Raw genomic sequence first — 72,089 nt, 5'->3', positions numbered from 1 at the left:
CTGCGCAGAATAACGTGGCACTGCGTGGCCTTGTAGGGCCACGCGCGGCCCTGTATTCTAGCTTCGGCCCTGTTAACTAGCATTCGTTTCCTATGGGTTTAGTTTGGGACCGAAAAACCAACAAGAAATTGCATACCAGTATCCTCGGCTATATTACCCACTGCGTCGGCAACGTTTCGAATAGTCTAACGAATATTTCCTCGAATCACAGCACGAACGCTTAGCGTCGTCATCATGTGTTGTGGGAAGTCGTCCAGGCATTGGAGCATCAACGATCGACATTCTACCGTGTTCAAATCGCTTGAACTACTCGCAGTATCGTGTACGTCTCATGTAGTCTTCCCCGTAAGCTTGGTTAAGCAACTTAAATGTTCCTTTTGAAAGTACTTGCGAGGTTCTAGCAGAAAATCTCAAACACATGTTGTTCTTCCAGCTCTTATTGTCAGTGTGGTACTGATACGAACAATAGCTTGTTCATGTGCTCCTTTTAGCGGCTGTAGCTAACGAACAAAGGTCAGTGCGAATTGTGGCAATGGCAATTCCTTGTTTAACGTTGCCGCTAGGTAGCCGCAGCACACTTCCTGTAGTGGTGGACGCCCTATTGTAAAAAGTTCAGTATCTTTTTGAACGCGCCTTGTATACTCGATCTCAGAATTACCTTTCACCACTACTCAATCTACAAACAGTTGAATCTACGAAGAGTAAACGTGGAGATTGTGTCTATGCACAATATATATTATAGTTCCGCATGCTTTCTCTTGCGTGACGGGCTACAGTGATACCTGATGGTATGTTACGCTCTCTGCGCATGCACATCACATACTTTGAATTATTAGAATTAATAAACACCTAAAGCGCAACAAGAACCGTAAATGCGATGACCGACAGCAACAATGCAGCCGTCATGGAACTCAGACAGTCCTCTGCGACCCAAACTCGCGCTTTTTTACTGCCTCTCATCACGCACAGCAAGTATTGGTTTAATCAGTTTGTTATGGTGATCCTGCTAAAAATAATAATGTAGTGGCAAGTCTAACAAACCTATGGGATATCCTTGTTTTGAATGCTAAAAAATAAGTAGTATATAACCCACGGCATTGCCCCCTTAATGTCTACTGAGTGGTGTACAGTTATTTACACTGCTTACTGGGCCTAAATTGTATGTTTTATTGAGTTGTGAGTTTGGTTCTTTCTTTGTTATTTTGCTTTGCTGCATCGGGCCTAGTCTAAAGCTGGGAAAACCGAGGTCTGTGCGCGTTCTCCTGGTGGTGGTCTGTTGTTTCCAGTCATGTGAAATGCATAGTAGAGCATATCTAGAAGTCGTGTACTGCACAGGTCAGGGGTTGTTCATAATCATCATCACCTTCTCCGTAATCAGCGTTAAGGTAATCGTCATAGAGCACAGTGGGTACTTTGCACCGCCTATGCTGCGACAGAGAGAAGAGATTGTGCGGTCTGGAACACGCTTGTTGTTCGTCAGTAGCATTGTCATCGGTGAACCTTGCTAGACCCTAAAGAACTTTACTCCAAAGTAGTTTCATGTCAACTGAGTAGATGGCGCCACAATATTAGCGCTTTTGATGCGTTCACTACGTTAAACATTCTTAATGTCCTGACAGCACCAATATTTCTTGTTGCGCTAAAAAAGGCAACACAGTCAACTACGTTGACTAAGTATCTGGTGCTAAAAGTAACACCCCTAATTTTTCGGACAATGCAAGGTTTCTAGCACTAAATTGATCTAATTTCAGCAAAATGGAGATCCTTGAAAACGTCCCTATGAAAAGACACTACCGAATCACTGGTGAAGACGAGGAAAACGATAAAGATTCACTGGACAGATAGAGGCTACTCTCAGCAATAACCAATAATTCCTTGATAGCATCTAACTGCAGTGCCATCAGAAGCATGTCACAAGCATATCCGAGCATCACAATATCCAAAAAGCAGAGAAAACCAAGCGAAGCAACAGAGAGATAGAACATTTTAACAGGAACAAAAAAAACTTCTAACATTTAATGATTTAGGAAACGTTCATTCTGTTTAATTGTTCAAAAGAAAGAAACTAGTAAAGTCTCTAGAGAAATGAACCTAACGCATCTGCAAAGTTTGTTAGGTGCTTTAGTGGAGCGGCAGTCCACCTGAGTAAATCAGTGACTATGGTGCTTGGCTGCTGAAGCGAAAGTTGCTGGTTCAATCAGGGTCGTGCTGGTCACACTTTAATGAAAACGTGCTAGTTAAAAAACACCAGATGATCAGCATTTTCGGAGTCCTTCACTATGACGTCCCTCATAATGGTATGGAGATTTTCGGACGACACATGAATGACACATTATCTGCCTGCTGGCACCAGAACTACACGTTGATCGGTGAAAAGGAAACGTTGCTGGACCAAAGTCGCAGATAAAAAAGCACGCCATTTCGTCTGCAGTTACTCCATTAGCCAAGCGCATTGCTTAAGACATTTCCTTATGTGACGCCAATAACATGGCTCGAACGGGCCGTCATGTCAACGCGAAACTCAGAGAATAGAACAGCGTTAAAGAAAAAAGGACATGCTCCACACGGGCAAAGCTTTCAGCTTACTTTATCACTAAGCTGCAAATATTCAGACTTATATAGTTTTTTATATTTAAAAATATTTTTCATTTATATTTGGCCATGACGTTAAATACACAGTTTTGTTTCTTTTTTAGGCATGTTTTGTTGGATGTGTTTCATTTGCTTTCTGCATATGCATTGTTGTGCTCAATACAAACTCAGCTGTTAACCTAGCAGCACTTCTTTCTGTTCTTGTGTCTTCGCGCATGCGCACTGTTGGAAGACGTCTCATCTTAATCGATATTCTTCAAAATAGCTTCCTACTAATTTCTGAGGGCACACTTTCACCCTTAATAATAATGCTACAAGGTAAATACGTGATATATTCGGTGATGAATAAGAGGAGTACACAGACTGTATGTGTCCACATCATCTGATAGTTTCGGAAGTTTCACTATTGAAATACAAGCAGTGTTTCTTGAAAGACGCATTACAATGATACTTGGTACATTACGCTCCCAGGCTGCTAAATAAAGTATCAGGGTAGAAAGGTGGGCTAGATAGAGGTTGATAATTGTTCAGTGGACTGGAAGCGTGGGGAAGCAAGCACAAAAAGCAAAGAGACACATAGAACTCATGCTGCGCAACTTTTTGCCTCTTGCGTGTATCTCCTCACGCTCCCAGTCCGCTGAATGATAAGATATTGTTGCGTGGCTTCACTGACACCTGTGTATAGTGGAACATACCCAAACTGTGTCTAGTGGTAAGTTGCAGTTTACTGTGTGGTACTGTGGCTTGCGACTGTAATGAGCAACGTGACCTGCATGACGACATCGGAAGCAGATCGGCTTGTTTTCTGCTGTACGCCATTCGGATGGGTTTCTGGAACGAGGGGAGTATGAATGGTGTTGTGTTGGTTCTACGGAGACTATGGAGGCATCAGTATTGTTCATGGCGCAAACAGTGCAACACAGACCCACATTGGTAAGTTCACGTTGGATGGTGGCCTGGATCAAGGACACAATGGGCACCGGTAATCAGTCAAAGGTAGTTTATTCCCAGCCGGGCACTCGGCCTCAAGTTGGCGTCGGACTATGTGTGTCACATCCTCAGTTGTGGACGACGAGCAGTCCCTTTGCAAGACGGCGTGGCAGCGGTGTTGGCCAGACGATGGAATTGCTGCGGAATATGCCGACTCTTCGCTTGCTCTAGGAGGCGACACTCCTTAATTACGACGGCGACACTGTCGCGTTGGTAAAGACAAACAGGCTGAACGCGTCATCGGCAATACCCTTTCAACTCTGCTAGATCTTCGTTATATGTAAAGTTTAGTTAGGTTGACGCCTGAGTGCGTATGGCTAATTGCTTATAGGCAGCAAGCTGTTGATTATATGGGTTACCAAAAAGGTCACGGAGCTTCTGGTTGAACATTCCCAAGCTTGTAACCTCGTATTCATGCGTCTCGGACCCGATACGAGGAATTTTATTGAGGCCCAATATGACATTCGCCTACATGACGGTATAGTCCCAGTCATGTTGCTTGCTTACGCACTTCTACATGCTGAGCCACTCATCCACATCGGTGTTGCCCTCCAGAAAAGATACCGGGATTAAGGGGTTACGTTTCCGTGACGTACCGAGTGGTTGTCGTGGATGTGGCCGACGTAGTCAGCGAAGGCGCATCTCCAACTGAAGCCATAGTAGTAGAGGGCAGGAGGCGTCCACTACGGAGCTTCGTCGTCAAAGAAAACTACTCCGCAGCACTCCGAAAAATGTTGCATCACGTAAACACTGCCAGTCGCAAGCCACCATACCACAGAGGCGGCTTCTTCAACTTCCCACTAGACACCTTTTTGGGTATGTTCCACTATACACTGATAATATTAGTGCAGCCACTCAACAATAGTGCCACGTGCTAGTGGTAGTCGAGGCTGAGAAGGAAGAAGTTGTGGGCTGCTGAGGTTCGAAGTAAACAACCAGTCGCTACGACTCGACTCCTTTTGTCCTTTGCTCTCGCGACAAGCTGGTAGAGGGGCTGAGTGCGCTGAGGTCCTAAGCCTGCTGATCCTGGACCGGAAACAACCGACGCCACTACACCAGGTTCTGCTGAAGTCAACCGAAGCAGCCGTCGCCTCCAAGGTCTACCACCCCAATACAGTCCCCTGGCAAATTCATTGAAGAATATCTTCTCCACAACCGCAACCAAGTCTGAGCATGTCGATGACCCATGTGCTGCCGTACCGTACGTCGCCAACACGCCTCACGCGTCTAACCCTTTCTACGGTGATCTTGGTGAATATGTGGAAGACTGGTTTGACCACTTCGAACGGGTGGCTACCGTCAATGACTGGGACAATCATCGTAAGTTGACATCTCCCTTTATGATGCGACAAGAGTGTAATTTCAAAAACCACGAGGCTTGGTGCAAAAGTTGCCGGAGTTTCAACGCCTACTTCATGAGGCCTTCAGCGACCCCGAGCGGAAAGAAAGAGCTGAGCAGGCACCGTCTACACGATTTAAAATGCCGAACGAGAGTGTCGAGATGTTTGTTGAAGAGATGTCACGACTGTTCCGATGAGCCGATGCGCATAGGCCACAGGCCAACAAAGTACGACCAAGAAAGTACGGCGTAAAGAACAGCTATTCGTGGGCCTCGTGCGTAACCTGCCAACAATGGTGTCAGAGTTCGTCCGTGAGGCGACAATTATGGAGCACCTGCTTCGGCGCTCAGTATCTCAGTACGAGCGACAGACTGCCCTCTCCGGTGCGTGCACGAGTGTTGAAGATTGGGCAAGTTGGTTCGTCGTACTTGAACTGGTATAGCGCATTACGGGGAAGAAGAAACGGCCGAGCAGACCGACACAAGAGGGCAGAGCACTAACTTCCAACTGAGCTTTATTGTCAAACTGCATCAAATATGTAGACTGGCGCAAGCATACAAAAACACCCTAACGCTACGACAAGATTACACATAACATCGCACCGTCACATATCACAGATTCATAGACGGTTTTCTTGATTAAGGAAGGCCACATCATGTTCAGATAAAACCAAAGAAGGGGCGCTAATACACGTGCTGCCAGCTCTTGCTATACAATGCGCTTCTCTAATTTCCCGAGTTAAATGTGACGGGTGCTTTTTTATCACTTCGCATTGATCAAACATGGGGGAACATCCACAATCGAGGCAGTGAATTCTAATGTGGCCCTGTATTGCTTTGTGAACATTATAATGGTGTTCTTTTCGCCTTTCTATAAAGCAGCGCCCCGTTTGGCCGATATACCTCTTATCACATGAGAGTGGAATCGAGTAAACAACCCCCGCTTCACACGGCGCAAACCGAGTTTTGTGCTTGGTTGAGCAAACAGTGGTACGTGATTTGAGAGGATTGAGTGCTTTGCAAAGCCGCTGTAACTTGTCCGGTGCTGAAAACATCATTTTGACACTGCTTTTCTCCCCTATCTTTTTTAGCCGGTGGGAAATGTCATGCACGTAGGGTAAAACTACGGGTCTTTTTTGGTCGTTAGATTCCGGCTGAGTCTCTGAGTTGCAGCCTCTCTTTATCGGTTTTGATAGGTTTTCAGCTATAGATGCCAGTAGGATATCTGGGTACCCAGCACTCAAAAGCCTTTCAACTTGAGCTGCAAAGCTGCGCTGCATGACATGATGACATGATTTCCTAAGAGGATTGATGAGACAAATATTTCTGATGCTTCGCTTCACTAACTTGGAATGGGAAGAGTCATAGGGTAAAAGAGGTTTTCCAGTTCTAGGTTCAAATAGCCAGCACTTTCTGTCGATATAAAGGATTTGTATTACTCTTTGTCGAATGAGAAGTTGTTACAGTGTGTTGACAATGCCATCGACTCATTTGGTGCTGTAGCCTTCCAGAATCTCACGGGTGTCCATAACAGCTTGGAGCTTCTGTCTTTTTTTATATCAAGTGAACTTTTGTATCTTTTAATTATTGTAAAAACATACAGAATAGTGGTGTCTGCATCGGGTCATGCCTCGCCCCAATCCTTAGTGACATATACCTTGCATGTCATGACCGTTTGCTGATGATCATGCTTGACCAAAATATTGTCACCAAAATATGTCGTTACGTAGACGACAGTTACGTAGCAACTTCAGTTGTTATAATGGAGCTAGGCAAGGTGCTTGCAACCACTGAGCTAGGCAAGGTGCTCATCTTTCGTTTTGCTACCCAATTCTTACCAACCAGTTATATTGGGTATGAATTTTCTTCAAGAGAATAGAGTGGCCATTATTCTGTGAGATGTGTTCGTAACCTTTGCTAACTGTGTTCATACCGATTTGGTTGACGCGGAGGAACATCGGTGTGGGGCGTTACGCGTTGTCGACGACTGTGAAACGTTGCCGCTTCGTAGCAGCGTCTTCATGCTTGTTGAATGCCACCCGCCGAACAAGGGGGCACAGGCATCACCGAAGGTAACGTCGTCTTACTTCTCGATTGAGAGGTCGCCATAGCTCATGGTATCGTAGAGCTCCGAAATGCGCAGACTGCGATCTTAGTGATCAACTTCAGTAGTGAATGCAAGCATTTGTCAAGGCACACCACCATAGTCCACAGGGAAACCCTCGACGATCTGAGCATGTGGACTTCGATTACGACGCCCTCTACAGATCAAAGGTGTGATGTAGCCTTCACGAACCACATGAGCGTTAGTCAACAGAAGGCACAACTCAAGTGGCAAAGACTACTCAGCTTGCTGTCATCTTTGAGCGACTGTTTTGCCACTACATCGAGGGTACAGCAGACTCCGCTAACCCCACAGTGAATTATCACTGAGCCAACCGTCCAACCGGTGCGTCAACACGCTTACCGCGTATCGCAGTAGGAACAGGATGCTATTTGTCAGCAAGTCAAACAAATGCTCGATGACAACGTCATACGACCTTCAGCTGGTCTGTGGGCGTCACCTGTTGTACTAGTTAAGAAGAAAGATTTGCCGCTCCAAGTTTGTGTAAATTACCGTAAGTTGAACTCCATTACGAAGACAGACGTTTATTCCCTTCCCAGTATCGACTACTTTTTAATCACCTGTGACATGTCCCCTACATTTTCTCGATGGATCTACGTAGCGTAAACTGGCAGAATGAAGTTGACGAACGAGACCGGGAAAAAACGGTGTTTATAACCCCTGGCGGCTTTTACGAATTCAAGGTTCTTCCTTTTGGTTTTTTTCCGCTCCAGCTACGTTTCAACGAATGATGATACAGTGTTAGCTGACCTGAAGTGGCATTCGCGTTTAGTGTACTTGGACGACGTAGTTGTTTATTCTACGACGTTTGAAGAGCACATCAAGCGCTGCAGGATGTACTTCATGCCATTCGTCTTGCTGGCCTATCCCTGAAGACGGAAAAGTGTCACTTTGGATACGAGAAGCTAAAATTTTTGGACCATATTGTGAGCAGTAGAGGTGTGCGTCTTGACCCCGAAAAGGCCAAGGCAGTTGCTCTGTTCCCGATGCCGAAGACGAAGCCAGATTTGCGCCGATTCTTAGGCGTTTGTGTGTATTACCACCGTTTTGTACCAAATTATACCAAAATCGCAGAACATTTGCAACAACTGATCAAGGATGACGTCGCCTTTTTCTGGGGATCGACACATTCTGACGCTTTCCGTGAGCTACAGCAGCTACTTCAAAAACTATCGATCTTTGGTCACTTTGACGCAGAAGCAGATACCGCAGTGCACACTGATGCTAGCAACCATGGTCTCGGAGCCATCCTCGCGCAGTTTCAAGGCGGTGCCGAACGTGATATCGCCTATGCAAGCCGCTCGTTGTCTTCTGCCGGGAAGAACTATTCAAGAGCTGAAAAATAATGCCTGGCCGTTAGATTGGCCATTAAAAAGTTCCGCCCATATTTTTACGGACGGCCTTTCCGAATATTAGGTGATCACCACTCTCTGTGCTGGTTGGCGAATCTCAAGAATCGGCTTTCATTTTTGTTTCAAACAATCGTATCAAGCTGAAGAACTTTTTTTTCGTAGGGAGAGGGTAATGCCATGCGCTAGTGGCAGTCGAGGCTGAGGGGGAAGAAGTTGTGGGGTGCTCAGGTTCGCTGCGTCTCGCCGCCTTTTGGTGTTTCCTCTCGCGACGATATAGAACAACGCGGTCTCGTATTTGGTGAGAACCTTTTTGCCTACGGTGAAACCATTTCGTTCGTGTTCCAGTTGGAGTGCCCTATAAAAACCAGAAAGTCACTTGCATAAGCTAGGTCAACAGCAGTAATCGTACAACGAGGGCCGCTATTGGTAAACCAACTGCTTCGTGTCCTATCTCATGCTAGGCTTCACTTCCTAAACAAAACCTGTGTGCAATAATTGTACACAGCGTCTATGTGGGCGTAGAGGCCACGTGCGTGTGGTAAAGCACCAATTCCGTACGAATCCAAGGGCAAGGAAACGTAGTAAAACAAATAGTTTACTACGTTTTCTTGCCCTTGGCACGTTTTATTACGTTTCCTTGCTTGGTTATCGCATTACGGGTAAAATTTGAAGTTTTCAATACTTATCTTCAGATTTCTGCTGTTTAGGTAGTATTGCTTCCGCTAATTTGATTCTTGATTGTTATTGTATTTATATGTAGCGTAAATGACTTACATGTATTCTTTCTTTGATTCTTTGCATGAAAAGCTTTTCAATATTTATGTCATCTCTCCTTTGTCGATTACCGGCCCAAGTCCTTCAAGCCACCGTCTGGCTTTGACAGGCCTAGCTGTTATTTCTTTCGTACAACTCTAGATGACAGTAAAGATTATTATCATGATTATTATCATTGTTTTATATTATTATTATTATTATTATTATTATTATTATTATTATTATTATTATTATTATTATTATTATTATTATTATTATTATTATAAATTGTGGTCATTTATATGAAGTGTACCCAACCAACTTTACACTATCTCCGATCAGGCTGAAAACATTAGGCAAGTATACATGCACCTAAAAAGTAGTTACTGTTACGTTATGTTTCCCCAAAAAATGTTTTGTTGCTTTCAAGGTGCTTCAAACTTTGTACGCCCGAAGGGAAGTGTGTCACGCCAAACAATTCGTATTAGGTCTGGACATAAGTCCGTTGACATGTGTGGCGAGGGCATCGGTGAACATTCATAAACTAAAGATCGATTATGTAACCACTAACACTTAATCATAACCAGGTGTTTTCGTTTTTCCTTCTTATGAGTTGTTTTCTAAAAAAACGTCAGTTGTTATACTGGAATTTTCCGTGTTCTCTTCCATCTTGTCCATTTTGTCACTCGTTTCAGCAGTACCACTGTATTTAACGTCAAAAAGAGAGGCAACAGTGCTTTATTTACGGAACCGTATCTTCTTTCTTGGACCAGCAAAGGGCAGTTCATATGTAACTACTTCTTAGTCCAGGGCGTATTGCTGAATTGTGTGCAGCTTCTGAAAATTAATACACATGGTCTTATAATAACATACGTTTCAACGATAGGCCGATGAATGATCAATTACCGCTGGTGGGCATGATGAAAGGTGCTCTATGTGTACATGCTGGATAGGGTTTGCTATTTTGTCCATACATTACAATTAGTTGGCCATTTTTGGTTATTATTTAAACGTTTATACCATATTTTATGGTCGTATAAAACCATAAAATTTTGCACCCTATAGGGTGCAAAATATTGAAAGCACGTCACCATTAGCAGAAGGGCTCAAGCTGAAACGTTCTCAGCACTTCGCACCATTAGGAGGAGGAATAAAATGTTCAAACCCCTCCAGAAATGGTGACTAAAGTATCATTTATTGGCACAATGTTCAATCATCTCTCACGTTTCTAGAATACAGAATGTCATAATTCACACCTGTGGTTAGTGATCCCATGTCGGCCTCTACCTCTAAAATCCTTAAACAGCCTAGACGAAAGACCTTTTAAATATGCCAGTAATTTTTACAATTACCATATTTAAAAATCACCAAAAGCCAAACACAATGCCTCATTTCTGTATTGCAGGCCATCTACTGTATTATAATTTTGCCGCGACGGACTAAGTGGTTAAATATTACCACGGAGTAGTGACGTTGACGAAGGTGCCACACTTCACGTTGAAGATAAAAATGTTTATTTGGGCAAAACTTGTGGCCATGCAAAACGAAAATCAGATTACAGCAAAACTTACACTTGCACCACTAGCGGCAAACTGAGCATCCGTCGATCAACTGACAAGCGGCGAAGCGTGTCGCCCTTTATACACTTGCTATCAGACATTCTAGCGTTATCGCTGGCGGTGACGTAGGTTCCAGAATAATCTGAAAGCTTCACAAAGTGGGCGTAATTTTAGGAAAACAATCTTCTAAAGACTCCAAGCTTCTCTAACACTGTAGGCGTGGTTAGCGCTGATCATAGTGTGAGGGGGTGATAACCAAAACTCGAGGAAAGGAACGTGGCAATATAACCTGCCATTTAATGGTCCTATGGGGAAGGTACGGATCTGTAAAGCAAGCACTACTGCCTGTTTTAGACGTTCAGTACAGCAGTATTACAGCAGATTTACAAGCAACAAGAAGTTTTGCGACACGCTTTATTCACTGCCGAAATGCCCCCGCTGGAACCTCGCGCTGACGTGCTATGCAGTGATTATGAAGCAAAGGTGGGCTTCGTACTGCCTTGTGGCTGTTCAGTTAGAAATTATTTTTCCCTTAAAGATAATTCTACACTATTGAAACGTTCTGCCTATTTTACTGACAAAATAGGCTATCCAATATTATGAAAAACATATTTTTGCTTTGACCACTGCAATGCAATAATTAAGCCACAGTATGAGTCACAACGCCGTTGATTCTAACGGTTTCACAATATTTTGGCGATTTGTGCTTCTTATAAAAAGAGCTAGACACGTTTTATATTTAAATTTCCGCTAAAGCAAAAAGAAAGAAAATGAAAGCACAAATGAATAAAGCATCATAGTCATGAAAGAGTAACGACACGAGATAGATGAAAAGATTTTTCCCTAATAATTACTAATACGAGTATTATTATATAATATTTGGCGTAACACTGTTTCGCATGGGTACCCAAAATATCAAGTGCCCTCAGGGAACACAACAATTTTTTGCAAAATATAATGCCTCACAACTACTACTGCCATTCGCATATACCTGCATGACTTTTTTTCAGCATGATCAAATATGGTCGAAAACTGACAGGTTACAACTGATATGGGATAACTTAATAATAATAATAATAATAATAATAATAATAATAATAATAATAATAATAATAATAATAATAATAATAATAATAATAATATCATTATTAAATTATTATTATTATTACCATTATTATTATTATTATTATTATTATTATTATTATTATTATTATTATTATTATTATTATTATTATTATTATTATTATTATTATTATTATTATTATTATTATTATTATTATTATTATTATTTGTTGTTGTTGTTGTTGTTGTTGTTGTTGTTGTTGTTGTTGTTGTTGTGGAGTGCGCGCAACTGCCAATCTTTTGAATCTTTAACATGCTAGCGTTAAACAGTTTGTTTCGCGAAATTTCTGCTGTGGTTGTCAGCTAAAAATAATCGTCTTATGCACGATGGGAAAATCCAGAAGGATGCAAATGAAATAACTAAAAAAATGGTTCAGAATAGGGCTAAACTAGGATTGTTTCGGTTCGAGAGGGAAAAACCTGAGTCGTTTCCATGGCAAGCGGGTGTTCTACCACATAGCCATGCGTCTACTTGCGAATACAGTGAAATGAACTTCTGGTTAGAAATACAGTGAAAGTAGCTTTCACGCTTCACAAACACACGCGTCCTGTGTACATGTTTTACAATGCAGCATGAAATATTGCAGTAATAATGCGTGGTACAAGCGCCCGTTGCCAGCGCGCGTCAGAACTCTGATTATCGAAATTGATTCGAGACGTAAATCCGGCCACCCACCACAAAAGGCAGACATGCGACTGTGCCTACTCCCTTAAGGCCATGTAGTCGTGAGTAGGAAGTTCGGAAAGCTTTCATGCAGTAAGTGTTTCATGTACGCACTAGTACCATATTATCACTGTCGCGTTCAACTATTAAACTTGAAGCTTCAGGGCCCCTTATTTCTTGTACTTCTTTCTGTTAGGTTCGACTGCGAAGTCAAAATTACTTCCGGTCAATGTTTTTCGCGATTTTACTAATGAAGCTTTCTTTACAATTGTCTAACTTCCAGGGCCACTGTTACGCCGCTAACCCCCGGTTGGCCAGCAAAAAAGAACTAGAGCTCGCTCCAAAACGGTAAGTTTACTACCAATGCTTATCAGGTACATAACCTACGAACCTATATCTACTGCTCAAACAACAAAAAAGGCACGCAACCGCGGCAAAAATGTAATCTCGGGGTTCATGTTGTCCCCTCACGATCTTCCAGTACTCACCCTAGGTTATTTTGCAGAAAGAGAAATTGAGGGTATAAAACTACAGATTCGCGATACGAGAACAGAAGTTATCGCAAACTTATAGCCAAGAGTTCTGTTTCATACTAGGCATATCTTTCTGATTGAAAGCTTTGCGCGATATTCAATATCATCAATGACATACTTTTTACTTCAAAGTCTATACAGCAGCACAACCTTCTACATCATTTAGCTCCCCGCCGTGCTGGGGCTTCTTGTTTATTCGAAGCCCACCACCTATTTAGACTTCGACTGGCCACGGAAGACGGACCGTGAAACAAATGGAGCGGAATTCATTCAAGGAAAATATTGCTTAAACCGCTGAGACTGCTAATTAAAGCACACTGTCATAAACAAAGAAACTTAGTCGCGTATTTGGCAAAATCAACTTACCTGAGCTGAGTTTTGTTGATATTTTGGCTGGAGAGCATGACAAATGCGACCTGTGAAAGCTATATGTCGGTTGTAGTACTCGTGAAACGAGGGGCGTCCATAACGACAAACAATTGTAACGGAGTCCATGCTGGCCTCACGTTGAGTGACACACAATCGGGCGCTATATGTTCTACAAATACCCCCACTTGTTGCTTTTGCCGAGGCTGTGACACCATGCCGGAGAAAAAAAAAATAGCGAGCACATCCTAACTGTACGGTGAATGGACACCATGTAGGAGTACTGAAACAGTGAAAGCTATGCAGTTAGAAGATGTGACCACTCCCGTTATTGTGTAAGAGTGCGTCTAATCAACTGGACAACGGTGTACCAGCAAATGCAAAAAAAAACATGAAGGATAAAAATTGTCCTGATCTCTCTAAAGGAAATCGTGAGCATCTCTAGCACAGGGAATACACGGCCTAGTGATTTCATAGGCGTAAACATTGACGAGACAAGGTTTTGTACCATAGCCATTTATTTAAACATACATCCGGCAATGAACGTTCAAGAGTAAGGCGCGCGGTTCACTCCACGTATATGTATGTACGAATGAGCGAATGGAAGAGTGGGTTGCAGGGAAGAAAGAGAGCGAATGGCAACAGGAGTGGCGAAGCATTGCATCTACCCTGTTCTACTTTCTTTTGACACAAGTGAAGGCTCCGCAAAGCTCCCGCGATGCGAGCGCCCTCACACGCCAGAGCGCGCCACTCCTAACCACTCACTCTCTGGATATATATCAAGTTCACATATATGTCAACTAGGCAACCTTAAAGAGCGCAAAAAATATGTGAACCTTTCTCCATCTTTTTTCTCTGCCTTCGTAGGGTCAATTCACTGTTGCAAAGCAAACTGCTGGGCCAAAGCATGCTGTGTGCTCCAGAGCGAGAACTCTACAAGCCGGTGTGCGGGGGTCTCTTCGCAGAACTACAGCGCGTAGATGAAGCGTTGTGGACCGTGGAAAGTTGGCGCCAGGCAAAGAAAGTCCTCAGTGATTAAAAAAATTTTTGAAACACTTGTTTTGTATTGTCAATGTGTGTAAAAGGGAACATCGACCCCTACGTATTACCATGTCATCACTACTATCGTCTAACCACTGCTTGAACCTTACTTAACCGTTAATTACGGTTACTCGCTGATTTGGCACCTTAAGTACTATGGTGCTCAAAAGCCTGGAGACCGAGTAAAATTTTAGGTGAATGGTTGGATAGCATACATCTGCGCAGTTCGAGTGGGACAGCTTTGACACTAAAACTGTTGCTTTACTCACACGATGACATGAAGTTAGCCAAAATAAGTGTACTGTGCTTAGTTTTATTTTTGTGAAACGTAGAGTTAATTCTAAATATGCGGTGGTAGTCACGTTATCAACACAGTTCTAAAACATTCAGTTCACAACATCGCTAATTTCAAAATCCTTTACAGACTATAGTTATGAGTCGTACGAGATTCTAAAAATGTGAAGCATGGGGCTAAATTACTTCAGGCAGTGTCCCGAGACGTTCCAAGGAACGACGTTCCGGCGTTTAGTTTCTTTTGGAAGGAACTCTTCGATTTCCCTCATCATCTCACTTCATTAGGGTGGTAACATAGTCAATAGATATATAAAAAAATACAAAGCCAGCCAGAATAGTATTTGCATTGTTCAGGAGCTCATCCTTACTGCCTGTTGTATAACTGAAAAATGCCCTGAATTTATTCACCCTGCAGTTGAATGCTAATAATTTAGGGCAATTTCTACGTTGGACCGCGATACGAGCAAAAAAATGTTATCAGCTCTCGGCATCGAATTCCTTTGAATTGAATTGAAACGCTCGCTTTCAGATCGTGCATAGGCGGTCTCGGATCTCTCCTCACCGAGAGTGTTTTTCTTTCTCCACACCTCTGTTTTTCACTCTCTTTTCACCTCATCTGTCACACAGAAGCAATGTTGCATCTTGCACCGGAAAAATTAGCGCACTTGCTTTGGAAACGAAAAAAAGATGAATAGGGCATGGGCTGGTTTATCATAATGACAAATTACTTTCTACGACAGATGGCGTAGCAGGTCAGCTGTGAAATTCGGGTCTCTTTTCCTCATTGTAGTTCTCTAGTGCATAAAAAAAACACGGACAAATGAAGAAGCGACCGACGCTATTTGCAAGAATGTTTATTCAAACAACAACATACTTTCGAATCATGATCACACTCACTTCACAAATTCACATAATGTTGTCGTCGTTGCGCGCTTTCCTTCGCTTTTGGCGGTGGACTTGAAGTGAAAAGCAGTATGCAGCTGAGTAACGTGACAGGAAAGCAGTAAATTCTGCCTAATTTGCGTAACTCAGCAGTAGTTTTTGCGTGAGTCGGTGCCTTTGTTGAATGTCGTGGTGCGTTTACAAAAGGAACGCTGCTCCCTCGTAAACTAAAGACTGAATGCAGTCCCTAAAATGCAATAGGATTCTTGTCATAGTTATGACAGCAATTTGTCACCGTCGTCTACTGCATCTTTATCGCAATGAACTCATCTCTATTCCCGTCAACCAAAGAGAGTGATTAAAAGTCTTGCAAAGCATCGTTTCTTCTACAGTTGAACTGTCAAATAACAAGAAGTACATGATATTTAACCCTCAATTTTTTCAGCCTAAACGGGCGTTCTTAGTACACATGAACAGATACGTTCAAGTTCAATTTTTCCCTCTTTCCATTGATGACTGGAGTAAAGCACTTGACGGGTTGATCGTCATGACCCGGTCGGGCCCGGTCCGAAAAGTACATGCTCCGGCCCGGCCGAGCGCCGCCTTACGTCCTTAAGTATGACCCATACCTTGCCTGTCGCGAAAGGTATCGGCGGGGTCCGGGCCGGCCCGACCTGTTACAGCCATATATGCCTTGAGCGTAAACGAAGCACTGTCCAATATTCTAGAGCGAGTTTCGAGAGATTCTTTCAGGATCGCATCTTTCAACGGATTTGTGTATATTTTCGGCTAATTACACCTGTAACGCTTTTGTGAAATATTTCAGCAAAATTTAAAATTGTATTGAAGTCATGGCAGCCTCTCTTCTGCGCATCGCTAAGATCTTCTTTTTGCATTTCAATGATATACTGCAAAATATAATACACTCATGAACCCAAAAAAAATTCACACATTTTACTCTGAGTCGGCATAAAGTGCATATGAGTTCTGGTTGCTAATTAAAACTTGCAAGTGTCCTGCAACTGTAAGTTTTATAAAGTGCATATGCAAAGTTCCTTGCACAATGGAAAAAAAAATTCAGCACATGCCACGTATCTGGGAATTGATTTTATGCAAAGCAGGCGCAGGGCAGGTGACCATGTAATTTTTTACGAGCCACACGTCATGAAATGACGCTAAATATGTGTACAAATGTTGCACGCACAAAATATGTTGAAGAGTTGCATATGTTTATATAACCAGTTTTTTGCACTCGTGCAACGATGTCAACAGGAACATATGTCTTAGCTGTATAGGACCAGGGATCAGCGTGACAGCAGGTGCGTGCGTCAGGCAGCTAGTGCTGCCCCGTTTATTCAGTCCTTCACATTTAAAATACACTGTGGGCAACGCCCCTTTGATCAGCACGCGATAGCATCAAGATCGGGCGAAGCCCCTTGAGCTTATGGTGCGTAGCGCACGAGTGAGGCATGATACGGTATATCCTTTTTCCTTAGGAAAACAAAGAAACTGTACAGGTATTTACATATGCGGAAAAACACGATAGCTTCAGGTGGCACTTTGTAACAAGTGAAGAACATATAGAAACAAAGGGAGAGTTCAAGTAATTTGTTCAAAGTCTTGGTCATATTCTAGTCGTCGTGGTGGTGGTCTTTGCGTTCTCAGCGACCTTCTGGGTGCTGGCGTTGGACTACTCTGTGTGCCCGTGGTAGTTGGGTCATTAATTGGCGCTGTGTCTTCGACGTGCTGCGCAGCTGTCGAGGTGCTTGGCTCTACGTTGCTCCCGTTGTGAACAGAGTCCTGCTGGAAGGATTCTCCAGTCGGTAGCAAGTGCTTGCGGTTGCGCCGGAGGCAGCGCCCTTCCTGTGTGATCACGTGGTAAGACCTTCGATATGTTTACGGCTTCAGAACCCGTGCTTTGGTGGCCCACGAACCGCTCTGGACTCGCACAAAGTCGCCTTCATGGAGTTGGGCTAGTGGCTATGTGGACGGTCGAGACTGACGATGCTGGACGACTCGGTGGGAAGGGCCACACTGGTAGTCGGGTAGCTGCGTCCGCAGCCGGCGGCCCTGGAGGATCTCTGCAGGTGTCAGTCCACAATCCAAAGGAGAGGTCCTGTAGGACAAAAGAGCCAACGAAAAATCCTGTTTAGCCTCGGTAGCCTTCTTAAAAAGTCTCTTCACTACCTGCACCCCCTTTTCAGATAGTCCATTAGAACGCGGGAACCCTGGACTTGAGGTGATGTGCTTGAAATCGTAAGTGCACGCAAATGAAGCGACTGCACTGCTCGAAAATTGAGGGCCATTGTCTGATAGCACCTCCATAGGTATGCCATAACGTGCAAAAATAGCACTAGTGGCGTTGACGACGGTCCTCGCAGTGGTGTCTCGGAGGCATTCGACTTCCGAGAAGTTTGATAATGCGTCGTACAGACACAGGTAGGACTTCCCGCCATAGCAAAAGAGGTCTATGCCGTCGTCATACCAGGATTGGTCAGGCACGGACCGCATCAGAAGTGGTTTCTTCGGCTGGCTGTACGCGTATTTTTTACATGTTGCACACCTCTGAGTGAATGCTTTAAATTCAGAGTTCATGCCAGGCCAGAAAACGAGGCGATGAGCCCTAGCTTTACATTTGGCGATTCCCAAGTGCTTTTCATGGATCCTATGCAACGTCTCACTTTTCATGCCGTTCGGAATTACGACCTTGAGCCCCTTAAACAAGACTCCTTTAATGGAAGAGAGCTCGGGTTGAAAAGGCTTCAGCAGGCCCTCTATTGATTCACCCGTGGTCAACTTCTGCAGCACTACTTTGAGATAGCTGTCTTTGGCAGTTTCCTTGGCCAGACGCTTCCATGTTCTCTCGCTGATAAATGAGGATACCGTACTTACGGCATGCACTTCTGCGTCATCCGTGCTGACGTCATCCCTGCCTTCACTGCTGGGTGCTCTCGACAGCAAATCTGCGAGCATGAGCTGCTTCCCTAGAACGAAATGCAGTTCAAAGGTATATCTAAGCAATCGCATAAAAAAAGGTTGCAGCCTGGGTGGCATGTCGCTGATCGCTTTCTTTGATATGGCAATCAAAGGGTGGTGGTCCGTTTCAATAATGACCGTTCGGCCGTACACAAAATGGTCGAACTTCTCGCAACCGTATGCAATGGCAAGAACTTTTTCTATTTGGGAATAGCGTGTTTCTGCTTCGGACAGCGTTCTTGACCCGTACGCCACAGGCTTCCACGAGCCGTTGTACTTCTGCAACAGCGCGGCACCTACACCGCTGCGTGACGCGTCACATGAAATCTTCGTTTCTCTTGCCGGATCAAACACCGCCAGCAACGGTTGGCTACTCAAGCTGTGGCATATTTGACGCCATTCCTGTGCGTGATTGGGAGTCCATTCGAACACCGCATATTTCTTCATTATGCTGCGCAGTAGCTTCGTCCTCTCAGCTAGTGTGGGAATATTACGTAGTAGTTCACAACCCCTAGCATTCGTTGTGCTGCTTGCTTGTCGCGTGGCTCAGGAATCTGCAGCATTGCCTGAATGAGTGAAGGATTTGGCCTGATGCCTTCCACAGAAACTACATCGCCTAGGAAGCTTACCTGTTTGCAGCCAACGATGCATTTAGCTGGGTTAAATTTAGTCCTGCTTTTTCTGTCGCCTTCAGCACCTGCCTCAGTCGTTGGTCATGCTCTTGCCTTGATTATCCCCAGATAAGTATGTCACCGACAGACTTTAATTCCAGGAAAAGCCTCAAAGATGTCGGTAAGGGCTTTCTTAAAGACCTCAGAGGCTGCTGATATGCCAAGAGGCAATCGCAAAAAATGGTAACGACCGAAAGGCGTCACGACAGTGCAGATTTTCGACGTTTCGTCATGCAGTGAAATTTGGTAGAATCCTTAATTGGCGTCTAGTCGCGTGAAAACCTTAGCCCCTGCGAGCTCCGACTCGATATCTTCTCTCCTTGGCATTTCGAAGTGTTCCCGCTTTATGGCCTCGTTAATTTTACGCGGATCCATGCACACTCGCAGTTTCTCATCCTTCTTGCGCACTATGACGAGCGGGCTCACCCATTCTGTAGGTTCCGTGACCTTGACAATTATGCCTTCCGGCTTCATGCGATCCAGCTCCTTTCGAAGCGGCTCCCTCAAGGCCAGCGGTACTCGACGGGCTGTCTGGACGACTGGGAGCGCTCTTTCACGTAGGACCATGCGGTAGTGGCGTTGGAGACAACCTGTGCTAGAAAAAAGATGGCAAAAGTCTTTCGCTACTGCTTCGGAACTGGTTCGCGAAACGGTGTCCACCTGTCGCGCAATTATTCCGAGCGTCTCGCATGCCTGCAGACCGAGAATCACTTGAGTTCCCTCGCGGACAATGAAGTCCTGAACGGAAGTAGGGTCATGCAATGTCACTTCTTGCCTCACTATACCGATATGTTTGATGTCGTTTCCACCGTAGGAGCGTAAGAAGCCACTGCTGAACAGTGGTTTTGGACTCATGCTTGCGTACAAAGCAGCTGGGAGCAAATTAGCCCGAGAACCAGTGTACACTTTCAAAGCAATAAGCTTTCCTCCCACTGTTGCCGTGACTATCCAGTCTGATCGACTGTTCTTACTACCAATCGTGAGAATTTCAAGATCATCGCTTCCTTGCAGTTCACCTACTTGCGGCTTTGTTTTGCAGCATACGGCAAAGCGAGTTTTCTTATGACACGCGCGGCAAATCTGTCCGTACGATGGGCATTTGCGCGGTGCGTGCGCCCGACCACACTATCGGCATTCACCGCTCTTCTGCTGCTTAGCCTGTGAACTGCCACTTGTCTTGTGCACGGTATCTACTGGTTTCTGCTCTCGCGTCCAGATTTCTTGGTTTGCTGCCGTTATCTCAGCTGCCTTGCATACTTCTTCGGCCTTTTGTAACGTTAACTTGTTGTCGGACAAAAGCTTCTCGCGAGTCTTAGCTTCATTTGTGCCAAAAACAATTCGGTCTCTTACAATTGAATCTGCTTGCTTTCTAAAATTGCATGCTCCTGCCTTCGTCTTCAAGTCTCGTAAAAAAATGTTCAAAAGGCTCACCTGGTTCTTGCTTTCGGGTACGGAACAGATAACGCTGATGTACCTCATTGACTTGAGACACACAATAGTCATCGAACTTTTTGATAACCACGTCGTAGTCATTCATGTCCTGGTCTTCAGTGAAACTGAAGGTGTTGTACACCTTTATGGCTTCTTCTCCAGCGATGCTCAACAGCAGCGCAGTTTTCGTCGAAGCACGTCGTGCTTTCGTAGGCTCTGTCGCTGTCAAAAAGAGCTCGAAGCGTTGCTTAAAAAGTACCCATCGCTTGCCTATATTACCTTCCAACCGCAGCGGCTCTGGAAACTTCACTAATTCTATGCTGGCATCCCTCAGATGGGCGGTTGGGGGTACGGCCTAGATGCTTCTGACACCATGTACGGGACCAGGGATTCGCGTGACAGCAGGTGCTTGCGTCAGGCAGCTAGCGCTGCCCCGTTTATTCAGTCCATCACATTTATAATACACTCTGGGCAACGCCCCTTTGATCAACACGCGATAGCATCAAGATCGGGCGAAGCCCGTTGAGCTTATCGTGCGTAACGCACGAGTGAGGCGCGATACGATACACCAGAAGCTAATACGCTCGCGAAGTTGCTGGTCCTGAACACTGCTACATATATTGACTTCAGCGCAAGGAACCTAACCACGAGGTTAACCCAACGTGATGTTTGTATCAGAAGAGTGCATAGGTAAACTTTATAAATTTCGGTAGGCAGCACTGCAACCACTGCTGGTGTTTCACGAAGATTAGCGTCTATTTCAAAAGTAGTTCCGAGACCTGGCGTAGCTCTGTGGTAAAAGGCTTGACTGCCACGGAAAATGCTTGAGTTCTATTCTTCCTGCGACCCGGAAACTTTATATTTGCATATAGTGGGGGGGGGGGGTCAGCACTACTTATGTCAGCTTTTTTTTAACACTGGCATTACTCTATTCCTTCGTTGCGTCAACGCTAGCAATATTAGGTATTGCTTAACGCTGGCGCGTAGTAATTGCCTATGCGTGCTCTCGTCGTTCCAACGTAGATACTAAGTGTCAATCGCCTGTGACACATATTTGCGTGCCAGCGGCGCATACCCCCCGTAGGTATGTGCCCCTGCCTGGCGGGCAGCGTTTGACGATGTACGCGATGGGATTTGGACATTACTTTTGTCTTGATCAGTGCGTCATATTCGTCAAAGAATCTTACACTTCCATGCTAAATTTGATTCACGCCAAGCTAGGAGAGTGACCTCAAGAGCACCCAAACGTAAGGGGCCAGTTAAATGAACAGAGGGATACGCTCAATGTCGCCGAAGTTCGTAAGAAATGCTTCGGGTTTAAAAACGTGCATTTGCTGCTTTGGCACGAAAACACCAGGGTTGGTAGCGTTACATATAAAGATGTCGAGTCGACTCCTCGGTAAGCAACTATCGCCAATGTACACTAGGTTTTCACGCAGAAAGAAAGAAGGCTCTTTACTCCACCCTTCTCCTCTGAATCACAACTATCACCTTTCATAGATATGTGAAATTGAGCCACAACCGTAAGGGAAGGAGCCATCCTCAATATTTCCAGATGATGCCCATCACGCAGTGCTCGTGTAACCGCCGTCAATCTTTGAAAGTGTTTGGAGTTCCCCACCATGCGCATAGTGTCCGGTGTCCGGAGTGCGATCCCCCACAAGGACCAGAAGCTGGGAAGCGGTTTGCCAAGTCACCAATGGCCCAAGGCTTCGGTGCAATCAGGAAAGGGAAGGCGTACGTCACCTTACGAAGACAATCTCTTTTGCCGACACCTTGGCACCAACAGCCTTCACTGTTAAGTGATCAAATCTTAAAGCTCACGGCAGGGATAATAGGGCAGAATTAGATGGGATTTGTCGCGTCATGACGTTGATGTGTGACAGAAAGGAAAAAGCGGTGACTATGGTGAGGAAGACAAAGGTGGAAGGTAAAGAAAAAAAAATACGACTGATCCTACGCACTTGAAAATATATGTTTTGCGAATAATTCGGAGGGGAAGTGACTGTGTTGTAACTTTTTTATTTAGTGAATTGTTACGAAACGAAGTTAAAAATACGTACACATGTTGTACGCACAGGCAAATGTTGAACAGTCGCATTTATTTTATATAACCAGTTGTTAAGGTTGCGTGAAAATCCGCTTCTAGTACCCGAGAAAATCCACTACTAGTTTTTTTATGACACGTTATGCCGTTACAAAAACCGAGCAACTATGGTAGCATCGTCATCGCTACGTAAAAGAGAGAACCCGCTGCATCCATCTGCTGGGCTCAACAGGACAGAAAGAGTGTAGCAACGTAACGTCACATACGTAAGTTGCCCGGCATTTAAAGGCGTTCATCCGGAATGGGCTACATATTTTTTATATCAGCGTCTAAAAAATAAATTATGACAAACATCATCAAAGCACAGAAGAGAATAAGTGATGAAAATTTTATGGCACTCGGTTCACATTGAAAAATCTCTCGAGTTCCCGTTTAAACAAACTCTAGTTCATTTTTTTCTTACAGCTTTTTATTATATTTGCGAGCATTGTAAACCATTAATATTTAATCTTCCTGCACACCCCTTAAGTGTTTTGTAAGAAAAATGATTTGCGAAGAATTCTTTTTTTACAGTGACAGCTAGAGAATGCTTCATCATAATTTGTTCCTTGAAGTAGCACTTTTCATTTCTTGATTACCGGCGAACCTTTTATTTTATTTGTCAGACACCTACTTTTATTTTGAATTAACCGCTTCAACGCTGTTCTCTGTTTATCTTCGCAAACCTTACCCTTTTTTTTCCGCCACGCATTGCAGGAAAGTTAGCTAGCTGCACACTGTTCACCTTGCTAAGGATGCCAGTTGCATAAAAAGGCATTGCATTGTAAGCAGATTAGAGAAGGTGAATTGCATTTTAACTTGCGAGAGTACACAGGAAGGCGCACGCTACCTCACGACACCTTGGCACCAATGGCATTCAGGGTAAGTTATCAATTACTACCATTTGTTGAATTATTTACGAACAACGCACGCTTTAGACTTCTTGTTAACATAGTAAGTGTGCTGTTACCGCTTGCCTGTGTTTGGCACGTGACGTTAGTACTGATAGGTGGGCGACATTTATGTGTGCCAAGCTCCCTTACCACGTGATGTCCCCCGAATTATATATAATCGACCGGCACAATTAAGAGGAGTGGTTTTTCACTTGCGTCACCTAGAGCGCAGCTTGTCGACTGCTTATTGCGACACGCATATCCGTCGCGCTCGTATGCAGCGTCACGACAGTGAGCTGTTTGTATAGCGATTGGTTTCAGAAACATCAGTTTATTCACATCTACACAGTTTCAAGTCATCGTTGTTGATGTGCGATCAGCAGGCAGCTCAGCTACCCCAATGAGTGGAGCAGCCGTCGATGCGCTCTTGCTCCAGTATACGCCATGTCCAAAATGCAAGAACATGCAGGCCAGTGCCAATGCCTGCAAATATTAAATCAGAACCACAACGAGCTATGTTATTTCAATTATCTGCATATCTGATAACCATAATGTGAATGAAAAATGAATAACTGGTAAAAATGCTACAGAGGATATCCCTGCGCTTCTCAACCCTAGTCCACTACGCGTGCGTTTACGCTGTGCAATAAAGGACAAATTCCTGTCTCTCCCTAAATTTCCAATCTCAGTGCGACGCACTTTCTGTGTCATGTTGCACTCTCTCTGAACGTGCAGATATGTCAATCGCAATTTTGTTCTGCGTGACATATATTGAGGAACTTTGGAGCTTCACCTTCCAACTTGAAACGTCTAAGTGTTATGTGGCTTGGAACGCCAGTCTTGCCGCATGAAAATGAACGTCTCTTCACGTAAAATACGACATTTTCAAACTCTCCTAGTACAATTCTGAAGTGAAAATGGCAAACCGGCCGTGTTGGTTTAGCATATTGTACTCGTTCTCTGTTCGTTGAAAAAGAAAGAGAGTGCGTTTGTGGCATACTTTTCTTCTTCAGGCACGACACACTTGAGACATAAGCTAGTAGTGGGTAGTCTGCTGAGGATGAAAAAGAGGTAGTTGGAACAATGGCGGAGATGCATTAATAAACCGCGCTGTGTTTTCGGAACCGCGTTTCAGAGTGCTATATTATTTGGTGACCCGGACTACGAACGCGACCTTCCATGGAGCAGCGTGAGCGTCTCGACAGCCTCAGCCCTGGTACCGCTGCCACCAGCCATGTACCCTCTTTGGGTGTTGTTGGAGCTGTGGCTTGCCGATCCCTCCTTATGGTTCATTCAAGTCGAGAACAAGTTCCGCATTCGCCGCATCACGTCAGAAGTTTGCAAGCATGAGCTCCTCTTTGAAGCGTTGCCGCCGCAGGCAATGGCCGAAATACGCGACATCCTCGTGGGCCCCCCTAGTGACACTCCATATACGACAGTCAAACAGACTCTTCTTGATCGACTCGTTCCACCTAAGCATCGGCGCATTCAGCAGCTTCTGTGCAACGAAGAGCTTGGGGACTGCCGTCCCACACAGTTGCTACGTCACCTACAGCACCTGCCTTGGGACCAGCCGGACAGATCGGTAACATCCATACTACGTGAGTTGTTTCTATAACGTCTTCCACCTACCATGCGAATGGCTCTTGTCCCAGCTCAGGATAAGCCGCTGTCGGAGCTGGCAGAAATGGCCGATGAGATGATGAACGTTGCTCCAGCAGTCATAAACGCTACCCACACCTCTCCGATTTCCGAAGCAGATTCGCTTCGAGAAACGGTAAAAGATTTCGCAGCTGAAGTCGCCAACTTGCGTCTGCAATCGCTGAGCATTCGCAACTTAAATGACCAGCCTCATCCATATCGACCATCTGTCACGTTGGCTGTTCCGCAACGGTCCCTCCACTAGACTGAGCACTGCTTTTCACCGCACAACACATGCTAGTATCACCGGTGTTTTCGTGCCGGTGCTCGCAGATGTGTGCCACCTTACTCATGGCGCATGGGAAACGCTCCGGCCGATCGTCAATAACAGCGGCGGGTGATCAAGGCCAAACATCAAGCCGCCTCTTCCACGTCACCGACAAAACCACAGGTCTGCGCTTGCTGGTGGATACTGGAGCAGAATTCAGCATAATTCCAGCTTCCGAAACTGACCGGCGTCTTCGTGAGAAGTCAACTCCTTTACAAGCGATCAATTCTTAGGTCATCGCAACTTACGGACAGAAGTCTCTGACCCTTGATCTAGGTTCTAAGAAAAAACTGCAGTGGTTATTTTGGATAGCAGACGTACGCTACGCAATTTTAGGCGCCGATTTCTTCATTTCATCAAGTCATTTTCATCTGCTCGTGGATATGAACCACTGTCGCCTGGTCGATAGCTATACCAGCTTATCGGTCAATGGTTTTCTGTCACCCGCTACGGCCCTAAACCCCACTTTTGTAAACCGCCCACATCAACATATACAGCTCCTCTCAACGAGTTTCCGGAGATGACAACGCAGTCTCCCATGGATAAGACCCCCAAGCGCACTGTGACCCACTGCATCGTTACCACAGGCTCACCGGTTGACAGCCGCTCTCGCCAACTTGGCCCTGTTGTGACTCCGGGTCCTGCCGGTCTCGTTTTCGGTAGCTGGCCCCGTTGTAGGATCCATCGTCCAACAATTCAGCGAGAAGAAGCGCCCGAACGAACAACAGAGATTTAATTACATGTGGAGAAGTGGTCTACTGACCCACAGAGAGAAGAGTGCGTGTGATACAAAACGTCTTCGGCATTTTATAGCGCCGCGCCGTTGACACTGGGCGCCCCGTCCGCATCGTCAGCCAATACGGTGTCTCCGGCCCCTCGGCCACGAGGGAGGGGGAAACACACCTCACAACACATGGAGTGGCACATCCCAACACGAGGTCCATATATGGTCACGGCGCCCTAAAATGTTACCAAACATGGTCACGAACGCACAGCAGACCCCGGAGCTCTCCCGGCGAGGAGGAACCCGAATGGGGAGGTGGGGGTGGACGACACTGTCAGGTCAAGAACCGGTTCTCCCCCAAACTCCTCCTGCTTGGCTCCCCAGGGCCGGTCGTAACAGTCTCTCGCGCGGGGGGGTGAAGATCTCGATGGGCTGAGGCTTGCAGCCACTGTCCGGAGAGATCAGCGCCGGCAGTCGGTTTGGTGACGACCGTCTTTGATGAAGTAGAGGGCAACACCTGCTTCATTGAGGGCTCACCAGACATCACATACGCACATGAAAACACAACTACTCAGCCGGTGAGCGCCGGACAATTCCGCCAAACTTCACCAGGCAATTTTCCCCTTTAACTGATATTAAAGGAAATACACAATTTATTCAAAATGTTACTCACACTTTGAGGTGACACAAAACAACAACACTGGAAGCACACCGAACCCGAAACCCTGGATAGCCGTGTCTTCAACGTTTTCAAACAAGTACACCTAAAAGAGTAAAAAAACAATCACTAGCTCTTGTCTAGGTCAGGAAAAAAAATGCCAGAGTTCTCGAGACATCCTCTCGCGTCACGGGCATCGACTTAAGCCATCAGCGTTGCCATGGAGTACAACCTTTTTGTAGCGTATTTCAAACGTATATTGTTGCAAAACGAGGCTCCAACGCAGCAGGCGGCCGTTCTTAGAGGACATGGTCTGTAGCCAGGTGAGAGGACAGTGGTCCACTTCCACAATGAACTTGCTTCCGGCAATATAACAAGCCAGTTTCTGGACTGCCCAAACCAAGCACGCACATTCCTTTTCGCTAGCGCTGTAAACCTGCTCGCGAAGGGTGTTTCCGGCCAACACAGAGGACGGGATGCTCTTGATCCCCCTCATCCCTTTGACTAAGAACTGCCCCCATGCCTCTATCACTAGCGTCGCATTGGACTATGAAAGGCCTCGAGTAGTCCGGTGAACTAAGCACAGGTTGGCTCCTAACACTCGCTTCATCACGGAGTGAAGCTTTTCTATCGAGTTCGACTGCGGATGGTAGACTGAACTATGCAATAATTTCACGCCACACCGCTCTACAAAGGTTGTCGTTAAGGCACTCGTGAAAATGGTGCCCTGGTCTGATTGTATCTCGGCAGGAAAGCCTACCCGGGCAAACACGGACAGAAGTGCGTTCACTACTTCGACGGAACCTAGCTCTTTTAGCGGGACCGCCTCTGGAAATTTAGTAGCTGGGCAGATTAAGGTCAGGATGTGACGGTAGCCTGAAGTTGTCTTGGGCAAAGGACCTACTGTGTCAATTACCAACCGACGAAAGGGTTCCGTGATTACGGGTACCAGCTTCATTGGAAATTTCGCCTTATCTCCCGGCTTACCCACTCGCTGACACACATCGCAAGATTTTACAAACCTCTCTACATCTTTAAAGCATCCAGGCCAGTAGTATTCCTGTAAGAGACGATTTTTCGTCTTCTTTACGCCTAAGTGGCCTGACCATGATTCTCCATGCACCAAACTAAGCAAATCCTGACGATACGCCTGAGGTACGACTACCTGATCAAATTCTACTCCTCGCCTATCTAGATATTTTCGATAGAGTATGCCGCTCCTCTCTTGCAATCTCACATTTCGTTTGGCGATTCCCTCTTTCGAACTGTCCTGGAATTGCTTAAGCGTTGGGTCACCCTTTTGTTCGGTTATTAATGAAGCGGGGCTCACCTGCAGCAGCCGACTGAAATTAACCGAAGTTGGCATGACACACAACTCTTTTGTAGTTCCTAGTACCTGGAATGTGTCACCCTCTGTGCTATCCTCTGTACTACCAGGAATCGGCTTGGGAGCAACGGCATTTTCTATTTGCTCGGTCAACGAGGCGTAATTGACCCCTTCCAATTCGGGAGGAGGTTCAACGTCGCCTTTAGGAATGGTTGCCTCCGCGACTACGGCTTCTGCAGCCTGTTCTCGCACAAGTCGATTTGTTACCGTGGTGTCCAACTCGCAACCAGGCCCGTTGTCGATTTGAGGCTTGTTTGCCTCAGTGAATGTTGCTCTCGCAGCCAGCGCACGTGCCTTCGATCTAGTCAGTGCCTGCACTATGCCTTCTCTCAACGTTAGACCTTTCTCCTTCAGCATTTGATCTTACTTATTTGAAAATAAGTAAGGATACTTAGGGGGTAGATATGGCGATACCGCGGCTTCCGTTTCCAACGTACCAAATGCGCCTTTAAGGACAAATTTAGCTACGGGGAGGCACTGACTGTTTGCTTCTACGGCTTGTCTAATCCAGGCACAGTCTCCTGAATACTGTCCGGACTGAACAAAAGACGGATGAACTACGTCCATAGTGGCTGCGGAGTCTCTAAGAACCCGACACTGCTTGCCGTTCACGGTAAGGTCGTACATATAGGGCTCTAACAACTTCATGTTCTCGTCGGCTTCATTTATAGATAAAAAGGCCACCTTTTCTTTCGGGCAATGTTTCGCGAAGTGCCCTGTTTCGTGGCAATTGAAACAAGTCGCCGGTTTTCTCGCCTCAAATTTCCTTTTGCTTGCCTCTGCCGACGCCCCATGGTTAGATGAATTGTTTTCCTCACCCTTTTGTGCGAGACTTGTCGGTTGTTTTCTAAATGGCGCCTTATTCGGTAGTAGGAATTTTTCCCTTTTAGGCTCGCTGTTTGCCCCGAGGGCGCGGCGCGTAACGAATTCTTCAGCGAGCTCTGCGGCTTTTGTTACGGTGTTCACGTCTGGTCTATCCTGAACCCAGAACCTCACCGTTTCTGGTAACCTTTGATAAAATTGTTCCAGACCGATACACTCGAGCACCTTGTCATGCTTTCCATACCCCTTTGCCTCTTTCAGCCACTCCCCCATGTTGGCCATTAACTTGTAAGCAAACTCCGGGTATGAATCATTGCTCTCTTTTACGGCGTTGCGAAATTTTTGTCTGAAACCTTCCGCTGACAACCTGTATTTCTTGATTAGGCTCGACTTTACCTCACTGTACTCGTCAGCCTCCTCTTTCGTGAGGCGCGCGATTACTTCTGAGGCCTGCCCCGGAAGTAGGGACAACAAGCGTTGAGACCATGTATCCTGGCTGAAACCTTGCCTTTCACAAGTTCTCTCAAAGTTGACGAGGAACAGCCCAATGTCCTCCCCTAGCTTGTACGATCCCATTAGGTACGTCATTTTGAACCTGACCCGCTCTGCTGTACCGGATGCCTCGCTGCCTCCTGCTCTACTATTATGGCTAATCTCTAAATCGAGGCGCTTCATTCCAAGCTCGTGCTTTCGCATCTTATCTGCTTCGGCTTCTGCCGCTTTCCTTTCGGCCTCCGCCGCCTTTTCTTCGGCCTCGGCCGCCTTTCTTTCGGCCTCTGCCGCTTGCCTCTCCTGAATCTTCTCGACACATTCTGACAGCTCGTCATCCTCCGCCCCCAATGCGAGAATCGCCTCTATCAGCTCTGGCTTTCTTTGAGAGTCTGACACCTCCAGATTCAACTCCCTTGCAAGTAGCAACAACATGGACTTTCGCAGGGATTTCAGATTCATGGCTGCCTCCAGTACCGCTGTCTCTGTTCCACAAAGATTCCTGTCCTGCAACTAATTAACCTTGACGGCTACGACAGCTCTAGGTTCCTGCCTTGCCTCAAGTTTTCCGTTAACTTAGTCTACAAATAAAGCTTCAAAAAGCTCTTATACGGAATCCTGCCCTGCCACTGTTAACCTTGACGCCACTGACAGAAAGAGCTTAACCAAGCTATCACACAATTTCCGCCTGACCCAAGTTACCTGTTAACACAATGACCAAGACAGCCCCTCTCTACCAGCTTTTACTTAACACATAGAGTAAATGCCTGGTAAAATTTAACAGAGAAAGCCGGCACTCACCCAGTTCGCAGTCATGTCTCCGGCGTCGTGCCTCTCAGAAGTGCCGTTCGATTCCCTTTGGAAGTCGATGAGCTCGTGTAATCCTTCTCCTGTCGTCCCGTTGTTGAACTTCGAGCTCACTCCGTCCAGTGGTCGCTTTCGAGTTATCAGCATCCCGCCGCTGCCATCCAGTTGTTGTGACTCCGGGTCCTGCTGGTCTCGTTTTCGGTAGCTGGCCCCGTCGCAGGATCCATCGTCCAACAATTCAGCGAGAAGAAGCGCCCGAACGAAACACAGAGATTTATTTACATGTGGAGAAGTGGTCAACTGACCCAAAGAGAGAAGAGTGCGTGTGATACAAAACGTTTTCGGCATTTTATAGCGCCGCGCCGTTGACACTGGGCGCCCCGTCCGCATCGTCAGCCAATACGGTGTCTCCGGCCCCTCGGCCACGAGAGAGGGGGAAACACACCTCACAACACATGGAGTGGCACATCCCAACACGAGGTCCATATATGGTCACGGCGCCCTAAAATGTTACCAAACATGGTCACGAACGCACAGCAGACCCCGGAGCTCTCCCGGCGAGGAGGAACCCGAATGGGGAGGTGGGGGTGGACGACACCGTCAGGTCAAGAACCGGTTCTCCCCCAAACTCCTCCTGCTTGGCTCCCCAGGGCCGGTCGTAACAGCCCCGATAAACTTCGAATTGCTTGCAATGAAATTGAGTATATGTTACAGTTGCAAATTATTCGTCCATTATCAAGCTCGTGGTCATTGGCGCTACACATGGTTCCCAAGAAGAAAAATGACTGATGGCCCTGCGGTGATTATCGAGCTCTCAATGCAGTCACCGTTCAAGATCAATACCCGTTACCCAATATTCAGGACTGTACTGCAATTTTAACCAGCACAACTGTATACTCGAAGATTGATCTTGTGAAAGCTTATCACCAGATCCCCATTGAGCTTTCTGACATTCACAAAACTGCAATAATTACCCCATTTGGGCTCTATGAGTATTTACGAATGCCTTTCGGTTTGAGAAACGCAGCTAAGACATTTCAGCGTTTTATAGACGAAGTCGCAAGAGGCTTGCCGTTTTGTTTCGCCTATATCGCCGATCTTCTAGTTGCCAGAAAGGACGCCGAAACGCACAAGGCACACATCTACGTCAGCTTTTCACTCGACTGCGTGATTACGACGTCGTCATCAATGTAGAAAAGTATAAGTTTGGTGTCTCGGAGATAGCATTCCGCGCACATCAGATAACTAAAGATGGCATCACTACTCTACCTGACAAGGTTCAAGCTATCCTCGAGTACCCGCCTCCCACGTCCATACGCAGTCTACGACGCTTTCTCGGTCTCGTCAATTTTTATCGCCGCTTCATCCCTACATTCTCTACACTACTGCAGCCTCTGGAAGCACTACTCTTGGCTTCGCAAGCCGAGTCAGCCGCACTTCCCGGGGACACGGTCGCGGATCAAGTTTTTGCCGCCGTTAAGACCAAGCTCGCCCGGGCCACCCTCCTGCACCACCCTTCACCAACTGCTCCCACTAGCCTCATGGTGGACGCTTCTTCAGAAGCAGTTGGAGCCGCTCTTCATCAATGGATCAATGGTGCATGGGCTCCAATTTTCTTCTTTTCCTGCAAGTTACGCGACACTCAGCGCCGATACAGTACTTTCGGGCGGGAGCTCCTCGCGGCCTACCTTGCGGTGAAGCATTTCAGGTACTTTCTTGACGGGCGACAATTTGCCATTCTTACCGACTACAAGCCACTTGTTTCGGATTTACGTTCCTGCTGTGCCACGCACACTCCTAGAGAACTTCGACACCTTGCTTTCATTGCCGAATTCACCAAAGACATACGTTATGTAAAAGGCAGCTTTAACAGTGCAGCGGACGCTCTCAGTCGTATTATCATCAATGCCACGACAGTCACCATCGACCTTTCGTTGTCGTCGCTCGTGGAGGCACATGCATTGGACGATGAGCTTACACGACTCCGATCTTCTACTTCCCTCCGACTGGTACAAGTCAACCTTCCTGACGACGACGTTATGCTCTGGGGCGTTGTTTCACACAACTACATTCATATCTATGTTCCTTCACAGCTTTGTCATGCTGTTTTTGACACCCTCCACTCCATCTGCCATCTAAGCGTTAGAGCTAAGATATCTGGTCACGGAACGCTATGTCTGACCGCGCATACGCGCTAACATTCGTGACTGGGTTCGCATTTGCAGAGCATGTCAGCGTATCAAGGTGCAACGGCACACCAAGCCTCCACGGGGAAAATTCCCTCTCCCTGATGCACGTTTCAACACCATTCATTTGGACATTGTAGGTCCATTACCTCCATGTCGGGGAAATACGTATTTGCTTACGTGTATTGACAGGTACAATAGGTGGTGAGAAGCAGCTCCAATGCCTGACATCACAGCAGAAACAGTTGCTCGTTCCTTTCTTGGATTAGCCGTTTCGATGTACCATCAACGGTGACTACGGATCGAGGCGACAGTTTGAGTGAGCGCTTTTCACCTGTGTCACATCTCTACTGGGTTGTGCGCGTATTCGCACAACTGCATATCATCCAGCATCAAATGGCTTAGTGGAGAGACTCCACCATCATCTAAAAGCAGCACTCGCCTCGCGGCCTCACACCAAAGATTGCGTATCACACCTCCCCATCGTGCTTCTCGCCCTGCGTTCAACACTTCAGCTAGAACTTGCCTGCTCTTTAGCCGAGGTGATTTATGGCTGTACACTCCGTTTGCCTGGTGACCTCGTCAGTCTTGTTACTACGCCGAGTGCTTCGGATCCATCTTCTTTCGTCCAGCGTCTGTGGATCTTCATGCAAAACTTGCGCCCATCACCAACTTCAGCTCACACTAAGAATGACGTTTTTCTGCCGGCAAACCTACAGACATCTTCACACGTTTTCTTTCATGTCGATGCGTCTCATCGTGCTCTTCAGCCTCGCTATGACGGTCCTTTTCCAGTCATGAAGCGTTCTAAACATAATTTTACAATCCTGCGTAATGGGCATGAAGACACAGTCAGCATTGAAAGGATCAAGCCGGCACCCGTTCTGACAAGCTCCGTCTGATCTTTTTTTCTCTTAAAGTGCCCACGGCCACTTGTCTGCAGGGGGGGGGGGCCTATCTGTGGCATACTTTTCTTCTTCTTATGGCACGACACACTTGGGACATAAGCTAGTAGTGGGTAGTCTGCTGAGGAGGAAGAAGGGGTAGTTGGAACAATGATGGAGATTCCTCAATAAACCGCGCTGTGTCTTCAGAACCGCGTTTCAGAGTGCTATACGTTATTTTTCAATGAAATTGCTCACAAAAACTTGTGCGAAAACTCCCCTATGCGTAGCCGACATGGGTAGTTAAGGATCCGTTATAGACAAGCATTTCGTTTAATTAGCGAGTAAAAATCTTTACACACAGAATTAAATCACAGATTACAAAATCATATGCGGACATGTAGGGAGAAAAACTGAAATATTGCGACATGTACATATATTTTCACAACATTAGCATGACAACTGGTAACTCTTCGATAGAAACAGTTGCCTGAGTGACTGAATCCTATTTGGCAGACGTTTACTTAGAGTAAGAATGCTGTTCAGAATTTAGCAGCAACAAAAGGTATTGTTCGAGAGCCGTAGACATTGTGCACTGTTGGCAGATTAGGATCTTCTTGTTTAGCCTGACGAGTGTGACATCTGGGATTTAATAAAACTGATGCTTGAAAAGGTACATTCTCATATATTATTTCGCGTACTAATACTGCGCTTTTGAATTGCCTAACCTTATCAAAAGGCATTATGTTCTGATTTCTGAAAAGTTCAGCCGATGGTGCATTCTTCGGTGCTGACGTTATCGTCGTAGTGCCTTTCACTTCAAATATACAGCTGCAAAGTGCCCATTGTATCATGTTTCTTCGTTTAGGCAATTTCCACAGTACTATCTACACATCTGCAAGGCAGAACGCACCCCTGCACAGCTGCCCACTTTATTGGTGATGTTGCTGATCAACACAATCAATTGTGCCTCAGCACCTTTTCGTGGATAGCCCTTCACACAACGCACCCACTGTGCAGCTTAGGTTATGACACCTGTCGAAATGTAACCCTTCTGCCTTGCAACATTTCTTATGCTAATGACACTCATATATAGTGTTTTGTTGCTAGGCTATTTAGGGAATGGGCATAGCCTCTGAGTAGAACAGAACCGACTTAGGTGACACTGCACCTTTTGCGAAACGCATTCTTTAACGCGGTCATGTTAAACTTAATCACATTGAAATAGTGGTAAGTTAAATGCGACTATATCAAAGACGGGCCAAACCAAATGTTGTTGATATTTAACTGTTCTCGGGTAAGACAATGCTTTAACGTTATTGCAGTGTAAAAAGCACTGATACATCTACGAGCACGAGCACTTCATATACTTAACATAAGGCAGCCGGGAATGCCCCCCAAAAATTTATTTTTTCCAACGGAAGGAAACTTCCACAAATGCATTGGAGAAACCAAGCATTGTGATTAGGAAGCACGTTGTGAGGAGCGCGTACAATTACCGCTTGTCGTCACGTGTTATTCATTGCCGTGATTACCTTGACTGTTGCGCACAGTCGTCATTCACTTCTTATCTAGTTTGCCCCCGAAATAGAAGAAGCCGCGGTTCTCCTGAAAGCTTGTCATAATCAACACAGTCGAAAAAGGGGAAAGTAAGCCTTAGGTCGTCGTATTGCGCATCACTTAAAAATGCGCGCTCAGTAAGATGCTGAAAAAAGAAGGCCAACCTAAAGAAAAGGCAGACAAGGTGGATTTAACGCCGACGAGTACTCACAGCTGTGTATAACAATTTTAAAGCACTAATAACAATGATACTGTGTTTTTTTATAACCTGCTATTGCTTACAACTCCGCATGAACAACTATAAACAAAGAGGAAAACACAGTTGTAGTGAAGCGGTTTCTCGTCCATTGTTTCTCCACAAGGGCGAAGAAATGAGTCCTGCAGCAACTAATTGTAGGGTCCCGCGACAAACGCCTACATGAAGCGTGCTCCTCAACCAGAAAGAATGCACGAAAAGAACATACAACATGCCAGGTTAGCTCCGCGCTGCATGCGATCTGCTCGAACAAGAACGCATGTACTATCCCCAACTTTCACGAGTGTAATTATTTGTGTGAGCCGCATGTGCCTTTCGCAAACGCGTTCGCTGCGGCGAACGAAGCGTGCTTCGTGCTCTATGTAACTACAACGCACACTTCTGGTGAAAGTTGATTTATCAACCACTCCCATCACGAGATAAGTGGTGTGCACGAGTGACGACACCCTGTGGCAGCACGAGCGCGTCGCAACTCGCGGGGCTATTGTTCCTCGGTTGTTCGCGAGTACATGAAGCACTTTTTGTTTATATATTGTCACAGGGTCATGACATAGACGAAGGGAGAAGACTACAGGTCGAAGATTAAACTGTTCACTTAGGCCCTACTTGAGGTTAACAAATGAAAAGGAAGATTGTAGCGATACACACCGGCACCGATAGCGTTGAACAGCGCGTCGGCCGTCGATGAACTGAGAAGTGGCGAAGCACGTCCGCATTCATACTCGAGTTGTCGAATATTCCAGCATTATCGCCAGCAGCCATGCCAGTTCTAGAATAATCTTTAGTTTTCGATAAGTGGGCGCTATCTTAACAAAATGGTTGATTGATATGTGGGGTTTAACGTCCCAAAACCACCATATGATTATGAGAGACGCCGTAGTGGAGGGCTCCGGAAATTTCGACCACCTGGGGTTCTTTAACGTGCGCCCAAATCTGAGCACACGGGCCTACAACATTTCCGCCTCCATCGGAAATGCAGCCGCCGCAGCAGGGATTTGAACCCGCGACCTGCGGGTCAGCAGCCGAGTACCTTAGCCACTTGACCACCGCAGCGGGGCTATCTTAATGAAATGGTCTACTACAGTCCCGAAACTTCTCAAACACTGCAGGCTCGGTTTCTCTGAGAATTACGTAGTGTAACGGGGCTATACCAAAACTTGAGGAAGGAACGTGAAAAAATATTAAAAAACAATGGCGTAGTGGTTAGAGTATCAGCGTCGCGTGCAAGAGGTCAGTGGTTAGAATTCCGGGACCACGCAGCTCCCAACCGGAAAGGAAATACCAGCGTAACGATGGAATTTAAATAAGAGGCCTGGGGTGCGGCCTCAACGGTGACAACCACCGGTAACGCACTCCCTAACAAGAGAAGAATTGGCCATCCTGGCACAGTATCTTACCACTACATCCCACATGCATAAGTCAATCAACACATGACACTTGCTGCCCAGTGGCTGCGACACTGCTGACCAAGGCGGCGGTCAGAGTTGCAACGCAGCAGAGGTTGCTGAGCATCTCTGGGTCCGGACAGGCCACCATTGGAACCTGAACTTCGCAACGTTTAACGCTTGAGCCTCATCTAGTGAGGCACGTCTAGCTATACTATTAGACGAGAATACGGTGTTGAATGGGATGTAATAGAGCTCAGTGAGGTTAGGGGCACAGATGAGGCCTATACAGTGCTACAGAATAGGTACGTTCTTTGCTACCGTGGCTTGGCTGATAGAAGAGAACTTGGCGTGGGGTTCCTGATCCTTAGCTGGTAACATAATGGAAAACTATAGCAATAAATAAAGGGTGGTAGGTATCGTAATCAAACTGAATAAGAGATACAAGGTGAATGTGGCACAGGCTTACGCGCCTACATCCAGCCATGATGACGCTTCAGTTGAAAGCTTCTATGAAGATGTAGAATCGGCAGTAAGTAAGGCAAAAACACAGTATACTATACTGATGGGCGACTTCAATGCCAAGGTAGTGATAAAGCAGGCTGGAGACCAGGCAGTAGGAGAATATGGACCAGGCACTAGAAATGCCAGAGGCGAGTTCTTAACGCAATAATTTACAGACCTTGAATACGTTCTACCGAAAATGAGGAAACTTTAGTGAACAAGGAAGAGTCTGAAGGGCCAAAATAAGAATAAAATGCACTTTATACTGAGTGTATACACCCTGGCATCGTGCAGATGCGGAAGTGCTCAGCAAGAAACATTAACCATGAGCGTTGCGGCCGACGGCAATACGGATCGGCAACTCACAATAATCCGCTGCGCGCTTATGGAGCTTGTTGGTGTCTTCAAAGGAAAAAGGCATAAATTCATCAATTTCGTAAACCCTCTGTCCGCAGCTGGTGAGAGGTGTTAACCACACGTTTTTCGACAAAACACGCAACAATAAGCCGAATTTCCATGCTTCATAAAATTTTGTAGGACGTGTACTTTTATAGACTCATGAGGCACAATATTTTCTCGCTGTTGTCATGCTTCTAATAAAAGTCGAAACTGATAGAATCGTTACCCAGTGCGAGAACAAGGGCGGGTGCTGATGCCGGTTCCGGCTCAAGCAAAGATGAAGCGAGCCGGCCGCAGCCATCGTGCGTAGCCTTACAAAGCGATGCCACAGCGCGACGTCATTCAACAAAAACAAGTCTTTCACTTGCGACTATCTGGCGTTCTTTAATTTCCACTGATATCGCACAGTACACGGGCTTCCACCAGTTCACCTATACCGACATGCCACCGCCTTCCCATGGTCATATCCGCAATCTTCGGTTCAGCAACAAGCACTGTAACCACTCACTCTTCATGGTGGACATGGTATGTAAATCATTCAAAACATGACAGCCTTGGACGACAACGTTGTTTTGGCATTTAAAACAAAGAAATTGTCATGTACCAAATGTTCCGACACAAAAAAACTCTCATTTGAGGCATTCATAGCTTTCTACAGCGGTGTTTCTCTGCTGGACCTCTTTTTCCCTTTCTTTCGAAAATCGAAATGAAACGAGACTGTTACACAAGTTATGTGGCCTTATTTATCATTTCGAGGCCTGAATGATTGATTCTGTGTTCGTATGGTGTTTTAAATTTAACGAGTACTCAAGCTGTTAAATATATAAGGCCCTTGGTACATGTACGTAAAGATTACTACAAATGGTCATTAGACCTCAGGCATCACCTTGTTCTTGTGTTCGAATATACTTACCACACTAACCAAGGACGTCGTGGTCTTAAGGGGGTTCAGTCCGATGGAGATGGCAAATATTGCGCACACTAGGTAGGCAAGTGCAGCACCGTAGTTGAAACAGACGTACTAGAATAAAGTAAACAAAATAACGTACATGTAATCGATCCTTCGTGATCTCTCGGTATCGCAAAGCATCATTTAAATGAGCGAAGAAACTAAAACTCTTGAAATTTTCTGATTTAGACCTTCCTCAGACTTGGGCGAGAAATTTATACAATAGCACTTTCTTCAGTTGCACTGCGTGCAGATGAATATACTGTGTGTCGGTGCGTGTTCAGCATTACCAGTATCACAAATGATGTCACTTACGTAGCGAAACTAAGACGCTGCAACACACTTTCAGCCACAGAGAATATTAGACACCAGTAAGGTACTTCGGCATCCAGGTGTGATGACATGCCGTGGCTGTCGCAGTGTCTAGTGACTCTAGACAGGAAGGCGACGTTGTTGTGGTTGCCAGACACTCACCGTTCTGGATGGCTTTAGTTTTCACCCAAGTGTGTTGTCACCAGAGTTACAATACAAAGACTGCTTCGCAGTGTTTCAATGACATTCAGGTACGGGAAAGTTTTGAATATATAGCATTCAAAGCGACTTCAAAGAGCACACCTGCTAAAAAGCTACTTCTGTTGATCGCTGTTATTACTAACAGCCGTGTGTCTGAAATGAGAGGATATTTTTTTTTGTAGCGTGAGGCGAAATACAGAAGCGGGATAGAACATACTGACAGGACAGAGCGGTACTAGCAGCATCTCTGTTTACTAACACCAAGCTGCTGTTAGGTCGTAATCATCAGTCAAACAAATAAGCACGTAGATTCAATTAGATAACTGCGCGAAAGTGTCATCTACATAAAAGAAGAAAGAAAACTTCACAGATAGAAACATGTATCACCGCGTACGTACGAACCCTGCTCTTCGTGTGATAATGCAATCAAAAGCTTACTGGTACAAACATCGCCGATGTACTTGAATGTAAACAATCGACAGATGTCTGTCTGGTTGGGTATGAAAACTGGGAAACGATTGGAACTTCCACCATTGGTAAAGCCGAAGGACCAGACCATGCAGGATAAAAAACCTTCTTACCTCTTGGACCGTAGTTCCCCCTAAAGCATCCAAAATGACAAGATCGTCACCAACCTTTCATTTCGTCCACTCACTGATCGGGAAACATATGTTATGGCAAAGGGACACGGCTATAACGTATAAATGACGGCCCGTCTACCCAAACTTGTCGCGGCTGTAGAGGAAGCCATCCAGAGAGTGAGGCCGAGCGCTAGAAAAATCTATTGGGATCCTTTCGAAATTACCGTTACAAAGGAAAAAGAACTTGACCGCAGAGGAGAACCAGGCACTTCGAGAACTCGAACGGGATCAGCGCATTGTCATCTTGCCCGACGACCAGGGCAGTTTGATGGTGGTGTGACAGCCAGCACTACTGATCGGAAAATTTCAGCTCTTTTAGAACAGGAAGCATACACGCAGCTAAGGACCCAACGAAGCAAATCCACACAGAGCTAAACAAGATCTCGCAGAAATTTGCAAGCATTACCCAGATCTAAGAACAGTTTACCTGCGACTAATCTGCCGTAATGAATCCGCACCGGGTTTCTATGCCCCACCGAAAATTCCCAAGCCTGACTTCCCTCTCCGACCGATCCTACACTTCCCTTACCCTCGGTGTTAACACTGGTGGCTATTCGTCGCCAAATTGGCAAGTTTGAGAGGACCGTGGTGACCAGAAATTATGAGTGGTGTTATGGCAAATTTTGGCGATCTTTAGCTTACGTCATAACTTAGTTATCTAGTTTGAAACAATTAGGTGACAACGTTTTCCTCTTTTTAGTACATTTATACCAACCAGAAAAGGGAGCACTTAACGCACAATTCAGTAGGTTTCTGCTGTTTCTCGAGTGTACGCATCTTCTCAATTAACCTGCATAGATCTTGAGGGCACTGGTGCACTGGTGCGTCCGGCAGCAACCTCCCAACAAACCTTTGCTAAGCGGACAGCTTCGTGTGTCATGAGGTGGTGGCGTTTTATAAAATTTTTAACTGCTTTAAGGGCTTTACACTTATATAAAGTTTTGCTCCGCAGTGGCTAGGTGATGATTAGTCTGCGTGTTCCGACCACAGCTTCAACTGCCCTGAAAGCTTATCGACTCCTTCACTCCCGTAATATCTCCTATTTCACCATACAGAGTTTAAATTTTCAATTAACATACTTCTTAGGCAGGACAACAGATAGCACTCTTTGGGCAGCTTTCAGAAAATGAACTTAGGCGAATGTGTAGAGTAAGCATTACCGCACAGAAAGCGTGGTGCGGGCACTAGGACGATTACGCACTACTTTCGTATTTGTTTCCGTTGTTTTGTAAGTAAGTTGTGTGACTATCGTTCACATGACTACAGTGCAATGAAATTCTGTAAATAAACAGCAAGGCTACGCACGCCGTCTTTTCTTCTTGTAGCGACTGCTTCGCTCTGTGTTCACAACAGCTGAAAGCATTACAAATTTTTTATGAGGTTCTAGCATCCAGAGATGCTGCTAGTACATGCATTTTTTTTCTGAATGCTCCCATGGTGAAGCGGATCATGCGACTTTCATTGAAGAACGTCAATAAAGTTGTCATGTACGGTAACTCGCAATTTTTATTACTACGCACGCCACACCTACGTAAAGTGGCAACTTTTTTGGCGACTAAATATATGACCGGTGCAAACATTGGAATCTTGACATGCTTGTCATGTAAGAACATGACAACATACCACCCTCATAGCGTGCTCGTGGCCGTTTCGCTAGCTCCACATATACTAAAGTTGCTATCACGTGACGTCATTAGATGACGAAGGTGAACGACGCATTCAAACGTGATAATCATGACACGGAAGTCATGTACGGCATCATTCACCTCCACCTTGTGACGATGTGCTGCTTTCAAAGTAAAATATCAACATTTCTCATTAGTGCTTCGCTTATCATGGACTCCCACTGTACGTGGGATCTGCCATTTTGTGTGTGTGCGCTTTCTCGTGCTTTCTTGGGCACGACCGTGTGTGTGAGGGGGGGGGGGGGCAGTTTCCTTCATGTTTCCTCTGTTTAAGAACAGCTTTTATAATGTGCGCGTGTGCAGATTTTTTTTCGGTGTGTTGCAACGAGTTTGTTGTGCTGCTGTTTGTGCCGCTGTGCAAGTCGAACGCGAAAAGAAACGCTAGCTTGCAGTACCACAATTTTATCTGAATTCCACAGCATTCTGATACCTGGCTGTAGAGTAATTTTGGCCAAGGAACGTCAGGGACCGGGAAAACTTCATTGTTCCCGTACGTGAAGTAGATACCGGTGCGTGCAGCATTAGGGCCACCGCAAGATTTATGAGCGTCTATGTACCTTGCCGTGATCTTTGTTTGTGCGCGGCAACTAGTTCGTGTGACCGTGTGTGGGGGCAGCCAGACACATGTTTTCTGTGCTAGAGTGCAGTGTTTATCGTGTGCGCGTTTGCAGGCACTCACGATAAACACTTATTTACAGTTCAGGAGAAGCAAACGAGCAGCACTCGTTGAGGCCTATATTCTGCAAATTATTGGCCCTCCTTGCACGAACTGTTCACATATGCTGTGCAATATGTACTCCTAATTACAATTTGAAATCGAACCTGTGATGTGCAGCTACGAAACGCGCTATTTACGGTCTACTGATATGCATGAAAATGCGTTAAAAGCATTTCTTCCAGAAGGAGCGGTGAAGCCAGAGCAGGCCCGAGGTGAACTGGGCCCATCTTGCCGCATCGGCAGCACGCAGCAGCCCGTACCTTGTTTTTCATTCAGTGGCCGTAGTATAGTGTTCTTGTGCGACTCGTATCTCGTTCGTATGGGAGAATGAAATGATAGTTCATTTCTTCCTGCATCAGGGCCAAAGAAGCCATACTGACGCAGTCATCTTCCAGGCGGATAATCTCGGATGCTGTATCTTAACCCGCAATGCAATATGTGTCATAGGTATGTGATAAAATGATCTATTTGAACCCGTTATGCAAAATGTGTGATAGGTACAAGTTACCTCGGCATGTCTGGTCATTTCATTTGTACTGTATACATTTTTTTCTGATTCACTTTTGTAAGTCTTTTTTTTGTAACCATGAAACGTGAGTGCATTAAAGCATCATGTGTCTGTCCAATAAGCTCAGTTGAAAGTTGGCGCTTGTGTCCGCCTAGTCCTTCATCACAAATGTTCGTCTTGTAGACAGTGGGCAATAAGTTGACAATAAAGAGCTACCAACTCACCCAAGCAAACACCCTTAGCTCCGCAATCTCTGAAACACGCTTGTTTCGCCTAGATGCAGTTCGGCTTTACTCATTTATGCTCTCCTTGCGAATGATCGCTACTGGCTGCAGAGAGACAACACGACACAAGTTGCGATTAATCCTGATCGGGCAGTGGCGGCCACAACTCAAGCGTGCCGCGAGTTGAATACCTTAGTCCAAGTTTGGCGTCTTATGACCGCCAAATCCCTTTTTCTTGTTATTCTCTCACCGGTAACTAGGCCAGCTACTACAAGCATCTCTATGCTCAAGGGTTTGTTTAATAATTATGATGGACGTGAGTTGGGGGGAAGGAGATGGATCACTGATTTCAACGTGGACGCATCCCCTCGAAGTGATGCTATTGCTGTCAAATACTGATAGACACTGCGCAAGCTCTCTCGTATCAATGTACAGTAAACAACACACTACTTCTTAAGGGACACGTTTTAGTTTCGCGTTTTACCAATTCCTAGAACGAATGAATCAGCCATGTGCTTTTTTTTTTGTTCTGACACCCACTTTTATGAAAATATCCACTCTACAGGTGTATAAAACCTACTGCACGAACGCGGCTCAGCGTGAGAGGCGTGGAATTTTACGCACGATGTGTTACGCGACGCGCCACGAGCTTGCACACGTAAACGAACTCTCGAAAAACTGTGCGTAACACACGTACAGCGGCACCCGTGGAAGAAACCACTCTGTCTCTGAAAGTTACAATTATCATTCATGTGTGAATTGCGAGTTTGATGCAGTGACTCTAATGAATTCCGCACAACTAAACCGACTACACTTTAACAAACCAGCAAAACGATGTAAACATTAGCTGAAAATCAACAAGCGTTCATTCCGACTTGATGACGCAGCCTCCCCGGCGCGTGAATGGCAGGCGGTGAGCCTGCCAACATGCGGAGTTCAATTAAAATCAAACAAAAAAGCAGCAATAACTCAGTCAGGTTGTGTGTGAGTAGCAACAGCCAAAACCAACAGCTATATCTTAGAAACAAAAGGAATCAAACGACAAAGTTATTTCCGCAAGCAACAGTATCTTGACTTCCTCTATGCGAGGAAACAGCAAGAAATCATTACTGCAGTCGTTGCATGGACGCGTTGCGTGTTACGTACTGATTCAGATAGACGAAACACACACTTATTCTCGCAGAAAAGCTTAGTATGAAAAAAAAGGGGGAAAGACAAGGCTACAAGTTTTCATCAGTGCGGTGGCCCACACTTGCAAGTTTTTTATTTTGTGCGTCTTGTCCGGAAACCAATACAGTTTTACGGGTGGATCGCGTGTCTTGGTATTGCGTACACTGTGGTGGCACGGACCATAGCTTCTGACATCGCTTCTAATATCGCGAAAATGGAGCTTGGCTAAGGAAGCGCCTGAGTTCAACGGGCCAAGTTCACGCCTTAGCGACAAGTTTCCCCGCACCGACCGAAAAACGCGGGCTTTGGCACTCCCCTGCTGTCGGTGATAAAGGCTGAATCCGGTAGAGAAAGACTTGTTGTTGGAATAGTTGGTTGACGCTAGTTGGGTACATGATAGTACAAACATGGAGAACGCAGATCAGAGAATAATAAAAAGGAGAGAGCAAAAGGTCAGGCGCTAAACTTTAACTGTTTATTCGTGCCACCTCGAACACCTGTGGCCGTCTTAAAAACATCACAGCATATTAACGGAGTTCATGATGATGAGCGGGGCGAAGCATCCATCAGTCCGTCCGCGCTCCCATCCGTCCACTGCTTCTTGCTTACATCCGTCCGTGCGTCCGCCTGTGCGACCGTCCGTGCGGCCATCCGTGCATCCGTGCGTCTGCCAATGGGTGCGTCCATCCGTCCATCTCTGCATACCTTCGTACAAGCGCCCGTCTTTCTGTCTATGCATCCGTCCGCTCATATGTGCGTCCATCCCTGCGCTCATCTGTACGTCCGCCAATTCATACATCTGTCCGTCCGTACGTTCATTCATTAATCCGTTCATTCGTCCACCCGCGGATTTGTCTGTCTATTCGCCTGGGTGTCCATGCGTCTGTCCATCCGTCCATCATTCTAGTGAACACTCATAGTACCGACATCTCTCATCTTTTCATCATATATTCATCATATACAAGTACCGCTATCCAGTGGACATTCTAAGAATAAACGACCGGTGGCACGGTCTTTGCTTCGTGTCTAGCTTAAAGCACCGCGGGCCCACCTTCGATAAACCTGTGAATAGAATAAATGTACGATGATTTAGAGTACGAGGTATTTTACTATGCGAGAGCAGTAAGCTGTCCTGGGGCTAATAAGTCCTTGAAAAGACAAGGGCTGACTATCATTCCACGAAATGTGTAATGGCTTAAACCTTGCTAAAGCCAAGAAGGTTAAGTTCAATGAGTTTAGCGTGAAGACCTTTTCTGGTCCGATTTCGTGCTCAAATTGCGTCCTTCTGTTACTATTTTTTTAGTTAGCATCATATTTAAAGCCAATTTTATTAGAGATTAAGTCACCAATGCTCATCTCCGTAGGTTCTTTCATCAGAAACAACTATCTTTTTATTATGATTACCATACATAGGTTTTCTTCTCAATTCAAATGAGTGCGCGTGTGCCGCTCGTTTAGTCCGGCCGTGGAGATTGCTACGCACTACTACGACGCACTACTACTACGACGACCTGAACACCTGCAGCGAGGGGAGCACGGTGCGGCACGTTGGCACGGTGACACGGATGGACAGCGTTACACAGGCTAGTAAAGAGCAGCTTGGCGTCTCAAACCTTTCTTTAGAAAACGAAGGACACCAACACGACAATATCCAGCCCCGTCTAAAAAAGATACAAGCCCGCGGTAGTACCGTACTGCCACAAATTTTCCAACACCCTCAAGAAGGTTGCCAATAGGTACGGTGTCCGCGTTGTCTTTTGCGCCCCAAGCAAGTTGGTTTGACTGTATCTGTGGGTAGCCTCGCTGCAGTGGTCTAGTGGCTAAAGTACTCAGCTGCTGACCTGCAGGTCGAGGGATTGAATCCCGGTTGCGGCGGATGCATTTTCGATGGAGGCGAAAATGCGGAAGGTCCATGTGCTCAGATTTGGGTGCACGTTAAAGAACCCCAGGTGGTCAAAAGTTTGGGATCCCTCCACCACGGCGTCTCTCATATTCATACCCTATTGCAAAAACAAGCGCCACTGGGTACCAGCGTCCAGCGCCATGCCTGATTATGGACAAAGTATGGCGCTGATACCAGCGCCTCCCAGCGGTGGTACTGGGACGCTGGAGCGGCTGCGTCCCAGCACTCTGCGCTAAATGGCTTCCCGGAGATAAAACGGGGGCACCCATTCACAATATTTAAATAAATATATAAGTAAAATATCGCGCATCCACAATAAAAATTCAAAAATAAATTTGAAAAAAAACACACCTTCACGGGATTTGACCTCGCTACCTCCTAATTGTTACCCGAGTACGCCACCCACTACGCCACGCGAAACGTGTTTGTGTGGTTGTAAAACGGCGTTTTATCCAAAAAACGCGCCATTGAACTTCATGTTTACAAGTCGCACAGTCAAGACTTCCACGATATTCCTTTCCAAATAACAATTGCGTCTTAACTCCGCAGTGACGAACGGCTTCCGGGCACCGAAGGACGAGCAGATATTAGCAAGAGCACAAAGTGTTTTGAAGGATCTACATTTTCACTCTGAAAAATCTCAAATTGACTGGAGGAGCAGCCACAGATTGCCAGCTGTTGTTGCCGATAGTCTTTTTTCCCTTTTATAGTCGTTTTTCGCACTTGCTACTAGTCAACAAGTGCAGATGATTTACATGCCTTGTTTGGTAGATATTTAAAGAACCCCAGGTGGTCAAAATTTCCAGAGCCCTCCACATCGGCGTCTCTGATAATCATATGGTGGTTTTGGAACGTTAAACCCCACGAATCAAATCAATTGTTTGGTAGATATCCCCGCACACGAGTGAATATTGAGTATTTTTCTTTCGCGCAAGTGACGATATAGCAGTACGCATCTGGCGTGCCCGATTACATATTTGCAGTTATATCGATACCTTCTACTAAGAAACCGCCGAAGAAATGACTAATGCAATCCGCTGAAAAAATATGCCAGTATGTTAGTTCACTAACGCGTACCAAATTGCCAACTCGAAAGTGCGTGTTCTTACGTACGAGTCAGAGAAGTACCGGCTCCTGCGCTCAGAAGGAAGCTTTCGGTGACAGCCAACGTTGCCGAAACCACGACACATCAATCATCGCCTCTTCTTGCGCAGGCACCGCAAATGTGGATAAATGGTTGATGTAGGCTCAGGGATGTCTAAACTGTGCTGTACAGTCATTCTTACACTTTAGAATTGTGCCTACTTAAAGCAGAAGCGCCGGCAGCAGGTACACCGACGCGGGCGGCACGACAGGCCACGCTGGGACGGGGCACTGGGTAAGGCTGGATTCGAAGCAGCTGAGTTGCGATGCTTCAAGTTTCTGCATTTGAGTATCGCAATATTTCTAACTGTTACCTAAACTGTACCTGAATTAAGTGGAAGGTCAATCAATGCCAGATATGCATTTATGGAGTGGCGATGGCGAGCGACAGCCGTTTTTCTGGCCTCCGCTGGCAGTAAACAGTGGATGTGCCAATGTACACATATGCAGTTATATCAATACCGACAATTAAAAAAACATCCACAGAAATACCAATGCAATCCACTGAAAATATATTCCAGGGAGTCAGTTCACGAAGGCGTACTAAATTACCAACTGAAAATTGGGTGTTGTTAAATATCGGTCGGAGAAGTACCGGCTAAGTGCGGCCGGCAGCTTTCGGTGACAGCCTGCGTAACTGAAAGCGCGACGTTCGATCGTCAGCGCTCCTTGTGCGAACATCGACACAAGATAAAATAGTTTATTTAGGTTCATGGATGTCTAAACTATACATTTACAGTTATTCTCTCGCAATAAAGTCGTGTGTAGACGAAGCAAGAAGCGCCGGTAACATATTGTCACGTTACTCTCGACAAACTTGATAAAAATGGGCTCGTTTAGTCGACTACTCAAGCAGCGGCTCAGAGAGATCGTCTTTGTCTTCTTTCACTCCTCGATCTCACCCAAGCAAACCATGTGGCAATAGTCCCCCCCGTTGAAAGCATCGACTGGATGCTCGTAAATAAAAAAAAATGAAGGTATACACACGCAGATATAGAGAACCAAAATAGGGAGAGTGCCACTACTCGCAGCGCAAATGAGGAAGTTTCGCCAACGCTTCCGCCAAGCGCAAAAAGAAAAGGCATTAAAACACAGGAGAACACAAACAGCAGCAGCAACGCAATGTCACGGCATGTCGTAGCAAGTGAAACCACAAGGGCTACTGTGTGAAGTAGGGCTTCATCCGAACGACATGCACGGTTTCGGGCCGAAGCTGTCGACGAGAAGACGCTGCGCCATCCGGAAATACCTCGTAGGTAAGATCTGTGATTCGTCTAAGAACCTTGTACGGTCCAAAATAACGGCTTAGGAGTTTTTCGGATAAGCCTGGTCGCCGGACAGGGATCCACACCCACACTCGGTCCCCAGGGTGGTAGGTGACATTTCGATGGCGGAGGTTGTAACGTCGTGCGTCTGCATCTTGTTGGTGACTGGTGTTTATGCGAGCTAGCTGACGAGCTTCTTCGGCGTATTTAGTGTATTGCTCAGCAACTTGAGCAAGTTCATTGCTTTGGTCGCACGGAAGCATAGCATCGAGCATGGTTCGCACGTTGCGTCCGTAAACAAGTCGGAAAGGCGGAAATCGCGTTGTTTCTTGCGTTGCCGTATTATAAGCAAACGTGATGTACGGAAGAATCTCGTCCCAGGTTTTATGTTGTACGTCCACGTACATTGACAGCATGTCCGCTATGGTCTTGTTAAGCCTCTCTGTCAGTCCATTGGATTGCGGATGATAAGCCGTTGTTTTTCGATGACTTGTGCAGCTCAGTTTAAAAATGTCCTCCATCATTCGTGCTGTAAACGACGTCCCTCTGTCCGTAATCACGCATGACGGGGCACCATGCCGTAGGACGAATTGGTGCACGAAGAACTGTGCGACTTCAGAGGCCGTGCCACGGGGTAACGCTTTTGTTTCAGCATAACGCGTAAGATAATCTGTCGCAACTATAATCCATTTGTTTCCAGAGTACGACAAAGGGAAGGGCTCAAGAAGGTCCATTCCCACGAGGTCAAACGGTGTCCGTGGTGGTGCGATCGGCTGGAGCAGGCCCGCGGGTCTCACAGGCGGAGTCTTGCGGCGCTGGCACTCACGGCAGCCTTTCACATATCGATGTACACTAGTTGATAGTCGCGGCCAGTAATACTGTTGGCGTACTCGGGCGAGAGTTCGCGAATAGCCCAAATGTCCTGACGTGGGCTCGTCGTGGCACGCCAGGAGGATTTCATCACGCATGTCGGTAGGAACAACGAGTAGGAAGGCTTTGTCGCTACCACGGGCGTTTTTCTTGTAAAGAATGCCTCTTCTTAGACAAAAAGAGGACAGTTTGCGAGCAATGTGTTGAGGGACCTAAGAGTTGCGGCCTTCCAGGGAATCAATGACTGGGCGTAATTCATCGTCTGCCCGCTGCTTTGACATAAATTTGGAGTCACTAACTGCTCCGAGAAAGGCATCTTCATCTTCGGAGCCCCTGACAGCGTTCCCCAGAGGTGCTCGAGAAAGCACGTCGGCGTCTTCGTGTTTGCGCCCTGACCTGTACACAATCGTAATATCAAACTCCTGCAAACGCAAACTCCACCGTGCGAGACGGCCGAATGGATCTCTGAGATTTGCCAGCCAGCAGAGCGAGTGGTGGTCAGTCACCACTTTGAAGGGACGACCATAGAGGTAAGGCCGAAATTTGGTCGTCGCCCACACGACTGCGAGGCATTCTTTTTCTGACGTAGAATAGTTGGTCTCAGCTCGAGAAAGAGTACGACTGGCGTAAGCTATCACATGCTCAACGCCGCCGGGTCGTTGTACAAGGACAGCGCCAAGTTCGACGTTGCTGGCATCTGTATGAATTTCTGTAGCAGCGTCCTCATCAAAATGGGCAAGAACAGGGGTTGTTTGCATTCTCTGTCGTAACTCTGTGAACGCTGTATCTTGTTCTGCGCCCCAAGTAAAGGGTACGTCATCTCGGGTGAGTCGCGTAAGAGGTTCAGCTATCTTAGAGAAGTTGGCGATAAATCGGGGATAATACGCGCACAAGCCGAGGAAACGGCGTACTGCTCTTTTATCTGATGGGACAGGGAAGGCGACGACAGCAGCAGTTTTGTCTGGATCAGGTCGCACTCCATCTGCACTAATGACATATCCCAGAAATTTCAGCTCTTCATAGCCGAAATGGCATTTTTGGGGTTTCAGCGTAAGTTCAGCTGTGCGAATGGCTTCCAGAACCTTTCTCAGACGCTTCAGATGTTCTTCAAAGCTCTCGGAAAAGATGACCACATCATCGAGGTAGACAAGGCAGCTTTGCCACTTCAAGCCAGCGAGAACTGTGTCCATCATCCTCTGAAAAGTGGCTGGTGCAGAACAGAGGCCGAAGGGAAGAACTCGGAATTCATAAAGTCCGTCTGGAGTCACAAACGCGGTTTTTTCTCGGTCTCGTTCATCCACTTCAATTTGCCAATAGCCACTCTTTAGATCGATGGACGAAAAATACTTCGCACGTCGTAACCTGTCGAGGGAGTCGTCGACCCGTGGAAGCGGGTATACGTCCTTTTTTGTGACGCTATTAAGCTTCCTGTAGTCAATACAGAATCGCAGCGTTCCGTCTTTTTTCTTTACTAGAACGACTGGCGAGGACCAAGCGCTGCTGGATGGTTGAATAATCCCGTCATCGAGCATCTCTTTTACTTGTGTCTGAATAGCCTCGCGTTCTTTGGCAGAAACGCGATAAGGCTGCTGTCGGATGGGGCGGACGTCATCGTCGGTAATAATTCGATGCTTCGTAAGGTGTGTTTGACGGACTTTAGAAGAAGAGGCGAAGCAAGATCTAAACTCCCTTAAAAGGTCGTGAAGTGCAGCCTTTCTCTCGTCTGACAGCGTCGAATTAATGTCAATGTGGTCTAGAAATTCCTCATCCTTATGCGTTTCCTCGGACGCGAAGCACTCCGTGACGTCGGCAAAAGGTTCTCCATAAGCTAGGGTGGTTCCACGGAAAAGATGCCGGTGCTCGTAATTGAAGTTCGTAGCTAGTATCGTTGACTGTCCGTCACGGACGCGCACAACACTTCGGGCGGCGCGTACACATTGGAGCAGCAGAAGTGATAAGTTGCTTTCAGCCACCACGTCGCCGTCTTGGAAGTCTTCACAAGTGACTTCGATGGGAACAGTTGATCGAGGTGGCAGCGTCACACTGTCGTCAGCAACACGCAGCGCAAGTCTACGGCAGTTATCAGCGTCTCGATCTGTTGCGCCTTGAGTCGAGAAGGTCACGATGCGCTCACGGAGATTTATGATGGCACCGTATTCCCGAAGGAAGTCCATGCCGATAATCAGCTGACGCGAACAGTCGGGAAGAACGAGGCAGCTGAGCACAAACGTTGACGCACGAATTTTCACTCTTGTGGTACAGCGACCCAGCGGTGTTCTAACGTGTCCTCCAGCTGTTCGAATTCGCGTTTCATTCCACGGCGTGATCACTTTCCTGAGATCTTTCGCTAGCCTCCCGCTGATGATCGAATAGTCTGCACCAGTGTCTACCAATGCACTGACCTGAAGACCGTCAACCAGCACAGGTATGTCAAGTGACACGCGGTCACTAAGTTCAGATGCGGATGTCGGCGTTTCTTCGGCACTGCGATTATTCTCTGACGAAATGCCTTCGGCGTTGCGTGCAAGCATCGATGGGAGGTCTTCCGCACTTTGAGTCCCAGCGACCTTGCCCCCGAAGGTCGCTGCCTTCAGTTTTCCCGACGAGGGCTCGGGGAGCGTTCCCGTGTCGTCACCCCGAAACGTGGCCCAGTGGCTGCGGGTCTCCTCGGAGATGGTGACCGCGATTGCCGTCGTGTAAAGGGTGCACGCTGATGCGCGAGATACTCTTCGATATCCCTTGGCCTTTGACCAATTCGGGGACGAGGGGAATTGACGGAAAATCTGCGCAGTCCAAGTTGCCGGTATGGGCATTCGCGGTAAATGTGACCAGCCTCACCGCAAAGATAGCAGAGGGGTCGTCTGTCTGGCGTACGCCAGAGATCAGACTTGCGCGTCGGTGTACGGCGACTATCGATGTCCAAATCAGCGTGCGCTGACTGAATCGCGACTAACGGCATCGTTGTCTGGATCGGGACGTATGGCATTGTCTGGATCGGGACGTGTGGCACTGTCTGGATTGGGACGTGCGGCACTGGCTGGATCGGGACTCCTTGACCCGAAAGAGGAGTGGCAGATCGCAAGGCTTCCGCGTACGTACGACGGCGACTGTCAGTAGACACAGGAGCCGTTTCCGGATCAACCGACGTGCGCGGAAAACGATGGGCGTGCTGTATCTGCTGGACCTCGTCGCGGATGACACTGGTGATCGAACCAACATCGATTTGCCTTGTCCCGTACATCTTTTCCATTTCTTCCCGGACGACAGATTGAATGATCTCGCGAATCCATTCGGGGCTCTTGCTCCCAGGGGTGGCGAAAATTTCGGGAGTTGAGGCAGCATTCACTTGACGGTCAAACTGGGCAGACCGTTGGTGCAGTACTCGCTCCATTGTTGCCGCTTCAGTAAGAAACTCAGCAACACTTTTGGGGGGACTACGCACCAAACCAGCAAAAAGTTGTTCCTTCACACCACGCATGAGGTGGCGCAACTTTTTTCTTCTGCCATAGCAGGATCCGCTCGCTTGAATAGCCGTGTCATGTCCTCGACGTACATCGAGACGGTCTCGTTGGGCATCTGGATGCGTGATTGTAGTGCACGCTCCTCCCGTTCGCGGCGGTCGGGACTCCTGTAGGTCTCCAGGAAACGACGCTGGAACTCGCGCCAAGATGTCAGAACATCATCCCTGTTCAAAAACCACGTCTTGGCACCGTCCTTTAAGCAAGTGTACACGTTCCGGAGCTTCGCGGCATCATCCCAGTAATTGATCGCTGCCACACGTTCGAACTCACTCAGCCAGTCGTCAACATCTTCGTGCTGCTCTCCGTGAAAGGGGCTAGGCATGAGCGGGTTCTGGACGGCGCAGTACATCGGCGTGGAAGGTGTCGGAGCTTGCATGGGATCTTGTGTCGAAGTCATATTCGCTGCGTCAGTGGTTGGTGTCTCAGGCGGTAGGCCTCGTTGGCGGCGGTTTACTCTATGAACAGGAGTGTCCACGGGTGCAGGGCTTGTGTTCCGGCTGCTGGACGGGGTCTTGGGCATCGGGTGGATTGCGAGACGTTGTACCCAGCAACTCCACCAGTCTTGTCACGTTACTCTCGACAAACTCGATAAAAATGGGCTCGTTTAGTCGACTACTCAAGCAGCGGCTCAGAGAGATCGTCTTTGTCTTCTTTCACTCCTCGATCTCACCCAAGCAAACCATGTGGCAATATATACCAACACGGCTGGCATGACAGATTTAATGCTCGCTGTGCCGGGCACTGGGTAAGACCGCTTACGTATCCTCAGTATCTGTTAAAAAATTACGTATGCTTGATATCTGTTAGGGGAGCATCTCTCCCTGCCGTCGAATCCAGCGTTTTATATTCAACGAAACTGAAACTAACCACGGCACACGCTACAATAACATGAACGCTGCAGCTGCGCTGGTAGAAACAGTGCGTGCTCCAATATTCACCAGCGCTTGCCAGTGAAAGTTCCAGTGCTTCCAGCGCTTCGCAGTGCGCACCAGCATCACAGCGGTTGAGCCAGCGCCCCTACCAGTGCGACGCAGCTTTTTCCCAGTGCGCCCAGCGAAGGGCCAGTGAGTACAAGCGTGTACCAGCTTCTCCAGCGCGTACCAGTGTCAACAAACGTACTGGCATTACGCTGCTTTTGCAATAGGGTATGGTGGTTTTGGGACGTTCCTCTCCACTTATCAGTCATCATCGATGTGTCCGCGGGGCAGCCGCGCTTAAAAAAAAACCCCGGCTGCCAGCGGAATCAACTTAGATCTTAGGTGAAATGCGCGACGGGCTTCGTATATGAAATGCCGCTGTCGCGTGAAAAGACGAATGTGGAACAAACTGGATGCTGGGCCAACAATCGATCTCGAGAGAATGAAGAACCTCTAAAGAGTGAAGGAACTGAGAAATTATCTGCGCACTTTATAGACTGCAATTATCAGCCTCGGCTTCATGAGATCGTCATTATAATAGGCAGAAGCAACGACACATTAGCGCGAGAGGTATCGAAGGTGTTTTATATTAGGAAGAGAGACAAGGAGTGCTTTATTTATACGTCTGTTTCACTTAACATGAATGAGCAGCAGCATTTTGACACGTGAGTCTGATCAAGGTTTACCTATCTTGATGCACGCATGCGCAGAGAGTTGTAATCTGATGGCCTGTTTTTTTTTTTTTTTGAATAAGCAGTCGAAGTTTAGCGGACAATTTTTGTGTTCTCTCCTATTTACTTTTTGTTATCTGCGTCTTCCAAGTTTGCGCTACTATGCGCTGCATAAGTTGAATCAGTGGCACCCGCTGCCGCGCTTATCCCTGCAGTCTCCACAAAGTTTACCAGCAAAACCGCAGTACGGCTTTGTCGTCGCTTCGCAAACTACAGCTTGGGGTCACTTATCCGAATGGGCATCGTTTCTACCAAAAAACTGACCACCCGAATTTGATTGGCCCGCGATGATAGTACCACTGGTGCTCAACTAGCAAAAAACCTGGGGCACACGAAACCCGTGCCTGGTGTAGAACGTTCAGTTACGTGTAAGTTGCTTCAGACCATTCTTCAAGAAAATTTGGCCCAGCACAAGTTCACAACAGGACGTATGAATCCCACTTTTTTCTTTGCTTTAAAACACTTCTAAAGTTTTGAATTGGTCTTGTTTAAAATAGGAAACCTTCATTTTGTTTGGGTCCACCAAACAGTTAAATAACTGTGTTAACCTTGGATATCTAAATGTATTTCTCACGGGCTGTCAGTTAACTGTATGCGTGCGTGCGTGCGTGCGTGCGCGTGTGTGTGTGTGTGTGTGTGTGTGTGTGTGTGTGTGTGTGTGTGTGTGTGTGTGTGTGTGTGTGTGTGTGTGTGTGTGTGTGTGTGAAAATGTTAACACAAGTGGGCTCCAATCGACAAAAACGCCTGTAGTGGCCTTTAGTTTTTAAACCACCGCCACGTTGTTTTACGACAAGGCAGCTATAAAAACTATGCCCAGCAAGAAAAGCCACGGTCTTCATCAGGCATGAAATCCACAGAAAACACGCTTTGTAAAGTTTTTCACTGCGTCAGCTTGGGCGATGGATATTAGATAAAGAAAACACGCTAGACCCCATGCATTTATCGATGTGAATGCCTACTAAAGAACACTAAGGTGGTCAAAACTTTTCGAGCCTTCCACTGGGGCATGCCTTATAGCCTGTGTTGGTGGTAGTGTGTTACATCTTTTTATCACCTATTCACCATGCACAACGACGTCTTTCGAATTCCCACATACTTCTATTAGATACGTAGAGCTTTATGTTATGCTGCACAAGATATTCCCTGTACCCGACCATGAAAGGGTAGACTTCGTTTTAGATGTCTTCAACGTGAATTCTAAAGGACGAAGCCTGACTCATGCGCTTCCAACCGACAATGCCTGGCCGTTTTCAGGCAAAATTGGCCGTGAAAGGTCATCATGTTTGTTGCGTTTACACGCCTTATAGTCAAAAAGAAGGTTTGCGATATGATTTCGTGCATTCCAAAAATAAAGTTTGGTATGAATTTACAGTCCCAATTGTCCTGTATCAACCTACGTAATAAAGCCTAAATTACCATGCGTGAGTACGTGAGTACTGTAATTCACTTCGAAAACATAGCGGCAGGACGAAGAACATTTTTAAAGTCATTTCTCGAAGGAATGCACACACATGCATCCCTGCTATGCAGAACGATCCTCCTCGCGAAATGTTTTTTATAAGTCAGTGAATGCTCGAAGGCCGGGGCTTGCGGGCAGGGCATTCGCAGTGGTATAGATGTATTTTAAATCATGAAAGCGTGTACAGATGGCACTGCGACGAATCGACCGATAATCCCCGAGATAACAGTGGCAGAAAAATGCAGTCACTGCCTTGACAAACGCAAATGCACTTGTGGCAACATTGTGTCACGAGGATATGTGGGGTTTAACGTCCCAACACTACCATATGATTATGAGATACGCTTCTGTTACGGTGTGAAATTTTCTTCCTCGCAGGTTACTCTCACAGATAAGGACGCAGTAGGTGTTACAAGTAGCACACACACATATGAGCATCATAAGGTATCGCAACAACCATGTTATCTATAAACAGAAACGGAATATAGTTGTCAGAAACGGACATTAGTTATACCCAGTGCAGCAGCTTGACCTCGCAGAATCAGGCCTCAATAACCGACATTGCCGACAAGGCCTTGGAAAAGAATTGCAGAGCTTATACAGCAACTATTACTCAGACGATAGAGCAATCAATTTTTAACCATGTCAGCGCACTCGAAGCCAGAAATGCACAGCAATTTTGTGAACTTACAATGCCTTGCATCAATCAGATGGAATCAACCATAGCCAAATACAATCGACAAGTTACAAAACTCAATGAAGGCCAACATCTCAAGGGGGTCAAGCAGCTGTCGGGGCGACGTGACGTGCCAGCTACAGCCCTGCTCTACACATCAACTTGGATAGCGATGACGCCTCCACCATGCCCCGTGATGGCAAGCCAAGCTCGACAGTTTACTGTAATACAGTGGAATTGTAGGAGTTTGCGCCGTAAAGCAGCATCGATGCATCACTATATTACAACCTTACAATCAGTGCCAGAAGTAATAGCTTTACAAACGTCGGGCAACACGCAGCCAAGCTTTCTAGGTATACGGCTCAGGCTAGTGCCGATGGCATATCAGCAGTTACGCTCGTCAATAACCATTATGCCACACTACAGCACGACCTTGCCCTCAGAAACGCTAGCTTGCAGTATTTACTCATCCAATGTCTTCTTCGCAACAAGTAGCATAATTGAATATACGTTTTAAATATATACAGTCACCCCACGGACCAACAGCATACGTTTGCTTAGGTCATCCGCAAGGCGAATACTATAGCAGGACGTGCTCCCCTGCTAGTGCCGGGTGGCTTCAAAGCCCAACACGCGGATTGGGGTTACGTCGTCAAGAATGCGAAAGGGTGTAAGTTGCACAACCTAAAGACCATCGAAGGGCTCACGCTACTCACGGACGACGACTATTTCACTCGGATAAGCAACAGCATATCACGAGACACATGCCCAGACCTTTCAAAGGCTCTCAATGCTTCGCAACCAAAAGGACTAAACTCTCAGGAAGCGCTCAGAATCCACCACTCTCATTCATGCTATCATAATATATGACTGTCATAAAGCACGCGATAAATCAGTCCATGTGGTAGATTGGCGTGCTTTTTGCAAAATAGGAAACTTTCCATTTGACTAGCCGCCCGATTCCTATGACGAATGGTCTCGAACACTCATTCGGCTGAGGAAAGAAGTGACCAAAGAAATGGAAACTGACCGGGAAAAACCAGCAGTAGATTAGCATCCGCTGCATCTCTGGTATGCAATACGTCAGCTGACCAGACGATGGAAGCGCCAGAAGATTAACTGCAAGCTCAAACTTCGCATCGCAGAAGTTGAAGTACAAGCAGAGGAATATGCCACCAAACTTTAAAAGCATACTTAGTTCACGAAGTGTGACGCACTCACGGGCACAATACAAAATAAATCAGCCTGACGCTTACTTCGGTATAGTATAGACCCAGCACAATCACGTGGTCAGAGCCGCCCATCAAAACCTTCAGCGGGCAATCCAGGCTAATACAGGAGACACACAGCTCAACTATTTCCAGATCAATACCACCGTGAGTACATCAATACCTCCGTGAGCGCGGACCACGTCCCAGATTACAGCGGAATCGCAAGCCCTGAAATGGATCGAGATTTCACGGTTGCGGAAATTAGAGCGGCAATTGATATTATGGGTCGTGGAACGACTCCCGGCCCTGACCGAATTACTACCACCTTGATGGGCAAGTTATTGATGATGTGCTGAATATATTTACTGATCTGATTAATAAGTATTAGATCGATGGCATACTTCCTCAGAAATGGAAATCGGCCAAAATTACTTTCATTCTCAAACAAGGAAAGCCGATAAACATAGACAACCTTCGTCCCATTTTCTTCACCTCCTGTGCGGCAAGGTTATGGAGAAGGCACTGTACATTAGGCTCAATGAATAGACTAAATGCCTTTTCCCAAATACCATTCTTGGCTTTAGAGCACGTTTATTGGCACATGATGCTCCATTTCACTTAAAGCACAACATCATCAATCACCCCAGTGGAGCCACGAAACTAGAATGCACCATTCTGGGCAACGATTTCAAAAAAGCAATTTATGAAGTCCGGCACTCGGCTATCCTGGCTAACCTGGCTAAACTAAAAAGCGGTCAACGTGCATAGAATTACGTGAGCAACTTCATGCACAACCGTCAACTGGCCATACAAATAGGCGGCGCTAATACAGCCCCCATCACAATGGGAAACTCCGGTACACCACAATTAAGGGGCTACAATCTGACCACTCTTATTCAATCTCGCATTACTGGATCTCCCCAGATCACTCAGCGAGATATCCTGAATCAAGCACGCAATATACGCTGATGACGCTACTATGTGGCAGAACATTGGAAGCATAAGAGCGATGGACGAAGTGCTTCAATGGGCCGCGAATACCGCGCAAAGCATTTGTTGAACGTGCGGGCTTCGCTGCTGTCCAACTAAATCAGAATTTCTGGTATTCAGGAAACGTGGCAAATACATTCCCTTTATTACCCAGCTAATCAATCCCAGGTCATGGAAGTGGAAACCATTTGAGTCCTGGCTGCACACATTATTAATCAGCGCAATAACAAGGTAGTGATTGAAAAGTTACGTACTACCTGCAAAAATACCATGTGAATGATATCTAGAATTGCCAATCGACACCAAGGCATGAAGGAAGCGGACATAGTGCGTCTTGTGAAACCATTCGTGATCAGTCGCGTCACTTACAGCTTTCCGTACCTGCACATTCTGAAAAAAGATGAACACAAATTAGACCTTGTACTACGGCTTTTATATTGAAAGCCCTCAATATACCCCCATGGACCATGAATGACAGAATATTTAGGATGGGCATGTCTAATACAGCGTCCGAGCTCTTCGAAGCTCGGCGCACAAACCAAGTGATTGGGCTGGCGCCTACTAAGGCATGATACTAAGGGTTGCAGCGCGAGCACGAATGTGCTAAAAGAAACAGACGAAAGTCGAGGTACGGAAGGCAAAGAGGACAACACGAGCCTTCCGTACCTCGACTTCCGTACCCCGACTTTCGTCTGTTTCTTCTAGCACATTCGTGCTCGCGCTGCAACCCTTAGTATCATGAATTTATGAACTAGCCCAAATCGCCAATCTTCTTCAATGCATGCCTACTAAGGCAGGTCGCGCCAGGCTAGACACCCTCGGCAAAAATAATTCTATGCAGGTTGCCAGTAAACTATCACTACCATGAAAATGGCAAAAGGAAGTCTATACTCGGCGTATGCCACGCAGTATGCACCCCGTCTATCACAAAAAGAGACTAGCTGCCAGAGCCAAAGTACATGACAAATATGCAGATGGTGAAGTCACCTTCTTTGTGAATGTCACCGGACCCCTGCCCAACCATGCCACGGCAGGCGTGGTAAACAGAGAACTAATCGTGAACTGCATCTCTGCTAGCGGAGTAAACATGACATCCATGGAAGGGGCTGGTATAGCCTTAGCCATGCGTAACCCGAAATCCACCTTTGCCCTCACGGATTCCCAGGTGGCGTATCGCGATTTCGCCGGAGGTCAACTAGGCCGGTTTACACATTCATTTCTGTAGCAGGCGTGGCTCGTCGTCAAGAGGGTCAGTGGATACAACAGCTATGGGTACCAGGGCACACAGGAGTTAGAGGCAATGAACGCGCTTTTTCCTCATTTCACAATTTCTTACACCGGGCCTCCGTTGCTTCTTCCACAGCGCACCATCTTTCTTACAAGAACAATCCCCAACCACCCCTTTTTCGTATGCTGACATCCTGCAACACATCAGGTTGAGTAGGTGCTCTTTATTGCCACCTGATCCCACATTAGATAGGGCATCGCAGGTCGCTTGAAGACGACTACAATTACCAGCATATCGAAATCCTTATGTTTATGCAAGACAGACCCTTTGATGTACAATCCACAGTTAAATTCTGTTCCCAGACGGCCCCTTTATTTCATATGGTCTGGGAGGTCCAAAATAATAGCAGTACATCGGTGAATCATAATCCTACAATAGTCAAGTGTGAGGCGACCATTTTTAGCTATGACCACGTGCAGCAACAGGCGCTGGTTGATCGAGCCCACTCGGTAGCAAGAGCCAATGGTCTTCCGGACTAGGTATTCCAACCAGTACAGCATCCTATTTAGTGTCAATAATTGTATTATTCTCTCTCTCTCTCTCCTTTTAAGACGTGCTACTTCTGCCCTTCTTTTTTCCACATCCTCGTACCACGAGGTGTTCTCGTGTCCTTCGTTCTTTTTTTTCTTACGTAGTTTGTTTTCCGCTGTCTCGAGGAGGTCAGGAGATATATTCATGGTCTTTATTTACCATGACCTACTGACGCACCTCATTACACGTTGGTTAAACTAAAACCCCTTGTTCGAGGACCTTTCATTTCGTAGGAAAATGAGGTTAAGCGATTGTTGCTTGTACATGCAATATTTGCAAGTGCAATTTATTCCCACACATGTGCTATATTGAACACAGAATACAAACTAACGTGCACTAAAATGCACTGACCACGTTTTCTACCCTTGACTATGTCATCCAAGCCCGCTATAGGTGATGTATTTCGTTATTTTTGTTTCGCCGAAAATTTTGAGAAAGGAAATACTGTATTGCACATCAAGAGCATGTTCTGGAGACGCCGAATTTTTTACATCATATTGGTTCTTTAGAAAATTAGGTCTTATTTCATTCAGCATAAAACAAATGCACTCACGTATATTGTGTTCGTGATGACGTAGGTGAACTGCACGCTGATGAGTCCTACGCAAAGCATGTGCAGTCCCAGTAGGCTGTACGAGAAGGACACCAGCTGAAGGAGACTCAGGTTGCTGTAGCTCGATCCTAATGTACTGATGAGCAGGAACAGGCTAGCCGCGCTGACCTGCAGGCATTGAAAACAGCTCTGGAATATGGAAATATGCTCGGGTACTGTACAGAGAATTCCAATTGTTTTTTTTTTTCAGCACAATTGAGTGATCAACATCAGTGGCCAGGAGTTACAGAGTCGTCCGCTATCAGGCGCACTTCTTGCAAGTTAGATAGCATATCGCTGGGTTGCTGCTAATAGCTTTGGCTACCGGCGCTCTATGAAACCAACTAGCGTGATTCTTCCTGGGAAGTTCTGTAAATAGTTTCGGAAAGATAGAAATTTTTACTGTCGATAACGTCATCTCGACGATGTGAATTGTGAATAGCGCGGCGTAGCTCTAATGCTCATCAGTAAAAACTGTGAAACAGTCGGCCGCACATAGCCCACGCAGACATTGGCCCACACTCACTGAGACGCTGAAGTTCACACCAGCACTCTACGGAAAACCTCGTTTTTGCATGTATCGCCAAAGAACGCTGCTACTAGTTGTCAAAGCGACCAAGGGTTTCTACTGTCGTAACTTCTCATTTCATTTGTTTTTCTGTGGGATGGTGGCATTGCCGGCAGGTGAGTAAGCGTAGTGTGGGCGGCTTATTAGGGTCATTTTCATCTCGCGGAGCTCCACGGACACTTCAGTAAATCCCTTAAACGCAGCTGCTGACAAAAGATACTGACGAAAGAGAGAGGGCGTGGCGAACGCGAACGCTGTTTTGTGTCAAACTATAGCATCTGTCATAGTAAGGTGAGCACCGGGGGAAAGTAACGCTCTCATTTGCAGCCATCTAGTGGGCGCTCTGAGTAGCAGTGAGCACAACAGAAGGAAGTGCGCAGTTATAGAATCATATGATTGAATAACTCTGAAAAAATCGGGCTTACCCTGAGGAAAATGACCTTCCTCCTAGAAACAAAGCACATTGTTGTTTACAGGTCATATCGACTTACAGAATATATTCATCAGTGAGTGCACGGAAGTGTCTTGTTGGCAATGTCATACAAGCTTTTAGAGGCGAAGCTCCTTAAACCGTGGGTCATGTGTCTCCGATGTATGTATGTATGTATGTAAGTATGTATGTATGTATGTATGTATGTATGTATGTATGTATGTATGTATGTATGTATGTATGTATGTATGTGTGTATGTATGTATGTATGTATGTATGTATGTATGTATGTATGTATGTATGTATGTATGTTGTGTTTGGTAGTAGTAGTAGTAGTAGTAGTAGTAGTAGTAGTAGTAGTAGTAGTAGTAGTAGTAGTAGTAGGTAGCCAACTCTCGTTCAATCCTTGGAATGTCCGCTGCACGGCGGTATTTGAGTGTAATGAAGATATGACGAAAAGATGTGACTACGGCACTTTGAGTGTTCACAAGATAAACGGACGGATGGACGCATGAACGGACAGGCAAACAAGCAGGTGGATGGATGGACGGACGTATGAACGAACAGACAGCCAGACGCACAGATGAAAGGATGGACAGATGGATGGACGCATGGACGGATGGACGAACCCGGAGGGTCCCACGGACGGATGCACGGACGTATAGAAGCATGAACGAACTTATGGAAACACGGACGGACTGATGGATCATTCGCCCCATACAGCATCATTCACTCCGGGAATATTCTGTGATTTTTTGCAAACGAATTCTCTGAAGGCCAACTATATGGCACGCATTCTATTCCTTTTTCTATATAACTGATTGCGGAGTGCTGGAATGCGACCTCTGTAAATAACTGAGAAATACCCAAATGTGGCCTAAATTGGGCGATCACCTCAGCGCAGCTGATTTGAACACATACAACTTTGCACAAAACCCACTGTAGTTGTATGGCCGTTATCAAACTATTGTGAATTTGAGTGCTCCAACGCGTTAAGCAATCAGGTTCCTACGTCAACTTGTGGGCGCTATAAGAAAAAGTAAGATTTTTTAGGTTCTTTGAAATAGCATTGTGCATATTACTCAAGTGGTGTCGAAGTAAACACTTTGCAGTCTTCTGAGCGAGCAATTTACCGCTGTTTTTTTTCTCTTCCGTTTTCATCTAGTACCGTTGTGGTGAGGGCTAAAATAGACGTCAACACCTACCGAACCGTATTTTTCAACAGGATTCCTACCGCTCAATTTCCATTCTAAAGGTGCTACGCAGAATGACACGGGCGTGGAGAAACTCGAAATTTTTACGAGCTCTGGCGGAACTACTCCTTTCGAACTAACAGTAGAAAAAGCCCAAATTTAGCCTTCAGCGGAAGCAGCGTTTCAGTGGCGACGACAAAACGTGGCATCACGTCAAGTGGAGCCAAAAGGTTGCGTGGTGTATTGAAACCAGAGGCACGTTCTTTCATTTGTTTGCCGTTCCTGTGAGGGCATGCAAGTTTGTGCATGCAAGAAGATTGTCGGAAATATTTTCCGAACCGAAATATTGTAAGTAAGGGCGGTGTTAATTATTTTGAAGTACTTGATGCCTGCACTAAGTACTTCAGAAGAATCAGCCCCATGGCCTCGGAGATTGGCTACAGCCAAGCGCTTTGCAACCACGCGAGGCTGAACTGATCGCCGGTGCCATGTGCATAATCATGATGGCCAGCTTCTACATTATGGTGCCTTGTTATGCCCGCACACTTTTTTCGTCCTCTTCGCGTTGTCGTCTCGCTCCCGGAGCACGCCCATCAGGCTGAATAGCTCACAAGCTATGTGGCAGATCTAGGACATGCATGGAGCAAACTGAGCTAAGTCGTCCTAAGGCCAAACTGATTAAAGCACCGCTTACAAAATCACGCTAATGAAGCGATTTCGAGCTAAGCGAGTGCTAAATAATGCCTTGCACATTAGAACTTCACAAAAACTATTCGATTACCGCAAGCCAGTTAGGTTCTTCCTCGATAAGTTTGCGCGAATTATTGTGGTGATAATCCTGATAATAGTTAAGACTAAACCTTTCAACGTCATTTTAATTGGGTCTCCGCCATGTAAGACCATTGCAATTCAGACTGGTGTGATGTGGTAGTCACTCAGAAGCAAACTAGGCAGATTTAGCAGACGTTTCGATACGTAAAAAGCTGGGAGAAACACAAGGTACTTTGATGGTTTTGGCCTTGCAGAAATATTGCAAGATGACTAAGTTAAGTGCGAAGGAAAATCAGGGGCATGAAGTCCCATTTATGTTTTTATTTGCCTATTTGTTTACCATACCCAAAGACTCATGTTATAGAATAGAGTGGCTGGGACTTACAGAGAAAAGCAAAAGATCAACGAAGAACTTACACTGTTTAACAATACATATTGGATACAAGTTAATAGTGGTAGTGTTCGCACAAAAGCATTGGTGGTAGAAACGCTTTGTACGCTTTTGCGAGTTTGAGAAAGAATTCTCTCTGTGTTTGCCATGACGCAAGGATGCGTGACCTGGTGAACTCGTAGTTTTAACCGACCCGAAGGTCATCCACGTGGAAACCACGTCAAGAACCACCTTTGCAGGCTAGGTTTGCGTTCGAAACTGGGTTTTTGCCCCGAAGGGCTCAGCGGGGTTTGCGAGGCTTCCCCCAAGCGCACAAAAGCATTGGTTACACAAAAAATATCGTCACTACTACATCAATGTAAATGGCGATGAAATATCGCTAGCTGTTGTGAGAGTGCAGATGATCACGAAGAAGGTTGTTGTTTGTCACTGAAATTATCACGTCAACAAGGTGAATTCACAGTGAGATTACTTGTGTCAAAGCAGATGCGTTGAATGCGTGTGTTCTGTCAAAAAGACTCATAAGTCGGCACTGATTTCACATTCGTTCTTGAATTCGATCCTATGTGTTTGAAGGGAAAGTAGATTTTTTCAGGCAACAGGTGTACTTGTGAAACAACAGGATCGTGAGGCGGATATTTGATGACTGCAAATTGAAGTCGCGTTTAAGTTCTAAAACACTGCTATGACGTTGGTAGTTCTGTGCGATGAAGTGACTTAGATTTACTGAATGACTTCGATTTACTTGAATGACTTCGATTTACTGTGTTAGAGTTGATGAGGTGATCAAACTCGTGAGGCCTACTTTTACTGTGTGTACGAATACTAATTAAGCTAGTCCGTGGATACTCAATTTGGAGTAATGGAGATTTCGACACAAGTAACAAGCTGATTTTATGTGGGAGGACAGTGAAAGCTGGGAGTAAATAACCCCATATATATAAGATGGTTTGAAGTACTTTGCTATTGTAATTGTGTCAGAGAAATAGGAAAGAAAGCGTTTATAAGAGATGTACGTTATATTACAATTTGCAGTGTTCAAGCTTATTACCCACTCAGTACACCAACTTATACAGTGTCTAGGTCACTTTTGAGTGGGCCGTGATCAGTAGAAGATGTTGTAGTTCAATAGATGATGCTGTCATCTGCGCCATTTGCTGCCTGGCTCACATATATCCCACCTAGCTGTAGCTAATGGAGCTTGCGCTCACGTGAAACATAACTCTTCCTTATTTTCTTCTTCGGATACTTTGATGATAACATAAATTGAGGACATTACAGGAATGACTAACAAAAAACCACACCACAAATAACGTATAAAAATTGAAGAGAAAGCAAGCTATAAAGAGACAGAAAGAGAAAAAAAAAGCAGAAGTGACGAAATTCAAAAAGAATAGGATATAGAACACCAAGAAGGCTGAAAAAAAGAGAGCTTTCCGTGGCATAACAAGAAGCTTTTCGAGCTTTCAGTGTGAACAAAACTCAACCCAGCTTGCCTTTGCCACGTTGATCTCTGTGATCCTGTGTGCGGTATATATAATTAGCAATAATTTTCTGTTGTATTCTGATACCCTAGCGACGGCCCTCTGCGATATTATTAAGAAATACTTTGCGATATCATTCTCACTGAATCAGTAATACTGGGAAAAGCTGCCGTCATTTTTATCAGCCAGAGGATGCAACAGGGCGGCACTTGCGGCCTACCATAGCCTTACGAGCACTTGCCTCTCAAGCTACCTCCCCCGTTACTGCAATAGAACATTGCCTTGCGCCCTCAAGCCTAAGCCTTCCGACGCCCATGATTGCAATCTGAGACGGATTATCCTGAACTTGGTAGTGTTATTCTGCTGTGCATTTCTAGGAAACGCCTTGAACGGTCTAGTGACTGCCAAAGCTATAAATTAACCCCTCTTCTACACGAATTATCTTGCGTGTCCTTCGCAAACACTAAAATGCCAAAAATATACAGCGATTACCCCACATATACTCATGTTTCACTAGTACTAGCAATGCACAGCAGAAAAAAATATTCGAAGGATGAGGGTGCGCCTGCCCTTCTACTTAGCATAACTGAAAAGCTAACGCCGGTTTCACGGGTGCACGAGTACATTGAGGCACAGAGCAGTACTTCACCGTTGCGCAGCACTCGCCAGGGATAAAAAGTATGTTCTTTTGTAAAGTACTGTGTGCAGAGAGAGTAAGTGAGCAATATTCATCACGAAACTTTATCGCCACGGAGACGTTGTGTGGCAGGTTCACAAGTCCACTTGTTTCTAGAACCTGTGTCGCGATGCATTCAATGGTGTAGCCAACATCGTACGACACCTCACCTACGATCAGACACCTCGACGTTCCGCAAGGTTCATCTACATAACATATTGTAAGCATTATTACTCATCCCATCTTTTCATCTGTACATACTCCTCATCACCACTCCCGTTTAGGTTGTGGGGCACATACTGGAGACAATAATAAAGAGTCTTGAGGGTACTGGACGCCATCTTACAATATTTATACGGGCTAGAAAGGCACACTTACAGTAATATTGAGACACCCGAACTAATTAGTATCGTTTGGTAGAAACTTCAGATGACAGGCGGCAGCATTCACACATAGTTTCACTTTAGTACCAGCATTGCAATCGGTGGTATCGGTGCTATTCATTAACTCTTACTGAAATCAAGTTAATAATCAGACTCAAAAACATTCGTTGTTTATCCTCGCGAAATCAAGTTAATAATCAGACTCAAAAACATTGGTTGTTGATCCTCGCGAGGCTGATTGCCCCACTAAGTTCCCGCTCGAAGCAGACAATCCACGTAACGGAGCTGCGGCTGCTGCAGCGCGGTTGAGTCCTCCCCGCTTAGACGTAACTCTCGAGAGTGCGCCACTCTGAGATCTCGAGGCGAATACGGTCCTTGGTATCATTGTCTGTCATTTATATTATAATAATATGTCTAACAAAAAGATCACGTCCTTATATCTATACTGTGCTGTGAGAACACTCCAACGTGTTGTACGTACCACTTCGAGAGCGTTGAGTGCACCACTGGGTGATGTGACGTAGGTACTCGTGATGCCGACTTGCGACCACACGTGCTGAAGGCTGGACGTGTTCCCAGCGAGGACGTCTTGCACTACATCGGCCATCATGAAAGCTTAGGCGTGCTTGCTCCCTTATACAGGCTCTTACCCACTACAAGGATTGGCCAAGAAGCTGCAGGCTTAATGTGAGGGTACACAATTAGACTAAGTATTAGTGCGAGAAGAGAAGTTTACATTTGCACGCGAAGCATCAATGGCTGGGCTGTGTAGTTTATGATGATGTTAAAAAAAACTGAAGCCTACTACGTGGTAGTGGGGCTAAGCCGGAAAAAATGGCGATGCAGGGCAGCCTGCGTCGTTTAACATTATTGCAGCGAAAACTGCCTTGAGATCCAAAATCAGGTCACGCGCGGCGCCACTGAGCCACGCCAGGTTTTTTTTTCTTTAATGAATGAAAGTATCGCCAGTGAAGTAGACAGAACATACTCCATCAGAAGTCAGGCAAACACACACAAGCGTCAAGAACGGGAAGCCACTCTCGACAACACTGCGCACTTGAGCAGCTGCTTCTCGGAAGACAGATCTTGTCGACCGTAGTGGCTCGGCGTGTCTATCGACAACACTGCGCACTTGAGCAGCTGCTTCTCAGAAGACATATCTCGTCGACCGTGGTGGCTCGGCGTGTCTATCGATCACGCGACTTTTCTATAGTGAATAAAGTCCCAATGGCATAAACAGGTCGTAATGAGTATTATCAGTCAGACTCTTTTTGAACGGAAGGAACCTAATACCATGAACTGTGATTGAGAGTTCTTTTCTTAAAGTTCTTTTCAGAATGTCCCAAAATAAAAAGCATCACGACAATGAATAAAACAATGCTCTATAGTCTCAGGTTGGTTGCAGAGTCTACAATTCACTGTCCAGGGTACGTATATTGATTTTTCATTCAGCCACGTTTTCACTGGCAGCGTGGAAGTGTGCAGTTTAAAGAAAAAGCTTTTCGCTGAAGGAGATATACACATTCTACGTACACGAAATAATACATGGTGACCAGGCAGAAACGAATATCGCTTTCGATAAACAGGTTCGGGGAAAAGGTTATTCACAAGTGCAGCGGTTAAATTTGTTCTGTCAATAGTATACAAATACTCTAAGGTAAACCTGGCTTTCAAAAAACTGACAGTATCAACAATTTCTTTTAGGAATCCCCGCAACGGCAATTCGTTAGCAACGCTTGTTGTGACATGTATAAAAGGAAGGTGGTAACATAGACGGTTACGAAGAACCGCTAATAGAAATGGGTGGCACACATCCTTGAGGTAGAAAAGTCGCAACACCAACTGTCACACGAACAAATGCACAAGGCCGAGGCCACCCTTTTCAAGTGGAAGAAAAAGATTGTCTCTTCTCATGGGTTCCAAGGAAGAGCTCCAAATAAAGCAGGCAAATATCCTATGAAAGGCTTCAATGTTTACCCGAGAGCAATGCAACATCTGCAGAATATAAATAAGCTTCGATACAAGGTATATATTGCACGCTTTCGCTCTGGCAAAAATGAAAAGCTCCCGTCCGTGCCATGTTGCCACCTTTCGGCGGATCGTAGTTATCGCAGCGGTCCAGTGTGGGCCGCTGTTACAATAGTTATCGAGAGGCACACCAAGGTATTTCATAGGAGTCGCATTCCAATGAATATTTGCGAAGACCGAAGGAGTTTGGGCCCACATGCCTAGCCAGAATCCACTACTTTTATCAAAATTTGTGCTGGCGCCACTGACTTCACAGAAATTAAAGTAGTGTTGACTGCTTCTTGAACGATGGGTTCATCAGCACAAAAGAAAGCAATGTCATCTGCATAAGCTACAACTTTACCTTCCTCAGCATCATATCGGTAGCCTCTTATGCTGGACTTTAGAAGCGCACTTAAACCTAATGGTTCCAGATAAATTGCAAAAAGCAAAGGTGACAGCGGACATCCCTGACGTACAGATGAATTTAACTCTATTATACTAGAAACTGTGCAATTTCCAATTAGCCTAGTAGTGCACTTCTTATAACAGAGTGAAATACTATTGTATAGTACATCACCCAACTGCAGGTGTCTTAAAAGCCGAAACAAAAAAGCATGCTGTACCTTATCAAATGCTTTTGCAAGGTCTATTTGAAGGAGGGCTACTTTGTCCAGGCTACCATCAATACACTCAAGCACTGAACGTGCAATATGCATGTTTGTCTGTATAGAGCGACCACGAGTTCCACATGTTTGGTGGTCACCTACAAATTTAGTAATCACTGTCTGTAGCCGATTTGTCAACAAGTTAGCAAATATTTTGTAGTCAACGTTACATAACGATATAGGCCTGTATTCGTTAACTCTCTTTATTGCGTCAGGATCAGCACTTTTTGGAATTAATGTTGTATGGCTTTGATAGAAAGAAGGAGGAAGTTCACCACGGTCACAAGCCTCTTCAAAAAGTTGCTCAAGGCAAGGTATCAGAAGTGCCTGAGAAGCTATGTAAAATTTGCCACTAAGGCCATCTGGGCCAGGAGTTCTTGTTTTTCTGCAACGTTATTATTGCAAATCTCATTTCCTCTCTGGTTATTGGCCCCTCTGCAGTGAGTCTATCATCATCTTGTAATTGAGGCACAAGGGCAATGAAGTGGTTAGCTTCTTCCTCAAAATTCTCCTGAAGCTCAGCCGCGGAAAACAAACATTAGTAATATTCTTCAAATGCGGCTCTTATTTCACATGTCTCTGTTCAAAAGAAACCCCGCGACTCAATTTGCAGTATCTTTTTAGAAAGTGCATATCTCTTTTCATCCCCGAGGGATTTTAGTGGGTTCCTTTTGAGTGAAATGGGTAACACGGGAACGAAGCTTAGCTTTAGTAACGAAGTGTTCAGTAGCGAAGTTAAAGAAAAGAAAAAAGAATTCCTTTCATTCACTTTGGAGGGAGAATAGACACAGATAAACCTCAAATTATGGGAAGAAAAGATAAGTCGAAACAAATGAGGCGTCTTTCCCCATCAGCATGTAGTGACGTCAAAATATGATTCAAGTGCTTTCTAACTAATAAAAAGCATCCAGCGGTTGCACCACGTGCTGGGCTGATCCGTAAATTGTAAGCACGGAAAACTTCCAGTACAAGATCGGCGTCACGAGCAGCGGAAATCTTAGTCTCTTGCACTGCACGTACATGAATGTTGTACTGCTCAAGCACGTGTCACAACTGCCACTGACGCCTTACATTCCTCAAGCCACGCACGTTAAGTGTCGTTACACGCATGGAAAACGTTAGCGTGGTAGCCATTTTGATATCTTAGAACTTTTGTAGGGCACCTTTAGCCACAGGGCATCCTGTGGATTTACCTCTTTTGCACTTTTTAGGAGCACTTTCCTCAGGATGCTGGCATAAGCGGCGCGTCTCTCGGTCCCCAAAGAAGGTGACACGTGGACCACACGAAGACACTTGCTTTGTCGTGTCTGGCGCACTCGTTGATGCTTCATCGGTGACCGGTGCCTGACGCTTCCTTGTCTGACTGCTATCCATTCCTTCTTGTTCTTCATTGTCCGGAGGCTTGTCTTTAAGGACTTCCAAGTGGTGTTCGTCTGCAGCATCGCATTCAGTTTTTAGCATTGCATTCCGGGTTTTTTCTTAATTACTTACTTTTCCACATCATACAAAAATAATGCAGTGCATAAACAGTACACACAGATTTAACAAACAGAATATTTACATAGTGACTAGGACTCTTTAGATGAATTAAGTGGTTCAAGTTTTTCGAAGCACTCTGTACCTGGGTCTTAATTTTTGCTCTCTTCAATAAAGTTCGTGACCATTTGGCGGAAGCATTCACGAGTGGGCAGTGTATTGATGTCTACATGGCCGACTGCCATGAACTTTTTCGAAATACTGTGAAGGCCCGACGTCAGGCCTGCCTAAGGCAAGATTGCGAAGAAGTCCTAAGCACCGGCGTCGCTCAGGTTTGGCCTCGGCTGAACTACGCCGCAGCGTGGGACTTGTTCGTCAACTTCCCTTACGGAGGCTTGATGTCGAGAAAGGAATCGCGTTATTATGATTAATAAAGTGTTCCGGGACAGCAAAACAACAACGAGGCGTCACACATAGCAAATAGTGTACCGAGTGTGTCGTTTAATGCTCCACTCCATTTCGAAAGCTTGTTGTTGATCACCTAATAACTGTGGCGCGCACCCACTTTAAACATAGTTTTTCATCGTCATCAGCACCTGCATTAACAATCGGCATGGAATTCTTACCAAGTGCTTAGCGGATACAAAGATTCTCAAAAAATAGCAAAAAACAGCATAGCGAATGCTATTCTACGACGCAGAAATTATTATATTAATGCCGTAGTGGGTAGCTAGCCAGTGTGCTTGCAGCATTTACCCAATGAGTGTTTAGAAAAGGCCTTTAAAGGCCAATGTTCTAGCTTTCGCTTGGCTGCGCTGCGCCATCTGCACATACCTGA

The 72,089-nt window shown here is 46.0% G+C and overlaps 2 protein-coding genes across 2 annotated transcripts in view; one reads left to right on the top strand and one right to left on the bottom strand.

The window, feature by feature from the left end:
- The window catches only part of LOC119168750 (uncharacterized), a 288,336-nt gene extending 273,886 nt beyond the window's left edge, over positions 1–14,450 (top strand). Inside the window, exons 21-22 of the mRNA XM_037420141.2 lie at positions 12,780–12,844; positions 14,263–14,450. Of these exons, the coding sequence (XP_037276038.2) occupies positions 12,780–12,844; positions 14,263–14,434 (237 nt within the window). The 3' untranslated portion in view covers positions 14,435–14,450. The remainder of the gene's footprint in view (positions 1–12,779; positions 12,845–14,262) is intronic.
- A 9,518-nt stretch (positions 14,451–23,968) lies between these two features.
- Positions 23,969–67,992, bottom strand: LOC119159846 (uncharacterized). Its single transcript, XM_075888666.1, has 4 exons — positions 67,582–67,992; positions 61,166–61,333; positions 38,613–38,720; positions 23,969–24,152 (listed from the first exon to the last, which is right to left on the bottom strand). Exons 1-4 carry the CDS (start codon positions 67,708–67,710, stop codon positions 24,021–24,023), a joined length of 537 nt encoding a protein of 178 aa, XP_075744781.1. The 5' UTR covers positions 67,711–67,992; the 3' UTR covers positions 23,969–24,020.
- Positions 67,993–72,089: the final 4,097 nt, after the last annotated feature.

This window comes from Rhipicephalus microplus, chromosome 3 (genome assembly GCF_043290135.1).
Source record: "Rhipicephalus microplus isolate Deutch F79 chromosome 3, USDA_Rmic, whole genome shotgun sequence".
NCBI lineage: Eukaryota > Metazoa > Arthropoda > Arachnida > Ixodida > Ixodidae > Rhipicephalus > Rhipicephalus microplus.
This window is presented reverse-complemented; position numbering and strand designations above follow the sequence as displayed.

Coding starts and splice junctions, on each gene's coding strand:
- LOC119159846 (XM_075888666.1), bottom strand. CDS start 67,710: ATGATGGCCGATGTAGTGCAAGACGTCCTCGCTGGGAACACGTCCAGC. Junction 61,334..67,581: donor CACTCAACGCTCTCGAAGTG/GTACGTACAACA, acceptor CAATGCCTGCAG/GTCAGCGCGGCTAGCCTGTT. Junction 24,153..38,612: donor CGACGTCCTTGGTTAGTGTG/GTAAGTATATTC, acceptor TAATATTTGCAG/GCATTGGCACTGGCCTGCAT.